The following is a 72,089-nucleotide window of genomic DNA, read 5'->3' as shown; positions in this document are numbered from 1 at the left end:
ATGCTATTTCCAGTGCTGTTAATTCCGGCATCAGAAATACCGGTGTCAAAAATACTGGCACCAGTGATTGCGGCAATTTGGGTGCCGGTATCCTTGTTTCTGGCAAACTTGTGCTGGAAACACCAGCATTTTTGTGCCAGTGCCGGTAATTCCAGCAAATTGGTTCTACCATTTCGGCAGGGGGGTGCACATGTCCATGGACTTATAATTTGCCGGTAATTCTGGCGGCCTGCCTGCCAGAAACAGTAGCACCAGAATGCCAGATTGCTGGCATTTTTCTAGAAAACTTGTAACGAGGGCCTTTGTACCTTTGGCAGCACATGTCATAACTCTACTTGTAAAGACTTAACGGTAGATATGAGTTTCCATCAGTAATCCAGCACTACCTCATCTCTGAGGTGAATACTAAAATAGGCACTTCAAACAGGTGATGATAAAAGCAAGCACATTGAAGGCCATCAGCACCTAATGCATGCTAAATCCTGTTCTTCTATTGGCTGTGCTGTGCATGCTGAACAGTACCATGGGAAAACCTCTGGCCATTTCAAACCTGTCTGAGCAGAGCTTGGCCAGTTTGTTCTTCAGGATTCCATTCTGCCCTTCTAGTGTGCGCCTCTATCACTATTAATACTGATGGGCACCCCAAATCATGGCATAAAGTGTTATGAGGAGCTTAGCAACAGTTCCAGTGTCTGCCTGACGCCATTGGTAGACCTTTATCCAGTCTTCCCAGGTTTCCACCATGTCTAAATTATGCTGATAATTGTTCTATTGTTTGGAGCTGGATGAAATCGATCTGTAGATTAATAAACACGCCATAGATATGATTCCAATGTCGCCTATATGACATTCTCAAAATATGTTGGCTGGAAAATAATAGAAAAACTTTCTACAGTAGGTCTGTGCTATGGCAGACAAATCAAAGGCATACTATATTGGAGTGTGTGGGGTGGAGAAATCTGTTGGGGTCAGTTGAAGCATTTGTTTTTCCAGTGGCCCTCCTGCTTACAATAATTACAGAATGTAGGACTCCCCACACCAGATACCCTGTGAAACACCCATGACTCTTCCCCAGAACCTCCCTTTGGTTCCCCCTTGATATCCAACCTAAGTTTGTAGAAACTGCAGGTGTAATGCCATAGGCTTATTCTCGATGTTCTTCTTTTTCTGTTCCTGACAAGAGACACAATGGTTTGCCACTGTCACCAGCTCAGAGAGCATTTAGTCTGCCTGCCAATGCATACACTTTTGAACTGCTGTTGGATCTTGGATTGCAGTCCTGTAACAAAGGTGTTAGCCACTGGCACCTCTGCTGTGTGTGCTGGCTTGATGATACCTGAATGTCGTGTAAGCACTATTTTAAGTCTCTCCAGAAAATATGCTTGTGATACCCCTTTGTTCAGTTTACAGTTATGTATTTTACTCCAGTCTGTTTTCCTTCAGCATTCCAAACAGCCAATAACAGTTTGTTCCTGGCTTATGTCAGTTTTCCGGATAGTCCCATGTCTTTGTTTGGTCACTATCCTTGTTGAGTAAGTCTTGGTCTGGCTACTTCTGGCATCATGCTTCTAATGAAATTGTTCATGTCAGTCCAAGAGAGACTATAACACTGAATGATAATCTCTAATTATTTAGCAATTCATTTAGGTGCCAATACTAGTATATTGTAATTCTTTAAGTAGATTCCTAAGATCCCCAGGGGGTCTTGTGTAGGGTATTAGCTGACTGACTGTAAAGCTCTACTTTACATAATGTAAATTCTGTATGGCTTTACACTGAGATATCAAGTAATACTTTTTAAACAGACATAAACTGAATATTCAAAAAATCATGCTATGCTGTTGGCGTTAAAGGAAGTAAAAGTGAATTTAAAGAGGTTTCTACAAAACAAATTTTAGAATTCTCTAAGGCAATTATAAATAGAATATTCATTGCAAATCAACAAAAAGATTAAGTTAAATCTGTTGCTGGGCCTATACTTCATTAGACTGCGATTACAAGTACAATTGACACAACCTATTAGATCGCCATTACCAGAAAAATTGACGCAAAGAGAACCTTTTCTTTTTTATGTGTAACATTGAACTTGTCAACTTTGTTTGGACTCAATAGTTATGTTTTGTTTAAATGTTAGTGCTTTTGTGAACCAAGAATGGCCAGATCAAGTATTCATCACTTTGATACATGCTTTGAACATGATATTGTCCCATGTGGGTGTACTTAAGACAAGACCTTGTTTCTAAATCTCCAATAGAAACCATGAATCTCGGTGCATGTTTTCTATTGGAGATTCAGGCCAAATCAATAGGCCAATATTTTTAAGCTAATAGCAGATGCCTATGGCAAGTCATCAACCCCTGGCTTAGAAGAGGCTCCACGAGGAATGTTTCTGTTCGATTAAGCTGCTGTAAGGAAGTGACTCAAAGATTCCAATGCAAAAGAATGGCTTCCAGGTAGAAATGAATGCACTTTTATCAGATAAGCAAGTGTATTGCATGCTAACAGCCGGGAGGGGCTAATCAGCTCCTTGGAGCTGAAAGCTAACCTGACAACAAGGTTTCAGTTTATGTACAGAGTAAGACAATTTACATAATCACAAATATTTTGTAACAAGGTCATCCTTCAAGCTCCCCTTGGCTAACTCGAATACAAAGTAATTCAATCTTGCTAGTTCTAAAACCTGATTGGCTACATTCACAAACTACAACCCCTTTGACATGTGATCTTCGGTCGTTTTCAGTTATAACGTACTCTACATATAACATTTATCATTCATGAATAACTCAGTTTATTATTCAGACCATGTGACAGAAACCCATTATCCCAGATGGTGATTGTGCAAGGCTTTCGATAAACACTGTAAGGTGAGGGAGAGAAATAAATAAGTGCTCCTTTGAAGCAGTAGTAAAATACTTATCCTCTCAAATGCTCTGGCGTTCCATATTATTTTTGCTGCATTCCTGCACGTAATCCTATTTGCAACTGCTAGCTCAAATCAAATAGCCTTCAGCATATATTCTACTTACTTCCCTGAAAGCCCATAAGCCATCAGCTCTCAATTTAACAGGACATTTCTGGTCATTAAAAAACTAGCGTCCGTGCTCCCACGGAAATTGCACTTTACATCTAAGATCCCAATCAGGCCATACAAATCTAACAAATGTTTTTCCATTCCATTCTCGTCTTCAGCTCTTTGCTATGTTATCACAACGGTCCATGTACGGTTCGCTTCATAGCCCATTCCATGACCCAGTTTCATCCAGCTCTGCAAAACAGGAATAAACAAATTGCTGAAAATCCAGGGACTCTGCAGCCTACTAAAACTCCAAGCAGGTGAAACCTGCATTCTACGTCGTCTCCATGTGCCCACAATGAACCCATATTTCCCAGTGCCGTAAATGTGTCTGCAATCTAAATCATTATTGAATTCCCACGTTAGTTTCCCCCTCAATGAACTCCTCTATTGCATGTATGTATGTATATACATACTTCTCAGCACTACAAATTGTACATTGCACAATACATTGTATTCATGCTACTCATTTTGCTGCCTACTTTGACTCTAAAATGTATCCAACTAAAACACAAAGTAACATTAATTTCCTTCTTCTAACTACATTGAACACATATTTAGTTGAAACAAGACTCCTAACCCAGCCGCACCATGGCCTAGTACAATTTACATAGTGTGAACCTCTTTTCTGTGTTGGGTCCTAAAAAGTCAACCCCAAAATTCCTGCATTTAGTTAATTTATTAACAACCAAATTAATGTCTCGTTCCTTGACAGACCATCTCTGTGAACCCAAACCTTGCAGACCTCCTGCATGCTTATTCCACTTCAAGCATATTCCTCTGGTGTACAATACAAAAACAACCACCAAACATTTTCTCAAAATCTACCCAACACTCGACATAACTATCTAAATTGGGTTCCAGACACAAAACAACACATGGATGCCCCATCAACCCTGACTCAGTCTGCGTGCCTATATGATTTGAAATGGCAGTGGCCCTACCTGTGGACAGTGACCGACATAATAGCGGTTATTTGGGGTAATTTAGCAGAACAGCATCTTAAAAGTACTTGGCAGGAACAGAACAGGAAAAGTAGAAAAACAAAAAATGGCATCAGTATCTTCAGAGTCAGACTAAGCCATGATGGAACCCAGGCAAAGAGTGAATCTAACCGAGTATCATCCTTGATTCCAGCCTCTCTCTCCATGGCCTCACGCGGATTATGCAAGACTTTGATCGTATTCAATGAGGTCCCATTTTCTAAATCGTTACATAGCACAAATGTGTAGCATGAAACCCCTATATTTCAGCACACTTTGCCTTCCATTGTGGTAAGAAGGTCTAGGGTGTACTGATTCTGAAGTGTCATGAGGCGCACATCCATCATCTCCTCAGGTATGGCATTAAAGGCAATCTCTGGATTGTTAACCAGTTGAATGAGTTCTTACCAGGTGATCTGGAGCCATTTAGCGTTGACAATGTCTTGGACACCAGGAGACAGGAGAGAGGCTAAGACAACCTCCATCCTACTGAAAAGTCTAAAATGCTCAGGTACCTTCTTTAACACCTCTGAAGAACACAATGAGGGGTAGTTGATCCAGGTAAATTGTCTCAAAGGTTCTGCTATTTTATGTCCTTCAACAATTTCAAGTTCAGGTGCACTCAACAAGGGAGGGACACAGGTGGCACCAAAGTGGTTTGGGGCAGCACATTAGAAATTACCAGATGGGCTTCAGTAACAACCAGGACTGTAGAGTCCACGGTAGCAATGCTTCACACCTCCTTATAGGCCAGTGGGAGTTGAAGGTAGGCTAGGGTTCTGCAGACCCAGTAGTGATCAAGGATGGCTGAGTTCCCACCGGCTAATTTCACAATACGCAATGTTCTGGTACAATTAGTATTAGTTCTGACTGGTATGTGCCTTCAGACCTAAAACATAAGAACAAATGTGTAATTAACTGGATCTTAACATGACTTTCTTGTGGCTTCAGCCATGTCAATTTATTTTTAAATATACAATCTATATCTCTAAACATTTCTCATTAATGTTCTCCACTTGTTGTCTAGTAAACTTTCTCATTCCAACCGCTTTACACCTCTTCACCCCTGCTCCCATCCGTTATATACGAAAGCAAACCCATCTAATTTCAAATGTGATTGCAGCCTACATCTTATATCTTTGTGCTCCTTTTTCTCTTTTTCTAAACATTCATTCCCATCGATTGGTATGATGGTAGCATGAATGGATCTATGTTAAAATGCTGTGGAAAAGATTGAGGCGGAATACATTGAAGTGGAAAGCTTCGCATTACAAAAATGTCAAATCCTGCTTTCCCCCTACCCTGCTCCCTACTTACCTTTTCTAGTTGCTACTTACATTCTCTTCCATCTGATTTGCCCCTCGCCCTTACCCCTGCAATGTTTATCTCCTACCCTTAAAGCGGGTAGGGACTTCCGTCGTAGGGTCCTTTTCTTTTTTAACTGTATTATAATAATAATTATTATTATTCCTCCCCACACTCCTTTCTTTGGAAGTGGGGGACACCCCTGCAGCCCCCGAATCTCATTATATCAAACATGGGGAGCGGATGACAGCCCCACAACCCCTGTTCAGTATAATAATGGGATTTCACATTTTCTTTTGTACCGGATGCACTGTGCATTCAACATTTTTTATTCAACATTTTTGGGTACTACCAGCCTGAACTGCTTGTCCCTGAAATAAGCCCCTCATTCTGCAAAATGATAAGTGCACCACACAGTGTGGTGACAACTCATCAGGGATACTCTTGAAATGCCAGAACCATGGGGATGAGCGAACAGACATAACAAGTGTCTGCTGCCTTTTCTCCCCCACTCTCTTCTTGTGCCTAGACCACAACTTAGCTGCTGCAAAGCCATTCACATTCACTACACTATCCAAACCCACCCCTTCATTTACAATTTCATTTGGGTCAGTGTCTCTTTTTTGTTCGGGGTGTTAACATTTCATGAGATCCTATACCACTAGTAAACATACTATTAATTTTGACAATCATTATCCAACGTTGCATGTCAACAGGGAATAGAAAGAAAAAAGAGAAGCGTTTGCAAATTTCCGCATGTTGGTTAGGTGTATCCAGCATTTATTTCCTTCCACCCTCAAAGCACTCTGAGTGCGATAGACAATGATATGCAGCCCATGAAAGCAGCTCTCATTCCAGCAGCACACAAATTAACAAATATAAACAGTGTCTCCAGGAAAGAGCCTTGGCTGTGGTAAAACTCCACAATCTTTAATTGATGCCCTCTGTTGCACAGAGGAAGGAAATGAGTCAAGGCTACCCCTCCCTTAAATGTACAGGTATGAAAAACAACCTCAGAGGGCATTAGCCATTCATGATCAAGCTAACAAGTTATGATGCTGTTAAAACAAAATGTATTCTGAATCAAGTATCAAAATAAAAACAAAAACAAACATATGACTTGAGTTGTCATTCATAATACGAGAACATTTGGTTCTAAAAGAATGAGGTTATTAACAAAGGGGTGATAAGGGCACGGCTAACACCAGGGTCGTAATGAGGCCCAGTGTGTTTGGAACTGTTTAAAAAGACATTCATATTTTTGGTAAGGATACAAGAAGGGTCAGCGCCCAGAAGAGGGGGACCCAAGGGTGAAGCCATCACCCTAGGTGAAACTGTGATAAATAAAGAATGGGGAAAAGGTGTTAAAGGATGGGGGATACCACATCTCACCCATCAGTGTCCCACTCCCATTCCCCAAGGACCCCCCATCCAGGTGATCCTCCCTCACTGGACCACCCCCAGGAACTGGATCCAATAGCGATGGCTGTGTCCTGGCCACCTGGATGACAGATCCCTGGGGACTAGCTACGGAGACACCTTCAGGTTTCTCCCACTATCTTGTGGGGGTTTAAGTGATGATCCTTCCCTGGCTGAGTCCTTCAAACAAAACAGTGCTTGGGGAAGGCAAAATAGCCATGACTTTTTAAGTTCACAACACAACTTGGAAAACCTATTTCTTAACAGTCCATTCATTCTTTTCACAACTCTGGGTGCCTGTTGATGTTACATCGAACACAACCTGCGCTTTACGCCCAATAAAAAAGTCATTTCTGTGAAACATTCCTTGTCGGACCTCAAAACATTGCTTACACCCCACCATGGAAACACCCCCCCACACAAAGAATCTCAACCCTGATTAAGCACCAGGGTGTGCACAGGGTCCATGGAGAATGGACAAATGACAACGATGAGATAAGGAAAATTACTGCACCTGTTTATCATGTCCAAATAGTTGATGTGGAGCTATCTGAAGGACCCGAAGGTCAGGACACAGTGCCTTTTAAAGTCTTCATGCTATTTCCATTGTTGAACTGGTGACATGTCACACATTTAGATATTAACTTACTTACCTGTTTCTGCAAGTTAGGGATGAACCAATCCTCCTGGAATTCTGCCATCATTTGTCACTGAGAAATGTGCGAAGAGTAATGCAGGTGTGCCAGAGCTACAATAAATAACTCCAGAGGCTTTACTACTTTACCTGTATGTTCCCGTCTCCACAACAAATCTATGGGCGAGAGGGCACACCCTTATTTCACCCTCAGTTCCTTCTCATCCTTTGATGCTCTCTCTTTAATTTTTATCAGAAGAACTGCAGTATACAGTACTGATAACTCTACCTGTTTGGACACGGTTTCTGTGATCTGGGAATCTGAAAATGGTAAATATTTGGCCCCCTTTGCCACTCTGACAGCTCCATTATTCCCAAGGGCAAGTCAGTATTGTTAGTATGCACAGCACATTTAACAATGGATATCTCTGCTGGCAGTGTTTATGCTTTCATTAGTCTGGATAGTAGTGCAGCATGCTGGATGGGGAACCGTCAGACATCCTAAACCCTCTCCTCTGCCATCTCAACAACCTTGAATGCACAGTAGACATGACGTACGCAGTATCAAAGTGATAGTGACTGCTTTGCTCTTATTCACGTCTAGGGCCTCTGTAAGTGCTACCAATTCCGCTGCTTGTGAAGAATAATGTGAAAGCAATCTATTTTTCACTCTTACTTGGTACTTACCACCCACAAGACCCATAACTGCTGCTCCTGTGTGCCTTTCACCTGTGCCCTGATTGATTATCGATGAATCGTCAACAATGAGGAACTGTGCTCCTTCTTAAGCATCTTCCTTGACGTTCCTACTCTCATCTCCTTCTCTCTCATAAGTCATCAGGTTTCACTGGTTCGGCTAAGGATGTTGCAGGATTAACTGCATGAAACCTTACTGGATGAATGGAGGCATTTGACAAGATTACCTCGTATCCTGAATCTCTATGTGTTGTGAGGGTCAATTTAGATAAAAACTGCTTGTTCTATATACAGTGTCACTGGGCAGCCCATACTAACGGTTGAAGACTTTTGAATAGCAAAAGCTGCTTCTGCCAATGGTTGCTCACACAGGAAGTGCCCTGCATAACTGGATCTAGGAGTCCACTATAATATATGACCCAAAAATGTTTTCTGGGTGAGGACTGCCATCCTTCCTTGCCCCAGGTACACTACCTCTGTCTGACAATAGTGTAATTTCTCGTTGTCCACCTTGTACCCCTTCTCAGTGAGCAGAGTGAAAAGCATGATTGAAGCTCCTCAACACTGCTCATCCGAAGGGCTACATACTAGCAAATCGCTCACATACTGAATCACTGTACTGGTCACGTGTAGATTCCTTAAATCCATTTGAACCACGGGGTTAAAAATACTCTGGGATTCAAAATAGCCCTGTGGTAATCTCATGTGCTGAAATCTCTATATTTGAATACAGTATGGTACTGAGAATCAGGGTTCAAAGGAACCAAGATAAATGCATTCTTCTGATCAATTACAGTAAAGTGAGTGGATCCAGCAGGATGTTATAGAGAATGGTGTCAGGATTTGGAACCACTGGGAATGCAACTTCAACAATATTATTTAACGGGAATAAATCCTGTACCATCCTACAACTGGACCCTTTCGTCTTTTTTCACATGATAAATTGCCATGTTACATGGGGGCACGGAAGGCCGAATAATACCTTGCTGCCACAACACAATAATTGTATCCACATTCCTTGAACATGGGGTACTGTCTCACATATGGCAATATTGCATCAGTCTTCAATTTTATCCTCACCACTCCAATGTTCTTCAGAAACCCCACGTCATGAGGATCACTAGTCCAAATCTTCCTTCAAATATGGTGAGGAAGTTCTAACAATAGATATAATTGGAGGTATCTCCTTGTGATCTATTGTTATCTGGAAAGTTATACCAACCTCAAAGACCATTTCTCCTGTGTCCTCAGCATCCTCAAACAATTGTTAATCAGACACCTCCCTCCATTATAGTGTTGGATCAATGCACAAAACTGTGCACCATTCCTCTCCTTCCTCATCAGTGCCTGATAGAAAAACACTTTGACCATTTTAACAATTACTGCCTCTAAAGGTATGGTGACAACAGTACCTGGTGCTTTCTCCAGTGAATCAGCGGGTCAAAACAAAAACTCTGCTGGTATCAGTAAGGTTCTATCTTGAAACCCAGAAATCCACCCCAGCACTGTCCGTGCTCTGTAGAGGAACACGTCTGAATGTACAGACACCCCCCCTATTGCGCTGTCACTACAACATGCTTGCAAAAGCACCATAGATCTTGCATGATACAAACCTGGGGTTGAGCATACTATGCTTTGTTCTGTAAATGAGATTGTCATGTTCAGTTTACTCAACAAGTCTTTGCCCAAGTGATTCACTGGGGTATCTGTACAGTACAACAAAGGAGCTTATGCATCCGGAGTGCCTACCTTAGTAGGTAAATCCTCCATGTACGGAACTGACCTAATAGCCCCAGAGAATCCCTTTGTGTCCAGTATTTTTCCTGAAAGGGGAAACACACCTTCTTTGATGTAAGATTCAGTTGCCTCTATATCTACCATGAATGAAACAGTTTGGTAACCTATTGTTACACCCACCTGGGGTTCCTCTTCTGGATCAGCGGTAGCAGACAGTACTGCAAACATCATAGCTCTCTCTCTTAGGATGGGTATAAACTTGTACCCAGGAGCAGAAAAGGGCTCCCCCAAAACAACACACTCCTGTGTAAGTGTAACAGTACCTTGATGAAAAAGATTCCTTTCCCATGGCTGTACCGGTGCCTGTTCCGGCACAACTGACTGTGGCAGCTAGGTCTGTGCAGCCTCAGACTACCGGTTCTGTCCTACCCATTTTTGCTGTGATTGCACAGATCCTGGGGCACAAGGCGTGGTTGTGGTGTACATCTGTGGAGAAGGATAACCCGCAAACCTATCTTCTGGTCCATTGGGATTAGTGTGTGAGTAATACAAATATGATGGCCTACTGCTACAATCCTGTGACAAACGTCTGATTCTCCTGCAAGACCAACATTGGACTCCATATGGTCCTCCAAATTGGCCTTCCATTTGTCCACTGAGCCTAGGCCTCACACCTCTAAATCCAGCAAATGCACGACTCCTCACCTCAGGAAACTTCCTCTGCCCCTTGAAAATCCTCCCATGTCTCTGAGATCAAGAGCATTTTCATCCATCCACCCTTGTGCCGTATTTGATTACTTTTCCTTTTGTTCCTGTTGTCCTTCAGTGGAGCTTGTGATCATGGCTCCTTCTAAGCTTATTTTGGCTAACTTCTTTTGAATTAGCTTAGCTTTGGCTTTCGGTGCCTGTTCGGCTATTTTCTTTTCTTTCTCCTGCCTCCTTTTGTAATGGTGCATGATATGTGCCAACCCTTCTATACATACAACTTTAGCTAAATCTTTCTGTATCTGTTTGGGCAGTCCATTCTTTAACATATGATAAAATATAGCCAAATTTGTATTCAATGCCTCCCCTCTCTCTGCTCGTCACATCTCTAGGATCTGTTGTATATATGCAGCGGGGTCATCCTCTGCCTTCATGGACCTAGCCATGGTTGCCTTATTGTCTGGTGTATGAGGATACATGGCTCTTAAAGCTGCACACACATTTGCCCTGCAATTATTAAATGTTGCACCATCATGGTTATATGGATCGTGCTGTACCCCTGGATATACCACTTTCCTCTAAATTTCACTTGCCTGCTCTCCTACAAGGGTGGCAAGCACATTTCACATATCTCCCACAGCCAACATAACACCTGCTGTGTTTTTTCAATTCATAAAATAAACGTCTCCACCCCTGCAGTGTGTGAGGGTAGTGATTTCATCAGATTATTCCAGTCGATATGGTGCAAAGGGACATAATGCGCTCTACCCAACCCTTTCTGTAGTAACGTAAACTGACTTCCCCATGACATTGTTGGGATTTCCCGTTACCGCTTTTCACTTCATCACTGCTACACAACTACTACAGCGTGTCCTAAGACTTCATTGTGTAGTTTCCCTAATTACTACCTCAGGCAGTGAGGCACCCTGCTGTCCCTGTACAACATCCGATTCCGATTCCTCTTCTTCTTCCTCCACTACATTCCTTACTCGTTCTGACCGCACCAAATCATAGCCCATGCTACCACAGTGCTCTGTTTCTGGGACAAATGTGTCAAGTACTGCTTCTAAGTACATGCCTTCCTGGGCAAAATCAACTTTAAGGTCTGTTATAACCGCACTATCTACTTTAAAAAGGAACTTTCCCGACCTCCACTGATCCAATCCTATTTCTGCTACCTGCCTTCTCCCTGCTCCTCTCTTCCTTGCCGCCTTACTTGTGCTAACTCTCCTTCCGCTTGCTGCAGTGCTTCCTCCAAGCCTTCTGCGTGCTTGGGTCTGTGTGATGCTGGAAATGCATCGGAGGGACAGGGCCTCCGTATCCTTGTCCTTTACTGCCTTTTTATTGTGTGTTCTGTCGTGTTTTCCGCACAGGAGTTCATGTGGGACTCCTGGCGGTGCAGCTCTCTCTCTTTTGGTTTGGTGAACAGACCCATGGGATACCCTTATGGCACCCATGGGTGGGGGTACAACCCTGTGGCCCAAGTGTATGTTTTTGGGCACCTGTGGGTCGCCCGCAAAGCAGGGTATGGGCTGGTGGAAGCTCAATGCTGAATGTGATAGGTATCCTCCATTTTGGTATACCCAGGCCCTGCCATTGGAATCAGTTGATTCCTGATGGAAAACAAGATGGCCCTGTGGCCTCTTGCTTTCTATTGCCTGTTACCTTGTTCTCCCAAAGTCCTGGGAAGCCCTGACTCTGTCCCTTCCCCCTGACTGGCTGTTGGGTGGAAGTTCCATATATGGTGTTGTTGTGAAGTCCAGTCCAGACTGACTGGAGCCTTCCCAGTGACGGTATGTTGTGGGTACGTCCTGTGGGTGGGACCTGGGTGAATGGAGTGTGTGACCAATATGCACTTCTTGTTGTGGGTGTCTGGTTTCTGGTATGAGAGACAAAGACTGAGACAGCCCTGCCCGAAACTGGCCTGAGTGCAGTGTGTAGTGTTGAATGGCTGGGTACTTGTCCCAATCCACATTCCTTGTTGTGAGTGTCTGAGAGGGTGGAGGATGGCCTGAATGCACTGTGTTCCTGATTGGCTGACTGACTGCATGAATGCCCTTCTGTATGATTGGCTGCTGAGAGTGACCCAGCAGTGTGGATGAGAGACAAGATAGTATATCTGGGGACCTCTCACCACTGGAAATTGTTCAGAAGCTGTGTCTACACTTAAAGAGTAACTGGAACTGCTGATCCTCTACGCCCAGCTGGAAGAAGAAGACTTGCTGTTGCATTTGCTTCGACCTGATCTGAAAGCTGCCGAATTCATCGAAGACTGATCCGAGAGTGGACCTGGTAAGGCACCCTCTTCCCGTGCTCCGAGGGATCATCGAGCACCGCTAACCTTTGCCGAAGCTCCCTGGAAGTCAGACCCTTGAAAGGCTGCCGACCCGAGACGGGACCGCTGAGGAGAATGAGCCAAAGCACCCGGACTTCGCCACTGTCGAAGTCTATTGCCGTCGACCAGGGTTCGCAGGTTTGTGTAAACGCTGGGGGCCCGTCAAAGTTGTGTTGCCCAGCTGTGGGGACCACTTGATGCCGTGCCACCGATGACCGGAGCCGCCTGCTCCTTTGCCTAAGAACATTTGAATCGAAGGACTCCCTTGTCCGCAACGTTGACCTCTTTGTCCCGCCGGAGAAAGTCGAGGATGACCAACGCGCCTAGGAGAATCCAACGGTGGGTTTCCCGCCACCTGAAGGCCACAAAGACTTCGATGACTCGACGCCCTTGTTGGGCCACAGTTATTCTGAAACTCTTTACTGTCCTGAACAATCCATCGCTGAGGTGCCCCGCACACCTCATCCTCGCAGGACGTCGCTGAAGAGTACCACCTGGATCGACGTTGTGGTCTCGGCACCCTTGAACTTCTCATCGATGCCGTCGACGCCAAGTTCACCTTCTTCGATGTGTCTCAACGATCCGTGACTCCTGCTTGAAATGGGGTCACTCAAGAAGGATCTGTCGACGCTTCTTCGAAGAGCTCTACTCCACCAGGTACATTGGGGGGGTAAAAACTTTATAGGAGAGAACAAGACTATTGAGCAATATCTGGACTGGACGTGTGCTATATATCTTTATTTTACAGGTTGCCCAGGTGGGGGGATCTCCACACAGAACTGTGTCTAGTGGTAGGGGTCAGAAATCTGCCTATTGTTTCAACCATCTTGCGTTCTTTCCTATCTCTATTGCTGGTGTCCTTGTTATTGATCTGTGTGACATGTTAACCGTACAGTTGATGCACTTTAATGAGATTTGATAACATTGGTGGTACCACTTTAGAATTGTATATATTTATCATTGTTGATTTCCGAGTACAAAGTGCGTTATTGTGATCGTGTACATACCTTTGAATATTCATTATGTAAAGACTGTGTTTTCAGTAATACAGTGTGTGGACATTCCATTGTGGTGGTTCGGGGACTACACTGTACTTAAGAACCAGCCCGCATCGCCTCCTGAGAAGCTAGGCCTTGATTTCTCGTTGATTGGTACCCTATAGAGAATTTTGGCTGGGGTCCTCTGTGCCTCTCCACCATATAGAGAGCGGAAGTACAGACACCCCCCATCGGTATCTTTACACTGGTAGCAGCGGTGGGATGCTTATGGTTTTAAGAATCAGTGTATAACCGTGCCACTTACAAAGTATCTGCACTTTATTAAATTAATGTTTGGTTGTGCACAAAATAACTGCATTACAAGCAATGGAGTCTATTGCAAATGGTAAATTGACTAGGATGAGCTTAGAGGCTCTCCAGAGTGCTTGTGAAGCCAGGGAGTTAGACTTTGTGGATAAGTCTAGGGCTGAGCTGATAGCTGCCCTGGTGGACTACCAGACTGATGGTGAAACTCTTGATGAGGGGGGAATGCAACCAATGAGGACTCTGCCCCTGGGGGTTCTACTGAATCTGTTTCTGGGAATGCCACCATTCCTGCTGCCTCTGTTCCGAACCCCAGCACTGCTCTTCAGGGGGAGGCCCTGAAGATTGAACTTTTAAAATTGGAGCTACAAAGGGAACAGTTAGCCTTTCAATACAAAAAGTAGGCAACCGAAGCTGAGTTGAGGATAGAGGAGTTGGCACAGCAAGTGATACTCAAAGATAGGGACACTGAGCACCAAAGAATCCAGCTAGAGAAAGCTAGAGTGGAGACATCAGCTAAACCAGTTGAGAGTGGCAGGTCCCCAGCCACCCAGTTTATGAAAGATTTGGTTGGTGTGTTTGTGGAGGGTTCTGATATCCTCCAATGTCTTGAAGCGTTTGAAATGGCTTGTGCAATTCATGATGTTGACAAAAGAGATTGGGCTAAGTGTTTGTTAAGCAGAGTGCCACAAACTGGGTATGACTGTATTCTGAAGCTGAGTGTGGAAGACAGGGGTCAGTATCGGTGTATGAAATCTGCTTATATTGCCAAGTTTGGCAAGACACCTACCCAATACCTTAAAAGGTTCAGGTATTTTAAGAAAAGAGAGAATGTGTCTTGGGTTGACTGGGTGAGTGCTGCGCACATGAAAATGATGGGGTGGATCGATGGTTAAAAGATGAAAACTTTTGTTGAATTGTCCCACCTGTTGTTTTTTGAGCATTTTTCTGAAGCCTGTTCACCGGAGCTGCGTCAGTATGTTGCTGACCAGAACATTTTGGATCCCTTCAAGCTGGCTAGGCTGGCTGACAAGTGGGTCTCCCACCGGTTGTCCCCTAAGGACTCCAGTGGGAAGGACAAGGACAAAGAAAAGGGGGCCTCTCAGAAAGCTGAGGAGTCCCAAAAGCAGTCACAGTCGGGTAAACCTAAACCCTCCTCTCCTAAGACTTAAAAATCTAGTGGGGATAAGTCATCTGTGGGTGGGAATAAGAGTAGTGGTCCACCTGCTGCAAAGCAGGCTCCCAGTGGTTCCAGTACCGTACCCCGCACTCCCGGCACTTGTTGGGATTGTGGGGCTCTGGATCACAAGAGGGGTGACTCCAAGTGTAAAGGTAAGGCACTTGGAGTACAGGCTGTCAGCCTGACCTACCCTTACCCCATGGCTGAGGTGGAGGCCACTGTCCTCCCCTCCTCTACAGGGATCACATTTGGTGCTCCTATAGAGATTTACTTAGTGTCCCTTGGGGCCTGGGACCAGTACGCGGAAGTACTGGCGACTATCCCACAGAACACCCGTAGATTTTTGAGACGTGTCCTCCTGAATGGCCAGCCTTCTACTGGTTTGAGAGACACTGGGGCAAGCATGACAGTGGTGGATAGGACCCTCCTCAAGCCAGAGGACTATGTAGGTGCTCCCCTGAGAACCACCAGGTTAGCTGGTGGGCCTCCCAAATTATTGCCTGTAGCCTTAGTCAGACTCGTATTTGGAGACAAGACGGCAAAGCTTCCTGTCCTGGTTCAGGACAATATCCCTTCTAACATTCTGTTAGGTAATGATCTAGTAGAGTTGGGATTGATCTCGGATGGTCTTCCCATGACTGCTGCTGCAGTCACTAGGTCACAGGTGACACAGGGTCTGGCTGTGAGTCAGGTACCCGAGCCAAAGGCGGGGCCTAAGGCAAGACGAAGGAAGAACAAGAAGGCCACCTCTGTGGAGGGAGCTCCTTCTCTTCCTGCTGTTCCTACAGCACCCATTGGGATCCATGCTCCGGACGGGCTGGGTCCAGTGGTAAACCCCGTCTCAACTCCTGTGGGAGAAGAGCCAGAAGAGTCTCCTGTGGGAGAGGTTCTCAACCCGGAGGATCCTCCCGATCTTCAATGCTTGTTAGCTGAAGGGGGACCCTCCCCGGCAGACTTCTGTAAAGGGCAGAGAGAGTGCCACTCTCTCGAGGGTCTGAGGAAACAGGCCCTGTCCCCGGCACAAGGAGAAGTGCCTAGGACATTCCGGATTTATTGGGAGGGTGAACTCCTTGTTAGTGAGCCCACTAAGCCTGAACCTGTTGCCCCCAAGAGGTTGGTGGTACCGCAGGTTTACAGGCCCTTCCTACTGCAGTTGGCGCATGAGGTGCCCTTAGCTGGTCATCTTGGTACCAAGAAGACTAAGCAGAGGCTCTCTGCCCATTTCTACTGGCCTCGGATGGGAGTAGAAGTGGAGTCCCACTGCAGGACCTGCCCAACTTGTCAGTTGTCTGGCAAGACTGGAGGCAGTGTCATTGCTCCACTGCAGCCATTGCCAGTGGTTGGCACACCATTTGAGAGGGTGGGCATCGACATCGTCGGTCCCCTGGATCCTCCCACTTCAGGTGGACACCGGTTCATCCTGGTCTTGGTAGATCATGCCACCAGGTACCCTGAGGCTATACCCCTTTGGGCCATAACTGCCAAGGTGGTTGCCAGGGCTCTCCTGGGCATTTTCACCCGTGTTGGATTCCCTAAGGAGGTTGTCTCTGACAGAGGATCCAACTTCATGTCTAGTTACATGAAAACCATGTGGAAAGAGTGTGGGGTAACCTATACATTCTCCACCTCTTACCACCCCCAGACCAATGGTCTGGTTGAGAGATTTAATAAAACTCTCAAGGGCATGATAGGTGCTTTGGAAGAGCCCCTAAGGAGGAAATGGGATCTCCTCCTGCCATGCCTGCTGTTTGCTTACAGAGAGGTACCTCAAGAGGGTGTTGGTTTCAGCCCCTTTGAGTTACTCTTTGGACATCCCGTGAGGGGGGTCCCTTGCCTTGATCAGAGAAGGTTTGGAAGCCACCCCTCCAGGTCCCGCCAAGCAAGTGGGGGACTATGTGTTAGGCCTCAGACGGAGGATGACACAGATGATGGGTCAGCCAACAGCGAATCTCAAGGCCAGCCAGGAATTGAACAAGTACTGGCATGACCTTAAAGCATCGCAAGTGGAATGGACTCCGGGACAGGAGGTCCTCGTGATGGAGCCTACCAAGCCTCGGGCATTGGCAGATAAATGGACTGGACCCTTCAGGATAATCTCCAAGATGGACGAGGTCAATTATCTGGTTGACCTGGGAATCCCAGGGGTAGCACCTCAGGTATTCCATGTTAATCAGCTCAAGCTTTTCCAGAGGCGAGCAGAGGTTTCATGTCTCTTGCTAGCTTCAGAGCAAGAAGAGGATGAGAGTGAGCCCCTTCCTGATTTGCTGTATAGCAACCCTCAGGATGGCTCAGTGGAGGGAGTGCATCTCTCTCCAGATTTGACAACCGAGCAGCAGAGGGCCTGCAGGACTTTGCTCCAGCAGTATGCCTCTCTTTTTTCACTGAGGCCAGGCCTTACACCGTGGTGTAAGCACGAGATTGACACTGGTGACAGCGTTCCTGTCAAAAGCAGGAGCTACCGTATGTCAGACACTGTTAAGAACCACAACCAGGCTGAGGTCGCCAAGATGTTGGATCTGGGTGTTATTAAACCCTCAACCAGTCCCTGATCCAATCCCGTGGTCCTTGGCCTCAAGGCAAGTTCCCAGGCAGGTACCAAAGATTGGAGGTTCTGTGTGGACTACCGAGGAGTCAATGCCATCACCAAAACTGACGCGCACCCATTGCCCCGGGCTGATGAGCTCGTGGACACCATAGGTGCTGCCAAATTTGTGAGCACCTTTGATCTCACCTCAGGCTATTGGCAAATAGCTCTGACGGACCATGCCAAGGAAAAGACGGCATTCTCAACACCAGAGGGACTCTACCAGTTTAGGGTCATGCCTTTTGGGTTGAAGAATGCCCCTGCCACCTTCCAGAGATTGGTCAACCATGCGCTCAGTGGGCTGGAAGTCTTTTGTGTGGCTTCTTTAGATGACATTGCCGTCTACAGTTCCACTTGGGAAGAGCATTTGACACATCTGGGTAAGGTGTTGCAGGCCTTGAAAAGGGCTAACCTCACTATCAAGGTCACCAAGTGCCAGATAACTCAGGGGAAAGTCACATATCTTGGTCATGAGGTAGGAGGGGGTCAAATCAAACCTCTCCCCAGTAAGGTACAGGATGTACAGGACTGGGAGACTCCCACTACTCAAACCCAGGTGAGAGCCTTTTTGGGCCTCACTGGGTATTATCACAATTTCATGGCAGACTATGGAACCATAGCTGCACTGCTGACAGCTCTGACTTCCCCCAAACAACCTACGAAGGTTAATTGGATGGAAGACTGTCAGAGGGCCTTTGATGGCTTGAAGGAAAGTCTGTGTAGGCACCTGTGTTGTGTGCGCCTGACTACAGCCAACCCTTTATCGTCCAGACGGATGCCTGCGACACCGGAATTGGAGCTGTCTTGTCCCAGTTAGATGACAAAGGGAGGGAACATCCTATCATCTTCATCAGTAGACAACTCAAGGGTAGGGAACTTAGGTGGGCTACTGTTGAGAAGGAATCTTTCAGTATAGTTTGGTGCCTTAGGCGTTTTAGGCCCTACCTTACGGGGTCTACATTCAAGGTCGAAACAGATCATAAGCCCCTGAAGTGGCTTATGCAAATGAAGGGTGAAAACCCAAAACTGCTCAGGTGGTCCATTAGCCTGCAAGGACTAGACTTCACCATAGAGCACAGACCAGGGAAGAGTCACGATGATGCAGATGGCCTTTCCAGAAGGTATGTTGACCATCTGGATGAGGGTGTCTATCCCGTGGGAGATTAGGCACCCTCCACCTCAGACTGTGGGGGGGCACTGTGATGCTGGAAACGCATCGGAGGGACAGGGCCTCTGTATCCTTGTCCTTTACTGCCTTTTTATCATGTGTTCTGTCGTGTTTTCCGTGCAGGAGTTCATGTGGGACTCGTGGCGGTGCAGCTCTCTCTCTTTTGGTTGGGTGAACAGACCTATGGGATACCCTTATGGCACCCATGGGTGGGGGTACAACCCTGTGCCCCTAGTGTATGTTTTTGGGCACCCTGGTTGGCCCACAGAGCAGGGTATAGGCTGGTGGCAGCTCCATGCTGAATGTGACAGGTGCGCCGAGTATCCTCCATTTTGGGATACCCAGGCCCTGCCATTGGAATCAGTTGATTCCTGATGGAAAACAAGATGGCCCCTGTGGCATCTTGCTTTCTATTGCCTGTTACCTTGTTTTCCCAAAGTCCTGGGAAGCCCTGACTCTGTCTCTTCCCCCTGACTGGCTGTTGGGTGGAAGTTACATATATGGTGTTGTTGTGAAGTCCAGTTCAGACTGACTGGAGCCTTCCCAGTGACTGTATGTTGTGGGTACGCCCTGTGGGTGGGACCTGGGTGAATGGAGTGTGTGACCAATATGCACTTCTTGTTGTGGGTGTCTGGTTTCTGGTATGAGAGACAAAGACTGAGACAGCCCTGCCCGAAACTGGCCTGAATGCAGTGTGTAGTGTTGAATGGCTGGGTACTTGTCCCAATCCACATTCCTTGTTGTGAGTGTCTGAGAGGGAGGAGGATGGCCTGAATGCACTGTGTGCCTGATTGGCTGACTGACTGCATGAATGCCCTTCTGCATGATTGGCTGCTGAGAGTGACCCATCAGTGTGGATGAGAGACAAGATAGTATATCTGGGGACCTCTCACCACTGGAAATTGTTCAGAAGCTGTGTCTACACTTGAAGAGTAACTGTAACTGCTGATTCTCGACGCCCAGTTGGAAGAAGAAGACTTGCTGTTGCATTTGCTTCAACCTGATCTGAAAGCTGCCAAATTCGTCGAAGACTGATCCGAGAGAGGACCTGGTAAGGCGCCCTCTTCCCGTGCTCCCTGGGACCATCGAGCACCGCTAACCTTCGCCGAAGCTCCCTGGAAGACCTGACCGCTGAGGAGAACGAAGCAAAGCACCCAGACTTCGTCGCAGTCAAAGTCTATTGCCGTCGACCAGGGTTTGCAGGTTTGTGTAACCGCTGGAGGCCCGTCGAAGTTGTGTTGCCCAGCCGTGGGGACCACTTGACGCCGTGCTGCCGATGACCGGAGCCGCCCGCTCCTTTGCCTAAGAACATTTGAATCGATGACTCCCTTGTCCTCAACGTCGACCGCTTTGTCTGCCCGGGGTGCTGTGGGACGTGTGGCGGTAATCCCAAAGGAGCTGATACATCATTGATCAAACAGACTGTGGGACCGATGTGCCACCTGCAGTGTTCTCTTGAGATTACCCATGAAGCGTTCAGCCATGCCATTTGCTTGGGGGATAAAGAGGTGTAATTTTTCAATGCCTGAAGCTCATGTACTGTGCAAAATGTGCAAAGTTCATGCTGGTGAACGGTGGGCTATTGTCCGATTTTCTTATTTGAGGGATGCCCTAGGCTGTGAGGATGCAGTCCAGGACAAGGATGACCGCTGTTGCTGTCGTGGATGGTATAATCTGTACTTCTAGGTATCCCGAGTATTTCTCAACCACCACTAAGGTGTATGTACCATCCTGGAGGGGCCCAAAGAAGTCAACAGACAGTTTCTTGAGGAGAACCATCTCCGGTTCCGGAAGCACCTCAAAACCTTCCTCTCTTCGCTTCCGCTTTCTCTCCCCCTCTCCCCTGCTAAAGTTACTAAACTGAAACGAATCTGCAACTGGGCCACTCACCTTCTCAGTCCTTGGCCCAGCCACTCTCCCCTGAACTGCCTCCCTGGCACCCCCTGCACTATGGGAATGTGTCTGTATCCCTACAGCCCCTCCTTCCCAGCACTTATCTGCACTTACTCGCACTGCCACTAGCTGGCCCTTGTTACTTTCCTGTATGCTATTACCCTGTACTGCACTTTCCCCTCTCCCTTCCCCTTGCACTTCTCCCTTTCCCCTCCTCCCTTAAACTTGCGCGATCTGAATGACACCTGGCCTAGTAGGATCGTTGTATGTCCCCCCCCCCAGTTTCCCCTCCCCTGCCTCGTCGTGCCTTGAAACACTTGTGTACATGCGCGTTATAAATACCATATCATATCATATCCCATATGCCCCCTGGTAGTGCTGACATCTGCAGGGGATTTGGGTGGGGTGCTGGTGCTATGGTGCTTCAGATCGTGCAGTTCTTTAGGGTGTCTTCCACTTGGTTGTCTAGTCCTGGAAACCAAATTTTCTGTCTCAGCAGTGTTTTTGTGCAATGACTTGGGCAGGACGATTTGACAGCCCTTCATGATTATTTAGTCTTCTGTAGTAGTGAGTCCCTCTTCGAACAGCAGCATTGCTTTTACGTCCCCCTGCCACGATTCCTCTAGGTGTTTTGTTCATGCTCTTGCATGCTTCTGTATTGGAGCCTGCAGTGGTTAGAGAACTTATAATCCTGGAGGCGGAGTCCTCATCATTCTATCTGTGGGGCACTCGAGCCTGGAGGTTGCAGAAAATGGTGAAGAGGGCTTGGAGGTTGGTGACCACTGTGAATGCTTTTCCGAATAGGAACAGATGGTGCTCACAGGCCCAGCTGACTGCCAGGCTTTCTTTCTCTGCCTGGGAGTATTTTTGTTTGGTTGTGGTGAGGCTGCGGCTGGTGTATGATACCCCATTCTTGATATGGGGAGTCCTGGGGTCGTATTGTGCCAGTATCACACCCAATCCACATGGCTGGCATCCACCATTACTTCTGTTTTCTAAAGTAGGCATGCAGGCCCAGATATCTATGAAGGCAGCTTCACATTGGGTAGTCCAGATTAATTCCTGGCCAGCCTTGGTCAGCTTTCTTAAGGGGGCACTCACTGTCGCAACTTTTTCCAGGTAGCGCAAGCAGTAGCTGGCCAGCCCTAGGAATGACCTACGGTCCGTCACATTCATTGGCCGCAGGGTGTCTTGCAACGCCTTGATTTCTTCTGGGTCCAGCCTCATGCCTTGGTCAGAGAATATGTGGCCAAAGAACTTGAGGGTACACCTTGGGCAAATTCAGACTTGTCCTTATTTAGCGTGATGTTAGCAAACTTTGCATAGGTTGTTGTGCTCCTGGGTTGATTTGCCAAACACCAGAATGTTGTTGCTGTAGTTGAGACACCCTGGAATGTGTTTGATCACCTGGTGGAACGTCTCCTGGAAAAGTTCTGCTATCGATGATATGCTGAAGTTCAGGCATTTATAGCAGAAAAGCCCTATGTCGGTTACGAAAGTGGTGATGTATTGGGACTCCTGCTCTAGTTCCAACTGATGGTAGCCCTTGTTGAGGTCGATCTTCGAGAACACGGTTGCACCATTGAGGAGATGGATCATGTCCGTTATTCTCTGAGCCTGGTCTCACTCTCTCTGTATTGCCATGTTAGGGTGGTGCATGTCTACACACAAACGAATTGAGCCCTCAGCCGATATCCTGGGTACTGATACAATCGGGGAGACCCATGGCGTGGGTCCTATCATCGGCTCGATGATGTAGAGGTCTAACGGGTGATGCAGTTCTTCTTCCACCTGCTTATGTATGTTTATCAGGATGTCCCTGTAGTGCTGGGCCACTGGCATGACCTCGGGATGAATGTGGAGTCTCACTTTGCAGTTGCGCAGTTTGACCAAACCTTTGAATAGGTTTGGGTAGGTTTTCATAACCTTGTCTTCAGGGGCCATGTATTTATAGGCCATCATGTTGTATAGGATGTGGACAAGTTTCATGTCGATAGCTGTCCTGAAACTCGGAGTGCATCCGCTGTTGGCTTCTTTGGAGAGGACATGTAGTTGTATTCAGCCGTGTGTGATTTGTGTGTTCAGACCATGGTGAAGGTGCGCTTGCACGGCAGGGGTGAATTGGAGCGGTAAGGAAAAATGTTGACTTGAGAGGGCTGCAGTTTCGGTCAGTGAGGCAGGCGATTGTAAGCCTCCTCACTCAGGACATTGACGGTTTTGCCTGTGTTGATGAGGAATTCTGTCGCCGTGTTCTGTACTGGAGTGTTAGGATGGGGCTATGTTCTTTCCCTGTCTCGTTCCCCAGTCTATGTCTATGTCTGTGGGCTTGTAACACGCTGTAAGCCCGCAGGGCGCGGAGAAACCGATGGTGCAAAATTCACAGATGTAAGACTTTCCGAGTTCTTAGTGTCACAGCAAACCTGAGAGAGATCATGAATTAAAGCATTTTCAGTGCTTTCCTGAAACTAGGATAGTTTCCTTCCTGTCTCAGGGCAGCGGGTAACCTGTTCCAATAGTTTGCAGCCTTGAGCGGAAAAGATCTGCCACGTCGAGATGCCCGTTTAGCATCAGGTATATATAGGAGACCTACATCTGCTGATCTTAGACATCTCTGAGATGCGTACAGTGAGAATTGTTTTTTAAAATAATTCTGCGCCTCTACAAAGAGGCATCTATGCACTATCGTCATGGCTTTAAACTTGACTCTGTCCTCTATTCTGAGCCAGTGCAATTCCTTTCTTCCTGCTGTTATGTGGTCTCTGTAATTCATTTTCTTAATGATGCGAACTGCATTTTGCATCACTTGGCACCTTTGTAACTATCTCTTGGAGGCTCCCAGCAACAGGGCATTTCCATAATCTAATCGAGACAACAAAATTGCTCTCGCAATGGTGGCAGTATTAGCCTCATTTATAAAGGGTCTGATGGCTCCTAAAAGGCGCAAATAGTACACATTATTTTTCTACAGATAATTAACCTGTGCTTCGGAGCTTACTGACGCTTCAACCATCATCCCCAATGTTTTAATTTGGGGTGCTACTGGTATGATGGCTACTTTGATAGGGAAGGCTTTGTATTGAGTTCCAAGTTTGGATCTAGCTTGTCAATAGTGCCCATACATATCCATTTCTCCTTTGGCTGTTGTGGAAGAGGAGTATTCACTCCCCGACTGTGATCGTATCTCTATGTAGCGAACGCTCCTCCGGGGTCTGTGGGAGGTTCTCCTATCAGGTGTCCGGAGTGACCTTCTGGTGTACTGGCGGTTACTCTCAGTCCCCGCAGGGCAATACCTTATGCTCTCACAGCTCGCTCTCCTGTTATCTGGTTGGTGAGCGCGGTGGCATCTGCTATTCCTCTGGGAGGTCGCAGGAACAGGCATTGTTGGGGCATTTCTGCAGACTGCACTAAAATGGTCATCACCCCACATGCTGCGCACTGTGGGTACGATGGCTGGGCACGTGCCTTCATGGGGGAACAAGTAGCTGCACCGGTAACACGTCTTTGCTGAGTGTGTAGGTTTGCTGTGCTGAGGTGGTGTCAATTTCCTAATGTTCTGCTGTTCTTTGGAGTCTGATATCTTCACCCGTCCTAGGCCAGCCACCTGTTGCGTGACTGCTGAGTCGGTGCGAGCCATTGCTAGTATTTCGTCAAGAGTCCTCTGTTTCTGGAGTAGTTTCCGTTTGAAGTCAGCAGATTCACACCCCACGATGACCTGGGAGCTTAGGGCCTCGTCGTTCTAATATTGGTGGAAGGCGCAGTGCTTCATGCCGATGCGCAGTCTCATAACGTAATTGTTCAGGGTCTCACCTTTCTCCTGCATGGTTGTGTGAAAAATGTGTCTCTCGTAGTTTACGTTGGTGTGTGGGGCGATATAGGTTTCAAGAGCCTCTCGAATCTCCTGGTATGTCGCCTATTCCTCATCAACCAGCTCATAGAAGATGTCTTTCACAGCAGCTCCACTGCCAACGTAAGGATGTTCTTTCCTGATCCAGAGGGCCCATTGCCCCAAATATATTTTGAAATCTTTCATCCATCGGACCCACGTGGGTCCCAGATTACCTGTGTCCCTGAGGTCGAATGCCTGGGGTAGTTGCCATGGGGTAGTTTCTCCCTGTCCATGTGGAAATGCTTCTTAGAGCTGTGCAGACACTCTGCTGTTGATGTCTTCTTCAAACATTCTCCTTGGTTCGTTAGTAGCACGTGTGTACTATGCTCCCCACTGTGCTATTTTCTTGCTGGTGGTGTTGTGTGGGTGGGCCACACCTCACTTTCCCTTGTAGGGTGTCCCTGTGCCCACTACCTGGAGCCAAAGATCCCTTGTTGTAAGGTTGGGGCCTGCGTTGCCACCAGGGGCACTGTGAGGGCCGTTGCAGCCCGAGGATATCAACACTGCGGCCAGGGTGGGAGCATGCTTTGAAGATCACCTGCATTCCTCGATTCCACTACGAGCGCAGATCAACACCGCAGGGCCCAGGTGTGCGTGCGCAGTGGAGGCGGGCCGCGCCTCTCACTGTAATGCTGCGTGGAAGAGGAAACTCCTCAGAGGGACCGCGCCTGGTGCACCACCTTCGTCGCCAGTGTTGAGGTAGGTGTGACTCTTGGCGGGGCAGCTGTGCTTAAATAAAAGAGGCCCATATAGATAATGTGTCTGGTCTCAACTCTTTTTTATTTCTAACGGCCACTTACCCATTCCCCACGTCACTTCCCTTCTGCCTGGTTCCCACACCCGACCTAGCCCAAACTTACACATAACGAAGTGGTCAAACTAGAGAGTCGCAACATGACAACAATGTTTAAAGGAAGTCCCCATGAACAGCGAGAATGAATGTCAAGGAGGGCCCACACCACGCGAAAGAAGTCCTATAATAGCAGGTAACATGCCGTACATTTTATACAACACCGATGTCATTGCTGTGCGTTGTAAATCTAGCGTTGAAGGTTCATTTATTCAATGCCGTGTTTTCTTTTTATTGCCAACAGCTACAGTTTACTGCTATAATGAAACTATGCAGTGTATTTCCTGCCCTATGCAGTATTCGTCCCCGTTCGCAGTGTAAGAAACCGGCGATCTGGATCACCGGTGTCCCTTAATTGTATATGTGGTATCTCATCGAGTGAATAGATTATCAATATTACACGTTTGCTGGCACGTATCAATGGTGAGGAGAAGTATAGATAGATGAGGCCGGGCATAACACGTAGCTGAGAAGCAATATGCCCGCTTGGAGGCGCTGTCTCTCCACGGTGGACGTTGAGCACCATTAAAGGGAATGTGGAACATTTCGTGAGTCAAGCCCTGTGATGCCTCTAACCTTTACCGCGGCCGTAGCAGAACATTGGTTCACCTTTGGTGGACTAACGCGCCGCTATCACGGATCAGTAGAAGTTAGATTAATGACATAAGTTCAGGGGCAAAATAATTCTCGGACTCAAGCAAGTGTAAAAGCTATTTAAGCTGATCTCGGGTGATGTATAGGCAGGTTTCTGTGTCCATGGGTGAACGAAGAGACACAAGCTGCACTTCTGGGCGTGGGGTTTCTGCATACACATGCTGCCAATTGCAGCCTTTTGCATATCACAAATCGTGGGCACCGCACTACACTGTGCAGTTATGCAAGTGTACGTAAACGAACGTAAACTAGTTTACCATTTTGGACGCCTCTGTTAAATAAATTGCATAGCTTTGTGGAGAGCGAGATTAAGATTTCTTTCAAAATATGTTTTTTTCAGAAACCCTCCTCCACAGATTTTTCACCTAATTACATTTTGTGATAAATGGCAGAAAACCACCACATTGCTGAAAAGTGTCCGTTTTCCTCAGAAATTAAGAAATGAGATGCAGGATTTCTTGGCAGCATTTGGAATTGGATCTGCACGCGGACCTCGACTCCAGCACTCCCTCTGTCCTCATTCTCCTGGACCTTTCCTCTACATTTGACATAGTCAACCCCGCAATCCTAACTAATCGTCTCCGTGAGACACTGTGCATCACGGATCAGGCCCTGGCGTGGTGATCTCCTTCCTCTTGGACCGACCCCTCCTAGGTTCAGCCTGGGTCCTTTCTCTCCACCACCTCGCTCTCCACTTGTGGTATTCCCTAGGGCTCTATCCCTCCATCACCCGGGTTATTCAATGTCTATCTGGCCCCTTTGGCCCTCCCGATCTATACCTTTTCCTCTAACTTTCAGTGTTATGCGGATGACACGCAGCTGTCCTTCAGGCTACCCTCGTCCTCGCTCATCCCTGACTGTCTATCCGCTATTCAGGCATGGTGCGCCTCCAACGACCTCTGCCTTAATGCCAGTAAGACTTAGATCCTTCTCATTGGGATACCTGCTCCTGCTTTTCCTCTCTCACTCTGGCCGCCCTCCTTGGGCCCCCTCCCCTCACCCTCTTGTGAGGTAATAAACCGTAGGATCATTTATTTATTTTTTTACATTTGTATAGCGCGCAAACAGCCCTTGGGCATCGTGGCGCTGTTACTTGAGGGGAACTTAGTTACAGGGAAGGAACAAGTGGGTTATGCATTTACATGTTTGTACATTAATACCCTTGAGCACAGGATATAAATCATTTTTGCAGGTTAACAGGAGATGCAGTCATCTTCGGCTCCACTCTCTACTTCACTCCCCACATCACGGACCTTGCCAAGAAGGCCCATTTCCAGCTGCACCTCCTCAGAGGTATTCTCCCTTTTCTCACCTTCCCCCAGAAGTTCATTGTCTCCGGAGCTCTTGTTATCTCTAGGATTGACTATTGCAACAGCCTCTTTCTTATTCTGCTTACTCTACTCTTTGCCCTCTACATCTCTTCCAGAACAGGACCGCAAGACTAATCCTTCACCTCGAGCCCAGGGACTGCATGTGCCCTGAAATCCCTCCACTGGCTCCCTGTGACTGCAAGGATCAAGTTCAAGATCATCTGCATCCTCCACAATGCTTTCTGGGACATAGCTCCCACTATCTTTAACTAGCTCTTCCTAAATACTCTCCTTCTACAGCCATATGCTCATGTACCTTGAATTCTCTGTGGGCAATCACTTCTCCATGCAGAAAATGGGGACGGATCCCTCTCCCCTGCAGGTGTCTCCCTCTGGAATGGCATCCCTGCCTCTGTCCGCCTTGAGCCGGATCTCCTTAAGTTCCGGAAGCTCCTCAAGACCTTCCTTTTTCCCCCTCTTACTTGCTCCCTCTCCCCTGCTAATCTACCGTTGCTCCTTGATCTGTCTGCTCACTGGTTGCTTGGTGTCCTCTGAGTCTCTAGTTCGTTACTCACAGCTCGTCACTCTAAGCTTTATTCTTATTCTTATTCTTCTTGATCTATCTGTGGTGTTTGATACTGTGGACCACTCCTGTATTATCTCTTCTCTTTCCACTTTGGGCATTTCAGGTTCTGCTCTTAATTGGTTCTGCTCCTATCTTTTGCAACTGACTTATTCTGTCACCTGTGCTGGACACTCTTCTTTATGGTGTCCCCCGAGGTTCAGTACTTGGCCCACTCCTTTTTTCTCTCTATTCTGCTCCTCTTTTCTTCTTTCCATCTTTCCTTTCATCTCTGTGCTGATGATACTCAGATCTTTGTCTTTTTCTTCCTTTCATTCTGTCTTACACTCTACTCTTTCAAACTGTCTTTTACCTGTCCAGAACTGAATGCCTTCCCACTTTCTACACCTCAAACCCTCAAAAACGGAAGTACTTTTTTTCCCTTCTAATATGTCTCCCATTCCATTCCCCTCCACTCTTTCATTTCCTCCATCTACTCTTTTTGTCTCACTTTCAGCGTTTTGCTCTGTTTAACGTTTGTTGTGCTTGTGCCTATCTTTCTTTTTACTATACCAAACTTCTTCTTTTTCGCCTTGTCTTTTCCCGCATTGACTACTGTTCATCTGTATTGGACGGTCTCTCTGCCTGTCATCTCTCCCCTCTTTGTTCTATTTATAACTCCTCTGCTCGCCTTCTTTTTTCTTTACCCCCTCGGGCCTCGATCACATCGTATTTTACTTTCAATCTCATTGCTTCCTTTTGCTTGTCGTCTCTTGTATTCTTTCAATTCTTTTCAAATGCACACATGGCTTGGCTCCTCCCTGTGTTTGTTCTCTACTCACGCCCCTTGCCATCTTAGAATTGATTTCTCTTTACTGTTCCTAAGCCTCCTTGTGCTTCGGCTTCTGTCCATTCCTTTTCTCTCTTGGCTCCCAAACTTTGGTGCTCTCCCCTCTTTCACTTTGCTCCTCTTCATCTCTTTGTATTTTTCAGACTAATCTCAAGCATTATCTTCTTTCGTCTTTAGCCTCTTAACATTCCCTGTTTCTTTGCTGATGTAAATTTGTATTCACTTGTATCAATTTGATTGTACTGTTTATTCATTTGCTTTTTTAATTGTTCAGCGCGTCTTGCGAAAGACACTTTATAAATGTAATAAATACAATAGAATACATTGCCTCCACATCCCTCTTCCTCCTTACAGTACTTACGTGTGAGGTGTCCCACCTTCCACAGGAATCCTTTCTTTCTTCCTAAACTCTTTTAGGTCCCTCCCCTACTTGGGGTATATTTAGGCATCACCCACCCGACAGGCCTCCATTTTTAAAATGTCCTGCCGTGGGCAGGAACTGGTCTTCCTTACGGGAATTCTGATCCTCAATTAGCCAAGCTAGACAAGGCAACGTTTCGGTGCCTGGAGTTGGACCACACTCCAGTGCTCTTTGGGGTTCTCAACAGGGAGAGTCATTTGGGCTCCCATCATAGCTGCCAGGGCCCAGTAGATCCAGGACATCATCAACGTGGCAACGCTGTGTCCATGCTGAGCTTCGGGCATGGCGGGCATGTATGCCTCGTCAGGGAGCGCCCTGCTGAGCAGCCCCACTCCTGGTGTTGGAGACACCCCAGATGGATCCAGGGCTTGAGTAAGGAGTCATGGACCTGGCCACGGTGTGCACTGTGTGCATGTTGCCATGGAGTTGACTAAGGCTCGGATCATTTCCCTGGTTCTTTCCGGTGCTCCAGGCACCTGCATGTATTTTTGGTGGAACACAAGCGCACTGCTGGGCCTGTTCGGGCTTGGTGTTGGTAGTATGATGTAGCCCTGGCAATGGGATGTGCATTCTGGGGCCTCCTCGGCTTCCTTTTCTCTGGACAAACCCGCCGACAGGACTGCTGCATGGTCTGGCAGGAGGTTTCTGCTCTCTTTCCTCTGGCTATGCTGGAGGTGATGTAGAGAGGTTGCAGGTGCTGCAGGGCCTCTGGCCCCTCTTCCTCATCCTCCTCCCTCTCTTCAGACTCCTCTGAATCCCCGAAGTTTACAGTTGGGGAACCTGGGGGTGCATGTTTGGCTGTGGAAGCTGTGGCCACAGTTCTTCTCAAAGTTGCCCATTGTTTTGGATTAGTGACATTGGGCCCCTGCTGCTGTGGATGGTGCACCTGCCCCCCCCCCGATATTGAAACCTCTGGGGACCAGTCTCCCTCTCCTCCTATGGTTAGTGAGAAATTTTGGGTGGATAGGAGGAGCCTGATGGACTTGCAATACCGTGATTTCTGTCTATGCTCTTTCCGTTACAGGGAGTGGAGGAGGTCTTGCCGCAGAAGGTGCGATTCGTTACCATGCTGCCATGTTTGGTGGATCATGGAGGACACCATTACGGTCGTAACTGATGAGGCTGCAGATTGAGCCTTGGAGTAGGCCTTGGATGGGGCCTACCTGTCTTTACACTTGGCTGCTGATTCCTCCTATGCTGCTGAGGAGGAGCTGAATGGCCTGTGTACTGTCTCACGGGACTTGCAAGGTGGCGCAGACTGTGCAGTGGTGCTACGTTCTGGAGTCCAGCCTCCCCCCTGATGCCTCGGGTGTTGTCGAGATGCCAATGCCTAGGTATTTGGTATAAGGTTCTGCCTTGCATTGGGCTGTCATGGCTCTCCTTGAGTAGAGCATGTAGATGATGGCCCCATGCCACGAGAGGCTACAGTTCTGCCATCATCTTCCTGGTCCCCAAGCCAGGGGGGAGGTTTTGCTTGTTCCTTGACCTGATGCGGCTGTATCATAACGTTGTTGCCTGCCACATCCTGCTTGTGGCAGGTTCTCCCCCTGGTTCGGGTTGGGGACTTCTTGATGTCTCTCGTCCTCCAGGACGTTTGTTTTCTCATTCCAATCTGATGTCATCACATGGGCTTCCTGCGGTTTTCTGTAGTGGGAATTCTTTCTCAATTCTGAGTCATTTCGGTTGGGTGGATGTCTGCATCCAGAATGTAATGGGGTTCTTGGGACCCTGTTGGACATTTTATATCTTCATGGAGCCCTGGTCTTCCCGTACCTGGATATCTGCCTGCTGCAGGCATCTTTCTGCTCTGGCCTTCGGGTCAGCCTAGGTCGCCATGCCAGGTTCTCCAGGCTTTGTTTTTTTTGTATCTCCTGGTGCAAGTCCTGTCTGTCACCTTCCCGGTTCGCCTGTTTAGCGGTGTCTGTTTTTGGCCAGGGGTGGGCCAGGGTTCTGTTGATGGGGCCTTCGACCTGATACCAACTCTCAGGACTCTGCTAGTGGGATCAGAGGTGCCTGCATGGGTGTTTATTGGATCATTGGGTCACATGGCATTGTGTATCTTCCGGGTTCCATGGGCCATTCTCCCTCTGCTGCCACTCTTGGATAATCTTTTCCTATTCTGGATGGGGGCCTGGCTTGTCTTCGACCTCTGTCTTTTGGTGCCCTCCCCCTCAAGGTCGTGCCTGAGGTGGTAGTTGTTTGTTGGTGATCCTCCTGTAGGGCTTCCCCCTCTGCTGGCCCATTGCTCTTACCACTGATGCCATCAGCGAGGGCTGGGGCGTGGTTCTGGGGGTCCAGTTCTGCTGGTGGAATCCACTGGGGAGGGCTTGGTGGCTGTCTTTCTGGCCCTTGTGGTGTTTTGGTCTTGCCTGCGAAGGACGGCCGTGGTGGGTCAGAAGACCCCCAATGGGAACCACCCTGATTGACAGGAGATTTAGCTCTGCCCAGAACCCCAGAGACCTGCAGGGCCCCCAGCGACTGAGAATGGCAACCCCCCTTCCTGTTGAAGTAGGACACAGTCGTGGCATTGTCCATCTGTCCCACCAGGATACTGCCAAAACCACCCTGCAAGAACTGCAGGACCCCTGAAACAGAGCCCTGAGGACCTGCGGGAACCCTTCTCAGTACACCAGTTCTGAAGCGGATACTAGCGCCTAGAGTACCCACTTCATTGGGGATGGCCGTAGGTCCCCCGGACTGAGACCATCACTCTTACGGAAAGTCCCAGGCAGCCAGCCTGGCCAACTTCCAATCCCCCATGCAAACTCGAACCTGTGAACATGAGGCCCAGGGGCTGGAAATGTGGCAGACAAAGAACCAGCTGCAATAGCAAACTCCACAAAAAGAGAAAACCAGCATCTGAGCTGCGGACAGGAGCGACCTGAAATACCACCACTCCTGAGTTCCCGATATCGACCAAGACTGGTGGGGCAGGGGGCAGCAGGGGAATGCATAAAGGAAACCCATTGGCAATGGTAAGGACAATGCAAGGACCCCCCCACACACACACACCAGCAAGGAAATCGGGAGCAGAACTGTCCTGCCAAGGCTGCCTTGGGACAAGCGAGCATTAGTATATGATTAATATTTTTATGTGTTTTCCTTAAAGAAATAAGTGGTATACTTTAAAACAATAGTGTGAAAAGAGCTAAAAGAAATATGTTAAATGAAGAGGAGTTCCATCATGGCACTGAAACGGGGCAGGAGATAACATCCAGAAACATCTGGTACAATTAAATGTTACGTGTGGGAAGAGAAAGGGGAAGTGGGACATGCCACGTCTGCTCACTCATAACACACACAATAGGGATACCCAAGTATTTCTGCCTTAGGCTGTAGCATATGAGGAAGCAGGATGCCTAATGCAAAACTAGGGGTCTATTTCAAGGAACAAGTGTTTCTGACCAATGGGTGGATGAAGGCGAAGAGGTTTACACCAATAATTACGTGTAACTTGACAGGATGGCCGAAAAAGAGAAACCAAAAGGATGATAGTATATAGAACAGCAGGCTCTAAAAGGGGGGAGCAAATGATTAGTGAACACACAGGACTGCAGTGTGTAGATAAATTTGTATTTGTATTTTGTTTATTTGTATTGCGCAACCTGCCCAGGGGCATCGGGGCGCATGTTTGAAAAAAGGTAGTTACAGGTGAGTGTTACATCGATAGATACAAGTTACATTATATACACATATATACAGTAAGATTGGGAACATGAAATAGGAGCATTACACAGAGAGGCCAAATGGCTTACATATACAGTATATACAGTGAGTAGCCAGTTGGCGGTTGGCAGTTGCATGAATTACAGAGAGGTGGCCAGTGCCTCCTGTTTGTGCAGCCATCGTTTAGTTTTATTTTTGAAGGATTGGTTGGCACATTCCTAAGATCATTGGGAAGGGAGTTCCAGAGCTTAGCCGCAAGGACTGGGAAGCTCAAGCCTCTGGCTGTCTGCAGCTTGAAAGTGGGAATGGTTAGTGTGTGCGCCTGTGCAGATCTCAAAGGTCTGGATGCTGTATGTTGAGTGAAGCGTATGGACAAGTAGGCAGGTGCAGCATTATTCTGTGCCTTGTGTGTTAGAACAAGTGCTTTCAGGGCGATGTGGAGTGAGATGGGTGCCAGTGTAAGTTGCGCCTGGTAGAAGAGATGTGGGAACGCCTGGGAACGTTAAGAGCAGCCCTAATGGCATTGTTCTGGGTGACCTGAAGTTTATCAAGGTTTCTTTGACTCGTCCCTAAGTAAAGGGCGTTGCAGTAGTCAATTTTGGACATGATGAGGGTTCTGGCGAGGATCAGGCAGTTGTCCGTTGTCAAGAAGGGGCGACAAGCTGTAATGAGTTTACAGGTATGTGAGGAAGCTGAGACTACTGAGTTGGTTTGCCTATTGAGAGAGAGAGTGGAGTCTAGGTAGATTCCCAGTGTTTTGGTGACGTTAGTGACTTTGATAACGTTTCCATCGATAATGAAGGAATCGTATTTAGGGTCAAGTTTCGTGAGCTTGGACTGAGGGCCTAGGATGAGTAGCTCGGTTTTCTCATCATTAAGGCAGAGCCCATGTTGTGCCATCCAGGCCTGGATGACAGTGTAAACTGCATTGAGTGCTTTAACATCAGTTACACAGTCGCCAGTGATAGGGATGAGTATCTGGGTGTCGTCCACATAATTAGTGTAGGAGACACCCAGATAGTCAAGAATATCAAAAAGCGGTTTAGTAAATACGTTGTAAAGCGTTGGCGATACACAGGAGCCTTGTGGGACTCCGCAGGGGACATGTGGTGGGTCGGTGGCGGCTAAGGGAGAGAAGACCCTCATAGATCTATTTGCCAGGAAGGAGCTGATCCAGGACATTGCTGCGTCAGAGAAGTGAGCTGCAATCTTAAGGTGTTGGCAGAGGATTTGGTGATCGACCAAATCGAATGCAGCTGAGAGGTCGAGGAGGAGCAGGAGCGCTTGTTTACCCTTATCTTTCAGGTCCTCAATTTGGGTTTTCAAATCGATCAGGGCTGTCTTGGTGCCGTGTCTTGGACAGAAGCCAGATTGTCTAAGCCCTAATAGGTTGTTAGTATCAAGGTAATCCTGGATTTGGAGATAAGCTGCACGGTCCAGAATTTTAATTAGGTAAGGCCCCGTAGTAATGGGCCTGTAGTTGGTGGGATTGCTAGGGTCGAGATTGGGTTTTTTAATTCGAGGGATGACCCACGCATCTTTAAGGTTGTCAGGTACTGTGCCCGATTTGAATGAAGAATTGATAAATGAGGTAATGAATGGGGCAAGATGATGCGCTGCTTCCTTTACGACCGGCGCAGGTCACGCGTCGCCTTGGCAGTTGGAAGGTTTTACCTTCATGATGATGTTTTCAACTTCCTTAATGGTAAGGGGTGAGAAGCTGAAAGGTTTGAAGGCGTGCTTAGGAGAGGGAGTATAGTAGGACTCGGGGTTACCCGCTGCGTCCGAGAGACGGCGTTTTTTGGTATTAATTTTGGTTTGGAGCAAGGCAGTTTTGTTTAATAGTGCTTTTTGTATATTGGAGCACCATTCAGCGTCAGGGGTGCATGTATCAAGAGGGGCAACTGGGGACTCTAGTTCCTTAAGGATCTTAAAGAGTTCCTTGGTGTTAGATTGTGCTTGTGAGAACCTATTGTTGTACACTTCTTTTTTGGCTGCTAGAATAGCTTCTTTGTAAGTGAGGGAGGCAATTGTGAGTTTATTTCTATTAACTAGAGTAGGTGAACTTTTCCAATGTGACTCAGCTTTTCTTTTTTCTTTGTGAAGTTCACGTAAGTGTGGGGTGAACCACAAATTAAGGTGGTTGCAAGGTTTATATTTGCGCAGTTTGAGCGGGGCGATAGTGTTGAGAGCTTTTAACATGGCACGGTTATAAGTATCCACTAGGACAGTGGGATCCGAGCAAGAGGAGGAGGCCGTGTTCAGTAAAGGGAGGATAAGTGGGAGTAGTTTCTCAGCCGTAATATCCCTCTTCTTGCATGTATAAGTGGGCAGTGCAATGTTAGGTTTGTCTATGGGTGGGCTAGAGTTGATGGAGAATATTATTTTATGATGATCAGACCATGCACATGGTGACACAGAAGTTACGTTTAGTGCACAGTTCATGTCTGAGACCCAGTCAAGGGTATGACCCTTGATATGTGTGTGTTCACTGATATGTTGGGTGAGGCCGAAGTCAGCCAGAACACTGGCTATATCACTGGCTCTGCAGCAGCTTGTCTCAGAGCGGGCCCATGGTCTCCTCATATTATGCACTGTTGCGCGTCCCGTCCGCTCTCTGCAGCAGCTTGTCTCAGACCGGGCCCCCGGACTCATTACATTACACGCAAATGCGCGTCCCATCTCCTTGACAACCCGACTCAGTGTTCACGGCGCATGCGCGAGGACCATACACTTTTCCTCTATGCATGCGCGGTGCGGACATTTCTACACAGCTCTCTCCAGTACGAACGCGAGCGCCTTTCCTGATTGCACTCAGCGCGAGCGGCTCGTTAGAGAGATTTAGGTAAGATTTCACGTTCTGGTGTTCTGTCCAGACCTAGCAGCACTTCTAGCTTGCGATCTACCCCTTTTAAGTCTGGCCAGTTTACCCATTTGCTTTCTTGCTCCCCAGACTCCATACCCGAGCCGCATCGCCACAGGCAAGAACTCATCTCCTGCCTCTGAAAACCTCGTGCTCACCTTGGGAGCCCGGCAGCACCGTCTCCATGCTGCTGCCCAAAACAGGTACGCCATTATCTGTTCTTATTCATTTCCAGGCATTTTTGCTAGATATACCAACACACGTGTCCTTATTACTTTCAGATCACCCCAAAGCGATCCACGCTATCACCTGGACACCAATAACCTAACCAGAGGGTTCTAACAACACGCGGTTGAACCTCTTTCCTCATAAGCAAGGTTAGTGGATGGGACCAGAGGGATAGCACTCCGGGTAGCCTCTCACAGGCTTTTTGTAAATATTTCAGTAATGATCCATCCACTGGACCATCCAACAATATATATTTATATTGTTTTTATCAATAGGGAGTCCTGCTTGACCTGGCCCCAGAAGAAGGCTGTAACCTTTTCACAGCCAAAACATCTATTTGTCATCGTGCCTTGTGCCTACATCTTCCTGACCGATGACCTGAATCCTTTATACCACCTTCATGTTGACGTCGCCATATAGCAGACCCTATTTTTAGGTTCCTTTTAAAGCACAGTGCTGTGTTAATGTTGTATATAACCAGGACAATATTCCAATAGGTTGACCAATATGATGTAATACTTGGTAATTTAATTATACAACACAGCACTAGTATAGTTGTGTGCATACAACACACTGTACTCACTCTGCAAATGTACTGTTTTTATGAATTGTTGGTACACTTCTAGAAAATCACTTCTGTTTGTTGCACTGTATGGACAATAAAGTTGCTGACAAGGTGAATTCCACTTTCTTTTCATGTTCAAAAATTCTTTGCATGTTCAACTTTTTCTATGTACATTGAGTCACCAATGTTTGAAACCTGCAACCTAATTAATAAAGGTCATTGAAATCGTGTTTTCTCCATGATTTGGATTTGCACTTTCCTCCAATGATACATACTTATACAGATGTATTAAAACTTTAATATGGAGATGTGTTGAAACTGTTACTACAACTATCCATTGTAGTACAAATGTTCGAGGACAGGACTACCCCCCTGTACAAAATACATCACTGGCTTTGGCATCATTCGTGTCCTGGTTTCCCAGGTTGAGGTCGCCAAGTACGATGATTTGAGATTTAGGGAGGCTAAGATGGATGAGATATCCACCACAAATGAGGAGGTAGGGCCAGGTGGTCTATAGATGAGGTGCACCAAAGCGGTGTGATTGGGTGAAATAGGTAATTTAATAGAAAGTAGTTCAGCTGTTGGAAGCTGTAGGGTGTTGGCAGCTCTAAAATTAAGCGAGCTCTTAAATATGAATGCTAATCCACCCCCCTTGGTTTGATTAGTGTCCCTGTCGCACCTGATGATGGAGTATCTATCGGGGATGGCTAGGGTCAGGGCAGGGCCCGAGGCCGCATGCAGCCAAGTTTCTGTGATTGCAAGAAAGTCAAGGTTTTCTGCCACGATGAAATCTGCAATGTCTAAAGCATGAGCAGGGACAGAGCGTCCGTTAATAAGCGCACCTTTAAGTTTGGTGTTGGAGTTATTGGCTGTAGGGGCCTCATCAGTTATCGGAGCCGCAAGGGCAATGGCGAATTTCTTGTTAGGGATGGTGATTTTTTCCATACTGAGGATATTCATATGATAGGACCAGTGGTGACATCTGGCTGCTAATCTTTGGTTTCTGACTGAGGTGAGTGGAGCAGCATTTCCTCGTGTCACACAAGACTATTAATGAAAGGAACAATGTGGTATGGTGGCCAATGGGAGGGGTGAATAATGCTGTGTTGTGATGAAGGCATGATGGGCTTGATGGGATTTGAATAAAATGTAGTGTCCAAAGTAAACAATAGCTGCAAGGTGGTTTGGGGCAAATTGTAACGCTTACCTCAGATAACTCTGCGGGAGCGCCTTGGAAGTTCTTGGTGATGCCTTCCTTTTCTAAAAGTTTCAGGGTAATTCTGTAAGAAAAAACATGGAGGTCTAAGCTATCTTGCTAAACTATTAACAACTAATAATCTTAGTAAATAGATTCCATCTCGGTTGCTAGTAATATCACTAACTCACCTTAGCTTTTAGTTTGTGGAGCTATCCATCCTGAACTTAAGCAGGGGCGCTAGTTCTGAATAAAACGTGACATACAACTGTGGTATGGAATCTAGAATGGGTTACGGGACAGGGAAAGGATAAGATATGCAGTGAGGAAGGAATGGGAATTCCTAACTGAGCATTAACAAGTTGGCGCTAAAAAAGATGGCAAGTGTCTAAAAACACCTCTTGCTGTAGACAAATTGAGGAAAGACAAATTGAGGATTCACTAAAACAGTCACAACCCTAAACTCGCCAAGGAAATAGTGCAGGAGGCTTGGCCAAAAAACCACAGAAAAACATTAGTGAACAGCGCTCATATGCATCCTAAAATAATATCAAGAAATACGCAACCGGCTGTGCACCTTTAAATCAACTCATGAAAACGCTAGTACAGACGGAGTTAATGCATATGAAAAAAGTAACATATAAGTGAACAGTACTTGCGTGACACGAAATAAAAATAAAGGTCTGGAATCTATGCTCTTAAAACCAGCAACGAAACTGTAACACCTGCGGCTGACAAGGATTCTTAGCTGCGAGTGACAGGAATATCAGCTGACTCGGACTGGAACTTGAGAAGCGGCTGACGGGAATTGTAGCGGAATACTGAAACTACGAACAGACTGGAAACTAAGGGAACATGGATAGGAACTAAAACTCTGACTGTATATACGGAGATAACTAGGAATTTCTCTGAGGAAAACTCTGTGGAACTCGGAGCTCGCGGTAGGCGTTGCTCTGCAAAAAGCAGTCACGACGCAAAGCGCAGACCTCCAAGGGGCCGGAGCTTAAAAGGAAGGAGTGATCTGAAACCTAGACCTGCAAGATAGTAATACAGAGGACAATGCAGGTGGCCATGATGAAAGGACAGAGTATCTCCATTCCACATTAAAGCCTATGCCTATTCAAACATGCCATGCTAGAGCCCAACCTTTCAAGACCCTCTTATGGGAATTAACCCCTAGTGACCTGCCCGTGATCATGACAGAAATATGTACATGCATTGAGTTGGATAGGTGAAACTCATCAACCAGTTTACATAAAGAGCTTTACACGATTACCTCTGTGTTTCAGGTCCAGTGGGTCCATCCATTTGGGAACTAACACTGGCTGTGCAAAGGTGATGAGGAGTGCAGCGCCGATGCAGAGGACAGCTGTCATAATGGACCTGTGGTGGGCATGCAGATTGAAGGCCTGTGCCCAGCTTCTTCCTGATTGGAGTGGGGTTTGTGCAACTGTCACCCTGCACAGCCCTGCCCTGGTGGTGCCCTGAAGCAACAGCACCATGGGGCTTCCGCAAAAGGATCAGTCAATCGTGCTGAAGGAAAAAGTGGTGCAGCAAGACAAGGAGCAAGCAAGTCGAGGAGTACTAAACCGAAAAAGGAGAGCAAATAACTATTGGTCTGAGAAGAGTGCAGCAAATCTGGCAGCAATTCCTGCTGAGTTTTGACGGTTCTCCAAGGCAACCACTTTTTTCATGTCTTTACTACTTCCAGGTGTGCAGATGGCAGCTAATGCCAAGTGGCTGCAACTCACCAGGTATGAGTTACTGCAACTTTCCAATTCAACAGCAAAGGGCCTAAACTTGATAAAGGAAGAGTTGAGGGCACTACTTTTGGGTAACACTTCAGAATAGGTACATGTTAGACATTGTCACTCCCATAGAGGTAGCAGTTTGTGCCAGGATAGTGAGCAGCTGTTGCACTGTAGTCAATCGCATCTGCCAGGTGCTTGGGGGTGCTGGGTGCCCTTTTGTGAGGGCCTATCTAATTGATAATTTGAGCAGCTCTTTTTCTGAGGTATGATCTCTTTTTTTCGGCCTAATGTGTCCTCTCTGTTTCATCCATCTCAGGAGGTGGGGCTTCCTGCCTTTCGTCGCTCTCCAGGCTCCTCTGACACACCGTAGTGCCTGATAGATAAGCATCAAATGGAACATTGAGAGCAGCTATAATGAAATACAGACACTCCATGAGAAGATGACAAATGAAGCTAATGAAGTGCAATCAAACAATTGGTTAGACACTCTTAGACACTCTTTTCACCTCGGTGCCCGCTTGGCTCTCCGGAGGATATAAAGTGACTGTCCCCACGCTGGCCCTCATGTTCATCACCTCCTGCTATTTTGATACTCTATACTAACAAAAGGAGAGGAAAATGTATGTTGCCACTGAATGTTGATGGGGTAAATGATCAAAATAAGATGATTAACAAACTAACAAAGGGTGAAAAATTGATGATGTAGTTGACTGTGTTACAATACAACCTGGAGATATAGAAAACTCTGATGCCTATTGGATTTCATGTGATAAATATGGCCAGGGGTGTATGCTAATAGAGGGATCATTGGAAGACTGGGTAGAAGATGTAGGTGATATGAGTAGACTAAAAAGAGAATGGATCCAAAGCAGATTGGGTATTGGGGGAAGGAAAATAGTTCGGTTTTGATGGATCAATAAAAAGGGAATATAATGTGGTAAAAATGCAAGTTCAGCGTTGCAAAAAAGGCACAAACATAATTTGTGGAATTAGCGCACTAAAAGAGGAGGAGGCTTTGTTGATAGCCACACAGTTCTATGCCCTGTCATAATGGACAACTGCATCACGCTGCACTCATCATCACCTTTGCACAGCCAGTGTTAGTTCCCAAATGGATGGACCCACTGGACATGAAACACAGAGGTAATCGTGTAAAGCTCTTTATGTAAACCTGGTTGATGAATTTCACCTATCCAACTCAATGCATGTACATATTTCCCCCAAACCACCTTGCAGCTATTGTTTACTTTGGACACTACATTTTATTCAAATCCCATCAAGCCTTCATCACGACACTGCATTATTCACCCCTCCCATTGGCCACCATACCACACTGCTCCTTTTATTGTAATTAATGGTCTTGTGTGACACGAGGAAATGCTGCTCCACTCCTTATCTACACACTGCAGTCATGTGTGTTCACTAATCATTTGCTCCCCCCTTTAAGAGCCTGCTGTTATATATTCTATCATCTGTTTGGTTTCTCTTTTTCAGCCATCCTGTCAAGTTCAACTTAATTATTGGTGTAAACGTCTTCACCTTCATCCACCCATTGGATAGAAACACTTATTCCTTGAAATAGACCCCTAGTTTTGCAGATGCAAAGGTGCATTAGGCAGCCTGCTTCCTCATATGCTACAGCCTGAGGCAGAAAAACTTGGGTAAGCCTATTGTGTGTGGTATGAGTGAGCAGACGTGACATGTGCCACTACCCCTTTCTCTTCCCCCATGTAACATTTCATTGTACCAGATGTTTCTGGTTGTTATTTTCTGCCCCGTTTTAGTGCCATGATGGAACTCCTCTTCATTTAACATATTTCTTTTAGCTCTTTTCACACTATTGTTTTAAAGTATACCACTTATTTCTTTAAGGAAAACACATAATAATATGAATCCTATACTAATGCATGTTAATACTATTACACCCCATAGAACAGACATTTTTTAATGTCTGTTTATAATAACATTTTCCTGTAAAACACCCTCTCCTCCTTCCATTTGTTGTCTTCTATAAAACCTTATTGCTGAAAAATAAGTTAATGAAAGCTGATGTATACTCTCCATCATGTTGCGTACCACCCATCTTCTCCTGGGGAGCTGATGCTCTTGTCCCTGTGTACGTCGGTGAGATAAACACATCCTTAGCGACCTTTAACCTTGACCACTGTTGGTGTGGAGTATATCACTGTAGGAGGACCAGTAAAACGTTCTTCCTTCCACTTCCAGGCATAATATTTCATAAAAACCTTCTCTCCAGGCAGGGTAGATGAGTGCTGCTCGTGTAAATTCCCTGGTTATTTCACTTGCTTGCTCCGTCTATATTCTTGCATTCATCTGTTGAGATGTATAGGCAAGCGATAGTCTAAGTTCTGTGAGGTACATATGAAACTCCTCCCCCAAAATATTAGAAGTAGAGTTAGCATCAGAAATTGTACGTGCCGGTGATATAGGCGTATGCATTCTCTGGCCAGTAACAATTTCATGAACAGTGAGGTGATGGTCTCCTCCAGGCTCATTTCACAAAGCAAAGAGAGCAAGAGGTGAGCATTACTTGCCAAGCATCAGTGCTAGCTTAGCCAAGCGCTCTTTAATAAGGCATTCATTCTCTCAGCCATACCGTTGGCTTGTGGTCGGTTAAATAGTACATAGCTTGTGCTGTATTCCCAGAACAGTAGTTATTTCCCCCAAACAAATCTTTTGCAAAATGCTGACCACCTCGGAAATACCTCCCTCACCAAAAATATTGCTGCTAAGCGGGCGTCATTACCGGGAGAGGCACCAGCCTCAAGCCAGCGTGAAAGCAGACATGCATATCAAATATACTCCTTATGTAAGTGCCGGATGGGCCCTTGCAGTCGCAGAAATGTTCCTTGTATCACTTTCAAAGTGTGTCCTGATATAAACGTTTGACAAATCATACAATTGTTTACAAATTCAGACACGCATTAATGTAAATTTGGCACAAACCAATCCTCACGTATCCGTGGAGCCACATGCTTTTTCAATACATGAGCAGGGTAGTGAAGTTGTTCCAGGGCCACTTTCAACAATTTTCTTGGTATTAAAACCTTGCCAGAGCTTTCTTGCCACCAAATCAAATCTGTTTGAGACAGAGCACCCCCTTTTCTTGCAGTTCTTTTTCATCATTTGGTGATTCTCCCTGTAATTCTATTATCTGCACTATCAGTGTTGCATTGAAGCCCTCTGGCAGTGCATGTTGTTCTTTAGTTGCTTCCATCAATGCTATAAGTGGAATTTTCTCCTTCTCACCTGGGAACAGCACATGTGTTCCTTCTGGCAAATATGCTGCTTCTTTTGCTGCTCTATCTGCTCTTTTGTTACACAATTAAATAAAATATTGCCCCCCTGCCCACATGGGCCTTATTTCCTATTTTACTGAGAGTGGTATAATTTCCAATAATTTACTCACAAGTGCTGCATGTTGTACCTGTGTGCCATTACTTCTCTACACCCTCTCCTTTACCATCTTGCTAGTCCTGAATGTACTGTAGATGTAGATGTTACGTACGCAGAATCTGAAAATATATTTACTGCATGTCCTTCTGAAATGTTTAGTGCCTCAATTAATGTCGCCATTTCTGCTGCTTGTGCGACATAGTGTGCTGGCAGTCGTGTTTGGGAGAAAATTGTGAATTCCCCTTCCTTATGTATTCCATGTTTGTGTCCTATTGTTACTGAAAAAGAATGCTTCTGCCCTGAATATGGGTCGATACTTGAGGTCTCATCAATAAAAATCACATCCCACTCTTTTTCTATTACCAGGGGGTTCCCTTCGTTCCCGTTGATGCACGCCACACAATTGTGTGTATAATCTCCCTCCTCCGTCGGTTCTGCAATTAATTCTGATGGGTTTACCGTTCTGCATCTTACCACTTCTATAGCAGGGTTCGTTAATGTATAATTTCATAACCTGACGCTGTCCGAGTTGTCAACTTTGATTTGGACCTTTCCACGTACAACATTACTGGGCATCCCATTATTATTGTTGATGCTTTTTCAATTGTGAATGCAGCAACAGCAAGTGCCTGCTCACAAGGAAAGTGTCCCTGCATATCTATGTTTAATGGTCAACTGTAATGTTTAATGTTTAATATCTTTAATGTGATTTAGTTTAGTTAATATACTTTACACATATTCATCAGCATAAAAAAGGCATAAAAACAAACAATATTCATACATTAATAAAATGCAGTTATAACAAAATTCAAACATTGATCATCATACATAAATAAAATACAATTCTATCAAAATCCAAACATTAATCATCATATACCAATAACCTTAACCAAATAATCCTATTATACTATGTTACACATTTAACCTCATTTTTCATTCTAATACCATCCTTTCATAGCAAAATAAGACAACATATGCTGGCTTAACCTAATATATCATACAGCCCTCACAGTAAAATGCCTAATTTGGTTTCCACTTTCAGCCAGATATTATAAAGTGCAGTTAACAAGCGCATGCTTTTAGTGTTGACGCAATGGTTCCAAAGCGACCTCTCCTCTATCATGTCCCTATTATGTACATACATTCCCAAATAAAATTTTATTTCATCTCTCATTTCATAGCATTCGGTAAGGACATGTTTAGCGGTCTCCAGGATATCCCTCTTGTTACAAAGGCGAAAAAATTGCTGTTCTTTAGGTGTCTTATCTGTAACCCATGTGATCACCTTAGTAGGGAGATGTTCTAATCTTAATAAAAGAATACATTGTCTTAGCCTATTTGAGGGACATAGCATCAGATATTGTTGTGGCTTCTTGAATGTATATAGCCTAAATTGCACAAAATTGTACCTTTTCAATTTGTGGAGGTGTTTGTAATTCTCCAACCAGTCCCATAATTCTACCCGTCTTCCTAATGCAGCCTACTTTATCTCTGTATAGGGACCAGCCCGATGTGACCAACAAATGTCCCTTAAAAGTTGTTCCATCTGCTTTGCCCATTGACATGTGGAGCTTTCTTTGTTTAGTTCCTGAGAAACTGTCCTCAATAGGGCATTTCCAGCTCCATTCTCCATTTTTAGGTATGACCCTGCTCTATTTTTCAGAACCAATGCTTTTAAAGATATCAGCCCAAGCTCAAGTCTTAAAAGAGCCATTGGGATGCAAGTCGGGAGTCCCAGTACCCTCTGCCAATATTTTCCCTCAATTAGCTGTAACCAATTTAATTCCATCTGTATGAGTGCTTACAATCCATACGCCATCATAGGGGACAATACTTGAATGTATAGATGTCGTGTTCCCCAAAGCGTGTAGCCACCCTGTTTTATTGTAAAACTTTTAAAAAGGGCTGTAATTTGAGCTGCTTTTATCATACGGTTACGCTTACATATGAGGTAATTGCCTGTAGGTTCGAACTCAATTCCGAGATATCTGTAAACAGGAACATATGTAATTTCAACGTTATCAATATAGAGCTTGACATGTGTAGTTCTTTTACTTGTATACAGTGGTCGAAGTGAGAGGGAGCGGTCGGGAGCGGTTCCTATACTTTTATTTTAAATAGAAACCGTTCCGGAGTGGTTTAGTTTTAAAAATAATGTGTAGGAAGAAGTTGAAACTTGCACTTTCAGTGCACTGCACTGAACATTCCCTTAAACAGCAGATGAAAGTGTTTGGGGGTGTGTATTGTGTGTGGGAAGGGACGTGGTGATTGGGTTTACGGGGAGTGCGTGCAGGCCAGAAGGGAACATAGTTCCCCTACTTCTTTTCATACACTTCGACCACTGCTTGTATATCTTATCACGTGGGTTTTCTCTACATTGACAACAAGGCCGTTTCTTTCGGAGTATTCCCAGAGAGCAAGGGCCGATCGACGTAACCCACTAGTAGTGTGATCAAATACCACTAGGTTATCTGCATATGCCAGAACCAAACAAGGAACTTTACCAATGCTCGGGGGACAGTTACTAGCCAAGGCTATTGCCTGAGGTATATTGTTTACATATAAATTGTACACTACAGGGGCAGTAACACACCCCTGTTTAACTCCTCTATTTTTCAGGACCCCTTCAGTCATGTGGCCTTGCTGATCTAATTTTAGCCTCACCTTGGTGTTTTCATGTAGTAACCTAAGATTGTATAACAGATCAACTGGGCAGCCTAACTTTTCCAGCTTCGTCCATAATTTCTCTCTTGGAATAGAATCAAATGCTGCCTTAAAATCAACGTAGAGTGAGTACAGGGGAGGTTGCCCACTCTGCCGTGCCCTACTACGCATTATATCCATTACCAAAAGGTTATGAGTAGTGGAATAACCTTATCTAAATCCACATTGAAACTTGCATAGAATGTTAGCTTGGTCCACCCATACCTGCAATTTTTTCAGTATTAATGAGACAAATATTTTGCCTATGGTGTCAAGCATAGAGAGTAGCCTATAGTTATTAGGATCCATACGATTTCCCTTTTTAAAGATCGGGATTAAAATTGCTGATTGCCAAGAGTATGGAACTTTGCCTTCACTCAAAATCTTCTTAAATAAGATATTGAGCAAACTAGCCCAAAAGTCGGGATGACTCTTAATTACAATGTTAGCCAGTCCATTGGGACCAGGAGCTCTAGATGATTTCAGCAGTTTGATCTCTGCCAGAATTGAATTATATGAGATATCTATTGTGGAATCGGGCAGTACTTTGCTTATCTGCATCGTTTCCTCGGAGTCGATTACTATATTACGATATTCCAGAAACCTAATCCACTCAGCACTACCAATGGGGTTTACTGTTTGTCGTATCTTATTCCCCCTGGCTTAATTCAACAATGCCCAGATGTTAGATGTTTCCCTCGAGCAGATAATCTGCACTAGTGTTTGCCAAGATTTATTACAATCTACACTTCTCTTGGCCTTAATATCGGCCCTATATCTGTTCTTTAATCTCTCAACAGTCAAGATATATGTTTCCCATGTCAAGCTAGATTTCTTCGCACCGTGCAGCTCCGCCCTCAAGGATCTCTTTGCATCCCTGATATATCTATCATATGTAGGAGGTTTCCCCTGTTCGCTGTCCATTGCTCTAATCGGCATTGTTGCATGTTTGCCAGAGAACAGGAGAATCCATTCCTCCACCTCATTCATGGACATCATATTGAATTCAACAAAATCAGGAAGGCACTCCTTATTTAGGGCTTCTGCCGCTCGTTGCACATTAATATCTGACCTTCGAATTCTTGTTCCCGCATGATTCACTTTTATATTGCCCATCTCGTACCATGGTTTCTCAGCTTCAGGAGTGTCAAATGAACACTCCAACATGCCATGGTCATTCCAATTATTTTGTACAATGACCATATCATCAACAACAAGTAACATACTTGGAGAGACAAAAATATAATCTAATGTACTGACTGATGATCCGTTGTTCCATGTATGCTTACGCGGATGATCACTATCAGTTCAACCATTGATCATCTCAAGTTCCCAATTTTGAAAGAATTGCACACAGCCATGCCCTTCTCCATCCTCCTTGTCATGAATCATTACACATTTTGAATGCAATTTCGGATTATTCATACTCACTTCTCCACCTAACATATGAGCATTAAAGTCTCCCATCACACAGACATCTAGGTTTATTAACCAATTTGCAAGGAGTTCATGAAGTGCTTCGTGTATCGACTCTCTCAACACTGCCCCAGGTGGATTATAAAGACATACCAATAGTAATCTATCCAAGCTCCCCTTGCCTTCATGCACTATTTCAACAGCAATCACATTATCCACTTGTCTCACATCTATCTTTCTAGAGCTAAATACCTCCATAGGGCTGCCCTCTTTCACCTCTTTTAGCAAAAATCTGATATCTCTCAAACCCATCCAAGAACAAGGAGTTCATTACCAATGTTTCTTGAAGACAAATGCAGCTGTATCCAACTAAGTGAGTCATCGACCCCTTATCAGTTAATAGGTGAGGAAAGCCCCGACGGTATCATGACACCAAAGATAATTTTCATTTACATTCTGCAACCATAGGTACTACCTCAGCTAACCACTTCAGCACCAATTGGATATCTATCAGCTCCACCTTCTTCCCAGTGGGTAATTGAGGGCATGAGGCATTAGCATTGGAGGATACTATTTCCGTCTCCGGACAAAGGGGATCACCATATTTTATGTCAGCGTCTACCTCAATATCCACAGTCCTCAGCTCATCTTTATATGTCCTTAATAACTGGGCAGTAGATAAAAATGTACAGTGCAATGCTGACACCTTAGGGTTAGTTCCTGTCAAAGGTTCTAAAAATTGAAAATCATCAGAATGGAGTACTCTTAATTGGGGTACTGAAAACATTCTCTTCAGAAATTCCGAGTGTGAAAGCCATTTACATTCACCACTTTGATACAAACTTTTAATAAGACAGATGCGATTTCCCCTGACTTCGTCACCCTTTATGTTGGTTTTGGATGTAAAAAATGCAGAATATGGAGGTTTAACTTGGGCATTCGCCACCTTAGGTGTATTTGAGGGAATAAGATCTTCCTCAGACAAGTATTCAATCATCGAGGTTTCCACTACCATGGCCTCATAGGGGGCTGCCACATTCTCTGGTATCAACCAGCTGGTAAAGCGACCATCCCCAGATCATTCCTCTTTTTAGCATGTGCTGCTCTCTTTTTAGCTTTCTTGGAGCGAAAGAGAGTCGTCCCCGGCTCTATCAATGGTGGCTCACTACTGCCCAGCCTTATCTCCACAGATGCTTGCCTGGTCGTTCTGCCCTGTTTGCATGTAGATATTACATCTATGTGCTCTGACGGTGCTAGATCTGCGTCCAGCACTTGCTGGTGCTGTATCTCATCCACAATCTGCATGGCTTCTGACAGGTTGCTTTCCACCTCTTCAGTAGCAATCTGTTTTTGTGCATTATCATTAGTCAATGTATCAGTGTTTGCCAGAATACGCCCAGACAGTAATAGAATTTTTAGTGCAAACTGCAGTGACCCCACTGATGCTTGTATTTCAGCAATTTCCGTAGCCCCAAGATAGTGGTTTATAGCTCTCTCAGCCACAGAGCCGGAGGTTGTATCTATATTTAGATTAGGAGAGGCAGATAATCTGCCCATGGCCGCCACACAAGTAGATGGATCAGAGAGATCTTTAGACTGGCTCTCCATCTGAGGGATAACCATGCTCCCCGCAGGCGCTGCTAGCTGCGGAGTCATGCCTCTCTGTATGCTCAGGCTTAATTCTAAAAGTGAATTATTATCGATATCTCCAAAGTTTCGCGAACTGCCCAAATCAGAAGTGTTCAAAGGAAAAAAATCTGGTAATCCTTCTTTGATCTGTAGGAGTGCCCATCTTGGGTTTACTCTTTTTACCGTTTAATTCCTCTACAGTGATCACCATAGTTTTCTCCTTTTCCTTTCTTCTTAGATTATATTTATTTGTTGGTGCCATTTTTGATTATCCCAACTCTAATAGGAGTACACTTTTTCCCCTGTAATCCTTTTTTGAAAAACACTGATAATCAAAAGTAGTGGTAATAAATGGTACCACGTATGTTGTGCCACACAGAAAATCAACACAGAGCCAGATACTGCCGCAATTAACCAAAGTGGGTACTTTTTAAGCTTAACTCAACAAGCTCTAAAAATATCGTTGGTAAGCTTCACTCACCAAGCTCTATCATGTCAGTATCAGGGCTCAGTATCATTATCAGGACTCAGGATCAAAGGGAGTATATCCCCACAGTCTCCTGGTTGCTTCCTTCTGATATAACTTGGTTTCCCCGCTTTATTTCGGGCACTGGTTGAAGTAGGTGGGCGTATTATTGTGCCTGATATAGAGCTCAGCCTGCACTTCAATAGAGTAAAGGCAATGGTGGCAACTGTACCAGAACTACGTAGCACACCAATGCTTGCGAGTAAATGGAGCTGGGGAGGCGTGTTATCCTAACAAATGTAGGACTCAGCCTATGTAATGCTTTTATTATAGTATCCTTAAATGTTCCAGGTTATTCGGTGCTCACCGGTACCTGTACGTACCCTTAGCTCCTAGTATCCTGAGCAAGCGCCGTCTGGCCGCCTGGTGCCGCGACCTCTGGGGCAGCCGCGACCGGACACTTCTCCCGCAGTGATGCTCCTGGCTCCCCGTTCCGGGCTCGGAGCTCCCCGTTCTGGACTCCTTCAGCTGCTCAAGCCACTCGCGGGCTCCTCCGGCAGCTCACCGCAGTCAGAGGAAAGGACCCTCGCTCCTCGTCCTCACTCCTCATTCTGCACGTACGGTGTATCCGTATGCGTACTGCACACTGCTCTGACATGTCAAGCCGCACCTCTGCTCGCCAATACCGCAATGAAGAGAGGCCGCCTCCGACGCAATCCTTTAAAACCCAGAAGCAAACTTTACCATCGGAATGAGAAAACAAATTCAGCATTTCTTTATAAGGGGGCGTGGCCAATACTGGTGCATATCCCAGCTCATTTTTGAGCTTGTCAGCATTTTCATTAATCTGAACTGTCCATTTTATGTTGCTTTTGTTTTTCTGAGCTTCCTTAAGTGCCTGGAGGAGCGGCCAGGTTTATGCGGACTAATCAAAGACCCATGCTCTGCAGTAATTGCATAGACCCAGGAACTGTTCCATTTATTTTACTGTGTTAGGTCGGGGTATATTTTGTATTGCTTGAACCCTTTCTGGTGTTATTTTTCCCCCATCTGCTGATACAATGTGGGTCTGTTTGACAATACTACAATTTTTCTTTGTCCACTCTGTACCCCTTGTCAGCCAACAACTTTATTAGTGTCACTGAATCCTCCTTCCACTCATCTTCTGTTGTGCTACACACTAAAAGGTCAACCACATAATCACTGTAATTTGCACTCAATGATTGCTCAAATCCATTTGTATTACTATGTTAAATATGCTGGGTCCCTCACAGTACCTTTGGGGCATTTGCGTGTGTGTTCAAATCTGGTCCCACCATACGTAAAAGCAGTGCGATACCTGGAATCTGGTTGCAGGGCAATGGTGCGGAAAACATTCTTCAAATCCACTACTATGAAGTAGAGTGTACCTGCTGGGATGCTGCTGAAAGATGTTGCAAGGTTTTGAACCAGCAGAATTTCTACTTCGATGATGTTGTTAAGAGGGTGGAGATCTTGTAGGAATCTCCACGTCCTACCCTTTGATTTTTTTATTGGATACATTGCCGTATTGCACAGTGATGTAGATTCCTATATGATACCCTGCTGCCATAAGGCATGCAGTGTCTCATATATGCCTTCATCTGCTTCTTGTGATGGGGAGTATTGTTTCACTCGCTGCAGCAGTGCTCCTTCATTTGTCTTAATGTGCACTGCTCCCGCCCCTTTTAAGATTCCTACTTCATGGGGTCCTTTGGTCCATAAATTCTTTGGAACTTTTTCAAATACTCCTGCATGTATTTTACCTCTTTTTTCACCAATTGTTTCATCTGGGGCACTGCTCTTTCCTTTACCTGTGCTGGACACGGTATGCTCAACTGGAGTCCCATCTCCCCCTCCTCTTCATCTTTTGTAGCAAATAACTATGTGTCTGTTATTCCTGTCAGTGTTAGTGTGGGATCAATACAGAGTATTGATCGCCACTCCATGTTAACGTCATCTGTAGCAATCAGTAAAACCACATCTTTTCTCACTAGTACTTCCTCTACGTAAAACATTGTGTGTATGCCTGGTGTGATGGTTGAGGGGCACTGTGGTCTGATTACAAATTCATTTGACAGTCGAAAGATACCTGCACTGCATACAAAAACATGTGTGTGTGTGTGGGTGTTAAGATGGATTTCTAAACTCTGACCGGCTGGGCAGAGGTTTAGGAGGCCACCCTCTGTTTACTGAAACAGAGGAACCTTCTGGACAAGCCAGACCAATCTAAATAGCTTGACAGGCGGTCAAGACTAAGTCTCAGGAGGGGCGAGAGTGATCAGAAGCCCACAATCAGCAAACACAGCAACACACCACAAATTACTCTTAGACAAGTGTATATGAAAAGAAATATCTATACATTTATTGTCGGACGGACCAATAGACAAAATTAACTTTAGTAATGTAAAAACAGTTATCACACAAAATCCCTATACTATACAATGTATATACATTGTGTTTCCTAATGCAATTCAGTGTTAGAATACAGCCACAAACTGCAACTAGAGGGTTGAGTTAACACCTTAATAGAATTAGGCAATTCTTTTGAGTTGTTCCCTAACTTTCAAGTTCAGCCCTAAGAAGAGGGGAGTCTTGTGCTCAACAGTACAGTTGTACATAAAAACGCACGGTCACTCAGGCAAAGCAAAAATCAGGACTTGAGAGGGCTGTAACAAGTCAGGAAGGGGCTTGAGGCGATGAAGAATTGGGTCCCACTATTCGAGTAGGCCCTTCCCTTGGCGGTAAAGCAGTGTCCAAAAGGTGAGAATAGTCAGGGAACGCAGGCTAACCCAGCAAAGATAGAATACCTTTTAAGGGATAGTCATGCGTAAAGGTGATCGGTTGTTCCAGGGGGCCACCGGTATGTGATGCAAGTAGTCACCGGCCCTCGCCACAGTCCTAACCAAACTTTGCCAGTTTAGTCGAGGTCACTAGTAGGTTTGAGTCCTGCAGTTTTGCGGCTCTTCTGGCTCTCAGCAGCTGTGGGGGGGAGCAAACTTCCATGATGGGACAGTTACCTTTTCTCAGCTTCCGAAGGAGCTATGTAGATAATTCCGGTGCAGCAAGCTTCAGTGCACAGGAGAGCAGAACAGCAAGCGGTCTTTAGTGACCGTCACCAACAGGGAGTGACGCTGGAATCACATATGCCGGCAGCATTACGAACTCTCCAAATTTGGGACCCAGCAGAGCTAGGCCTGCAAACATTGTCGGGAGAATGCAGGGGACCACAAGCAATCGATGTCCTAAGTCTTGGGTTTGCACTGGAGACAGCTGTGGTTCTGCAGGATACCCTGAGGTACAGCTGGACAGTTCACTGGATGGCCCAGGAATACTTCCAAAGGTGCTCGTTCGGTGGGTAAGCAGGGTGTCTCTGTCGGTTTCACAAGTCTGTTTCTTCATGCAGGAAACTTGGTTCCTTCTGTAGTTCGAAGAGAACTCAGGTGAGTGACCTGGAATGGATGCAGAGCCCCATATCTTATCCAAGATTAGCTTCCCACCAAAATCGTGGACTTCCAATTGAAGATCTGCTCTATTGCAGGCATTCCAGTCGTTGACCAATCACGGTCCATGGTAGTCTCAGTCATTCAGGCACTCCAGACATCCTGGCACCAGTAGTGTGGATTGGGACCATACTGTCCAAACCCGCTTCCTGGGCACACACACGTGACAGCCAGAAGCCCGCTAAAGAGATCGGTTATCACGGGAGGCTGCATGCCCAAATGAGGAAAACCCGGGTTACTAGACCTGGGTGAAGCCAAGGGACACAATAGCCAAGGGACAGAACAAAAGAGTTAGTGGCACGGCCATTTTTTAACTTGGCCACAGTCTCGACCCAAACACAGTAAATGCAATATGATTAAGTAAAAAGAAGTAAAACTTTACAAAAAGTAACTTCTGCCACCAATTTGTTCCAGGTGCACTCGTAGAATCACCAAAAAGTCCTTTGAGGGTGTCTAGGGCCATAAAATATGAAGAGACCCCAGCGCACGGTACTGGAAGGTACATTGTTAAAAAGTTACCAAGTAATGGCTACATAGTCAATGACTACAGGAAATATAGTTTCCCAGTACTGACAGCCTGAAGGACGTGTTAGTTTCCCCATAACAAGTGCGCTAAAGCCCAGGGGAGCTCAGCTGATGGCTGGGCTCCACAGGAAAAAGTCAGGATCGGAAAGCCAAACAAAAGCAAAAAGTTTGGGGGGTCCACAAATGGAGGGAAAATTGCACATAAATACAATCTTTACTAACACTGTGTATCACTCTCAATGTGCTGTGTGATAGTACACTTGTATCAACACTGCCACCCTGGCTGGGTACATCCCAGGTGAGGTGCACACCATCCCTTTCTCTGAAAATGAGGTTGTGTCATTCAATTTGCTTCTAATATGTTAATAGGTGTGTCTTTTGAATGCAATAATGGTGCTACAATATGTTGCTTCCCTATTGTCAGTGGTAAATCCTTTGTTCGAGGAACTGCTTGGATGGTCACGGTTGTCCAATTTCTTGTTGGATAATGGGAACACCCCTTCCTTTATACAGGATCTAGTAGATCCAGTATCTATTTGAAAGGAATAGGCCCTCTGTCCTATTTGAACTGCTACCTCGTGCTCCTCATTGGGGTCTTCGGTTACTGCTAGGACAGGACACACTCGTACTTCCCGTGGGCACCCCTATTGGAAAAATGTATTGATCGTAGATGTGAATGGATTTCCACCCACCACTGCGTCCCCTTGAATAATATCCCCTTCCTGTCCGATATTGTCCCATGGTGGGGTTTACTCCCTCCACATGTGCAAACCCAGACTGTTCTGCATTTATAAATCCGGGCTGCTGTTGCCTCAGTTATATTCCCCATTGCGGGTTATATGGTGCTTGTGTATATTCCTCTTGCTGCACTACCACTGTTAATGGAAGCCCACCTTGTTGGGCGGGTGGAAAGTTCCTTGTTTGCCCATCTCTTTCATCTTCTTCATCTTTTTTCTTCATCCTTCCTCTACTCACACTTGTTAAATCACAAAGGTCAAATTCGTCATCCCTACTGTCATTGTCACTGGTGTCCTCCCAGTCTGATGTAGTGTTATCACCTTCTGTTGTTTCGTGTCTGGTTCATCCTCTTCTATGTCCTGTCCCCAGTTATCACTTTTAACTTGTATACGTCCTGCTGTCCAGCCCTACTGGGCCTCTCTCTTTCCCTGCTCCTTCCCTTTCTTCTCTATCTCCATCGCCATTACCTTTTCTGCTTCTCTAAACATTGAGTCCTGTTGCTGTTGTGTGCATTTCTTAATGTCTGCTAAGTATTTCTTATTCCCTTTCTCTTTCTTTTCCCCTGAAAGAGGTAATGACTCTACCTTGTGTTTCTTTGTTTTCTCCCCGTTTGGAGATGCCCGCCTAGGATTTGTATATCCTGCAGCCAGCTTTAACAATGGAAACAATCCATAGGGAGAAGGCAGAGCACTAGCCTTCTCCTCTTCCCCATCTGCCTTCTCTACTTTACTTTCTTTGTAAAGTTCCCAGAGACCTAAAATGTCCTGTTTCTTTTTAAGCTTTGCATCTTTGTATGTTTCTAACAAATATGAATACATACTATCAATTATATCCTTTTGAAATGTTCCCTCTCCAGGTCATTCCTGTTAACACCTTCCCACTGTGTAGTTCATCTGCTGAAAGTGATATTTTAATATTTTATCGCAATATTGGCGCAATATATTGCACATATAATCAAGGGGTAAGGGATAATAGGATGACATTATTTCTCCTTTTTCCCAATTTCTAGAGTATTCTTCGCCCCTTCTTTTCGTGGCCGCCTTCCTCACTCACTCATATACTTAATAATGTCTTGCTCGTTATTCCTGTTTCATTCACACTGACCTTCTCCTCAGGCCCTGCCTTTTCACACCACTTACACACAATGTCCCTCTCCACAGGCCCGCCACCTTAACAATTATGCCCTATGTTAATGTGCCTAGGTTTCAGTTTCTCCTCCCTCTGTTCAACCATGTCCCCTGCACATGCTACATAGCTCCTCCAATATTTACATCTTAGTTCGGCTCTGGCCCTTTCCGCAATTACCACAGCTACAATAAAAATAAAACACAATAACTTCACCTTATTGCACTAAACTACTTCTGCTATAACAAGACACTAATGCATATGCCTTTTCTCCTTCTCTTCACAACTTCAATACTCCTTAACCGGTAAATAAAAAAAAAATGACACAACTATACCAATTGCCTGCACTAAAGCGCAACGCTCGTCTGACAGGGTCTGCCACATACTATGCAACCCTCTGCTCTAACACAGATGTGACACCGCCTACTCACTCCCTATCGGGAATGTGGACCTAAAATCTACAACTACTATGGTCAGTCACCCTCCTCCTTTTGGGGATGCATCCTATACACCATAAAAATACCCCCCCCTGCACGTTCATGCACGGGTGCACTCACATATCCTTCTTTGGAGATTCTCAAGGCTTCTTGAACCTAGAGTTTTCCTTTAAAGGCCAGTTCCCTCTTCTGGGTACAGGGAGCATTTCGACCATGCAGACCTTCACGAACTCGGCATCTGCATGGCCTCCTCAGTGTTGAGCTCTTAGGACTGATCTGAAAATGCTGTCCCGCACCCCTCCAGGAGCACGGCTAGAATTGCCACGTCCCCATACAGGCCACCAAAAATGTACTGTGGGTTGCCTCCAAACTCACCAATAGAAATTACAAAAGTAATCAAAAAAAGGAGTGTACACCAAGCAAGAAGTAATGCAATTTATACTGTGGCCAGACGCAGCTAGGAAATCAAAATTCATACAGAATGCGGAACAGAACTGCATGAAAGGCATTGTCAAAGATAAGCCCCTAAAACTGGACCTTTTATAATCATACAATCTAATTAGCATTAAACCATATTCCAAAATTGGGGCAGTCTGCCTTACAAGGCTAATTGGTAGAGCTACATCATTCCCCTATAGTGGGGCATACGGAATAGAACGAGATTACAGAGGTGGAAAAGTCTGACCCCCCAAAAGTCTGACCCCCATTTATACACATATGTATATGTGGGGGGTAAAGTTCATAAAAATGTATAGTTGTAAGGTGGGAGAGAGTGGGGGGTCTCTCCCCACATATATATATGGGAAAAAATGAAAAATGAAAAAAGAAAAAGGACTTTTGGTGGTGAGACTTTTCGACTAGATAATTTCACTCAGATCCAGGACATACATTATCCTGAAATGAATGGGCCCTCCAAACCTTTCCACACCACCCTCGAACACCTCTGTGACGTCACAGTCCAACCCAAAAGTCACACATCATAGTGCCAGAACATTGAGACTTTTGAGATGACCAGCTGATCTTTAGTCATCTTCCACCAGTCATCTACATCCATTTCTCATGGTAATGCAACCAATCATGACACTGGAGGAGCCTTGAACCATTAACAAGTTACCGTTTTAATGTTGCATCTTAGGAACTCTTCAAACCCCTTTCCAGACTCACACATGCAAAGGGGCAATTTGGCCCGAGGACCTGGTAGCACAGCCCAATTTTGGGTCAATTGACAAACCTAATTTGAAAATTTCTGCAGTTATTCTTGCTTTTCCAAGTCCCAAAGATTAAATTAATATGTTTCACTCCTCATTAAGACATTAAGACACACACTCATCACATCATATTCTTTTTGTACAATATCATTCTGTTAACACCCTTAGAGATCTCTGTGTCACTGATCTTTGCAGGTAGCTTTCAATTTTGTTAGGCCAATCTAAGAAGGCATGATGGAACAATGATCACTTGTGGATGACAGCGCTGATTTCTAGTTCTCCAAATCTTACTATTTTTTTTATGAGTTTTGTTCTATTCCAGAGCTTATATACCCGCTGGCCTTGTTGCAGCACTTTAGAAATAAATACAATAGACAAACACTTGATTTGGTGACACATAGCAGAGACCATGCCAGTGGTTGCGTGTCCGTGCACCTCGGAATGTGCACTTACTTACGCCATGACGGTATCACAGGCACGTGTCACGTGTCTCTGCAGATACCCGCAGTGGTGTTGCTGGATGCAGTGGGTCCCTTGCAATGCCTCTTACCGGCGTTGCAACTTGGACTACACCGGTCCGGTAAAAGGTGCCAGTACGGATATACTGGCAATGCTTTTCCGGACCGGCAAGCTTGTAATGAGGACCAGTGTCTATTTTCTAGCTGGTTGATCAGAACCCAGAACGTCAAGGAGGACTTATCCCATAGAGCAACCATTATAGCCGCCCATCATTTTGATACAATTGGTGGCGATGCAATAGTTCCTAATTATTTTGTGTTTGTTTTAATTTACATATCATCAACTGGGACATTGCCCCATCCTGATTATCTTTCTTTATTTCACGGATCTTTTTACGTGTATCCCTCTTTTTTTCTTGGACCCTAGGCTCTGACTTGTGTCTGTGGGTACTCCACTTTCTATCCAATGTAAATCTCTTACTACTAGACAGTAATTAGACATCATACACTTCAGGTGCTCTTAAATGTGACCTATAGAGTATTTACTTATATTTGCTTCCAGAGTAGAGCATGCATAATCACATCACAATAACATATTGAACCTATCAGTATTCATCTTGTTCCAATGCAAATGGTTAACCCTAACATTAATATCTACACACAAATTTGCTATATTCTCTGTAGTCCCTTCTTTCTGCCACGAAAAAGTCAAGCTCAGAACTGTGTGTTCACGGTCATCATTCAATTGTTCATTAAAATGACTAATCCTGTCCACCAGCATTTCAATAACAAATACCTAGTCAATAGTTGAGGAAGTTCCCATCAGGAAGCCTCACACCCCACCCCCTATTTTACATAGACACCAACTTTCAAGTTCCCTGCACCATTTGGCTCCTTATAACATGTTATGCTTATTGAATCCCATCAAGGGAGCTATGTCTTTCTTCACTCCATCATCACCCTTGAGCAAATCGATATCAGTCACAAACTTAGTATTACAATCTGCATTAAAATCCCCAGCAAAAATGATTTTACCTCCAGGGTATAATGCCAGCCATTCTTCCACATTAGTATTGAGACGTAGCAGAGTTTTGTCTAAATTGTCACTGGGATTCCAGTAAATGTTAAATAGCAACAAGGGTCTGGTACATACAAAAGAATCTGCATCAAGTGATACTGCTAAAATGCATCTTGTCATCCTCAATTCAACCAATTTTCAGAACCCCAGACTATTTTTGGTTACTATGGTGAGACCCCCCCAGGTTCCTTCCCCTAGTGACCTGGACTGACGCTAAGCTTGAGATTTCATAAACATCAAAAAACAGGGCACCAGCATTTCATGTTTCCTGCAGAATGATTATATGAAAGGAGCCCAGAAAATTGCATAGCCTCTTATTTGTGGATAGACAGGCAGAGCCCTGGATATTCCAGGACATATATCCGAGATCAACCGTCTGCAGGTGATTCAAAACAGTGCAGTAAGAGTAGTGAAGGGACTTAAATGGAGAGATCATGTGTCCGATGATGGGCACAGTCTACATTGGCTTCCAGTGAAGGCAATAGTTTAGTTTAGATTGCTACTGATCATCCACAAATGCTGTGTGGGTCGCATGCCACTCTACTTGATGGAAGGAGTAGTGGAGAAACAGAGCCAGAGGGTTCTGAGATCCAATAACACCCACCTACTGAAAACACAGCAATGCAAATCCAGCAAAGCTCTTAATTGAGCATTTAGCATAGCAGCCCCTATGGTACGGAATGCTCTCCCCCTGGATTTAAGCGAGGCCAAGTCTACTGACATCTTCAAAAAGAAACTTAAATCATTGTTATTTTATTAGGCACTTAGAATAGCTGAGAGAAATCTGTGTTACATTGGAACACAAACTGAGAATCTCTGAATTTTTGTTGTTCTGTCTGTCTTCGTTATGTGTGTGCCCGTAAACCATCGGGTAGCCGGAGCACAGTAGAAATTATTAAACTAAAATAAACGCTAGACAGTCCTCTGAGATAATGGTGTTGGTTTAGATAATTTAATTGAAGTATGGCGTCCTTCAGGGTTAATTCTAACCATCGGCAATTCATATCTTCTGAAATAAACCTATTATCCTTAATTCTGGCTGATTCATATGTGTCACCTGGATACTTCTCATAATTTTTTGTACTATCCTCATTGTGCTGCAATTCATGGAAAAGAAATAAATCATGCCCACCTTTGTATAAGCTCTCCTTCTCATTAAACAGATCATAGATGAGCCTTGATGGAATGACCAATCTCACAAAATCATAATGTCATGAGTGTATAAAATCCACAAATTTAATATCTTTAGTTATTAATCTAAGAACTGTTATCTCATTGAATAGCCCTATGATTTTCGTTTGATTAAGCGTGTCTGGACCACTATATTCAAACTAAGTTTAAGGTCAGACTCAGTTCCTCAGGGTATATGGGTCCTTTGGGTTACTTCGGTGTATGGCTCTTTCTGAGTAGGTCTTAATACTAGGCACCACTTCTGACATGACAGGTCCAACTTCCTTCTCTTGTTTACCATATTTATCATGACCCAACTCAACTATCCCTCTCAGGGAGTTGTCACTCTTCCGGGAGTGCACCAATGAGTATTGCTTTTTTCAGATATTGTAGGGTGGGCTTCCCAGGCTAACTCACCACCAATAACTGTATTTCCTCTGAGGACCTTTATTCGTGGCTTGAGGATTTGGGTTGTCCGTGCTGCTCAACTAGAGATTTTTAGGGGGCTCTGCATACTTTTTAGTTGGATCTGTTGGAAAGGAGCTAGCACCTTCCTTCGTTTCCAAGCGCTTTAGAATCAGGCAAGACTTCTGTTAATTGTTTTTGGGCAAGGTTTCTGTTACTATTTCTATGCACCACAAAAGACCAGGGGGGAGGGGCATTAATAGAAGGCAGTTATTTAAATATAAGGTGCAAATAACCATTAGCTGAATGAATTTGTAAATGTTAAAACATATGCTGTTCTCAGTACGGTATGAGTCAAAAATACTCTCCCTCCTTTCCGGGAAAGAATGCAGCCTGTGCTCAAAACCGACTACAGGACTTGCCGTGGTGCTCTGCTAGTGCTGGCAGACCAGCACGTAACTTAGCAGCTGTTTCCTGTCCATCAAAAAACCCAGGCCGGCTGGGGCTCATGCATACAATACAGAATTATTGGAAAACAAGGTTTTAAGGGGAATTACTGGATCAGATAAAAATTTGAAAATAATGAGTGAAGTGTGTAGATTATGACGGGAAGGTGTTTTATATATAAATGTTCATAATATAGCAAAATGATGAAAAATGAAGCTACAATGTACTTTTTGCATAGGCTAGCATCATGTTAGGTAGTCTGTCCCTAACAGAAACCCAGCCATGCAAGAAGGAAGACTGCAGCACCCCTTGTAAGGGAAGAAGGACAGTTTTGGACAGAGCCATGCAGGATCCAGTGACCAAGTCAAGAGGATTTAAGCTCCCTGCCTGGCATGAGTTTGCAGAAGCTAGGAGCGGTTGATGGACAAAATCCACTAATCCACTCAGAAGCAGAGTTCTTAGCCCATCCTCACTTCTGTACAGATTAAATTTGTTATCCTTGCAAGATAAAGACTCTTGGCCTTAATTCCCTAGAGGGGTGCATTTATTCTGGTATGAGCCTAATTAAGGGACACACCTGGAATTAGGGGTACTCGTACAGGGTCTTCCTTTCAGTGGTGACCCCCATGTGACCTCGGTATTTCCCCCGTTCTTTCGAATCCCAGACCTAGTCACCTGGAAGGAACACGCCCATCTACAGAGATCGGTCCCCCAAATCAAAAAACATGTTTATTCTGAGCAGTTTTAGTAGGAGCCATTTTAAAAGAAATCTTCTCTGCTCACTGAAGCAGGATGTGGCTCCAGAGAGAAAGACAGGCCAACTTTGTAACAGAAGATACTTAAGTGAACACATGTGAGTATAATCTTGCAAGAGAGAACAACAAGGGGACATATATGTATGAATGATAGTATGGTGATGTGGATGAAGTACAAGGTCAATGGAGTAGATTTGATAGGATTTGAGGTGATGTGTTAAGGAGTAGATTGGATAGGAGGTGGGTTATGTATTGAAATTGTCATGTATTTTTGTTGTTCTACTTTTTATAATGGAAAAAGGGAGCCTTAACTTATAAGGACTGGGAAGTAAGGGATCCTCAGCCATAATAGGTTTAGAAGGTAGTACCACACATTATTCTTTTATGACGGTAAAAGCAATGGGATCCTCAGCATTTTAAGCTGGGAAGGTGGTATTATAAATGATATAAGGAAGATTTTAGTCAATTCTTTTTTTATATTTTCTCTTGCTGTCTTTTGTGGTAAAAAAGAAGGAAGGAAGGTGGATGAGTCACGGTGTGTGTGTGAAATCAAAGTGGGAAAAAGTAAGGGGTTTGGGGGAAAATGTGGGTTGATCTGTATTTTTGTTTGAAAAGCATAAGCATGTGCAGCATAGCAGTAGGGTCTAATTGAAGCATTAGAGACGCGCACAACATTATGGAGGAAGAAACCCCAATAAAACACATGCATAGTGTCCTGCCACTGTATTGTGACAGAATAAATAAGTAACATAAACAATGGATAGTAGAAACAAAGGAAGGGGCAATGTTCTGCAGGGCTCCCATAACAAAACATGCTAGAAACATTATTCCATCTTTTTAGCAGCAAAATATAAATGCAGAAAATTACAAATAAAGAAAAGAGATTCTAGATCTCTGGAAATTATTTGAGGATATGGAAGATCAGGAAGGTGAAAAAGAGATTCAATGTAAAGGGGTGTACCCAGTAACGCCTAAACCTGCAGTAGAGTATAAAAATCCGGTCCATAAGCCTCCAGTAGTAAAGAAAATGTCAACAACAGGATTAGCAACTGGAAGGGAGGGACTCGAGAGCTTTTGCACCTCCATATATCCCATCCACAAGTGCTAACATGCCCATAGCATCAGTGTACCCAGAGTGTCCACAAGTAGATATAGACAATGAGTTAAGAGCATTGCAGGAAAGGTTAGTCAGGTTACAAGAACCTGAAGAAGCATCACCAGAAATAAGGGTACCGGCACAGAAAATAGGAGATTGTAAGTGAGGAGATTTTTTGTTTAGATTCAACCCTGGGGCAATGAGAAATGTTTGTGTTGAAAAAGATGATGGGGAGAGGGTATGGACGGTCCTGGGAGAACAATTAGAACAAACAAGGGAAAATGAAGATCAAGGTGATAGAAATAATGAAGAGGCAGTGCAAGAAGAACAACAAGGACAAGAGGCGGTGAGAAACCCGTCTCCGCCACAGGAAGCCGCGAGGAGGGATAGACCAAGAAATAGACCAGATTTAATGGTGGTAGTGCAAGATCAGAAGAATAACAAAATAGATAGGCAGATGCCTATTCTACATAAAGGAGTAGGGGTAACGCAGTATGTGCCATGGCCTCAAATGGACAAAAATAATTTTAATAAAGCTCTCCCCCAGCTTACAGCCTGCACCAGTAAATGGATTTATGAATTTGAAAAACAAACAGCAGGGGTGCCTTTAGCACTAGGAGACCTTGAGAGTTTACTGATCACCATAGTTGAGGACAAGGCTGGGGACCTATGGGCAAGGGCTAGGTAGGTCTTGCAGATAGTGAACATGATGGGGCAGCCTTTAATGGGGTGAGGGCAAGGGTATGGGATGCCCTACGAAGAATGTACCCAGATACCCCTGACTTACATTTTTTAATGCAGTGCACAGTGAGTGATGATGAGGACCCAGTTAGATTTATTCTTAGGTTACAGGAAACGTGGAGAGGTGAGACAGGAGGGTGTTAAGGATTCCAATCGGGCTTCACTCACCGGACCAGGATACTTGGTCTTATCCTGGGATGTGGCGCTCAATAGGAATGCTTTTTCTTTAATTTCAATTCATTTAAATTGAGCCGATACCCGACCCATCTCACACCCCCTTTTACAAATACCCCGGGTCACAATGGACCACGAACCAGGCTGGTTGGTGAAAATACAATATTTATTTATTTTAAAATTCACAAATATTGCACACATTTTAATATTGGGCAGCAATCACCAATAGAGTGATAATGACAATGGAAATGGAAGCAATGCACTAGGTTAACGTTCTAGTAGAACATATCCAAAGCACAAGTGAATAGGAGCACTTTGTGAATTAGGATAGATCGCACCCAAGTTAAGGTTTCCCCCTGCAATAATCCTTCAACTCACAAATAATCAAATTCTGACAGGATAGAAAGAAGCAGCAGGTAGTCAGGAATAAGAGGCAAAATCCCTCACCAAATAAGAGGCAAAAAACCCTTGCAAAGGCCTAAAATGACACTCAGATTTTTATAAATAATTAAATGTGTGTTTAAATAATGCTATGCATATGCTTTATCAAAGTTTCAGGGATGTTATGTCACTAGCAACTATAAGGTAAGGTTTCACAAAAGCATACAGTTCACAAAGCAGGTTGAAAATGAAAACACAGTGTAGCTGGATTTACACGTGGAAAAGTTTCATTTACACTTTTTTAGCTTTAAATGTCAAAACGATTTTTTTAAATAAAAAGAAATGGGTAAAAAACACTGAATTAGAATGCGGTTTTTGGGCTGGGGGATAGATGTATATTACAGGGACAGTATAGAGCATGAAACATGTATGATTCAAATGTGTCCAGTAGTCTTTACAGACCTAGAGGGGTAGGAGCCATTAAAACAAAGTAATCTGCATAGGCAACCCATGCAATGTTTGCCCCGACAATTTTTGGAGCAACAAAGGAGGCTTTCTGAAGGCAACTCCCCACATCTGCCACATATCGTGGGAGCAAAAATGCAACCTTGTCTCAGATCAGTTGCCATGCCAATGGGCCTAGTAAGGATGCCTTCAGAGTTCAGCCTAAACTGTATTTGAGAGTTGGCGTGTAAATGTATCAAGATACTAATTAGGCTCCTTCGCATGCCCAACTGGTCCAATTGAAGCCAAAGCCTCTGACGGTCAAGACAATCCAAAGCCAAGGATAAATCCATGGCAGCCACGTAGACTGGAGTTAGATTCCCAAGTTATACTCTGCATGCTAAACATTAGAAGGCTCCCACTATCGGTCCCCACCGCCCACCTAAATCCAATTTGGTAACAAGCCAAAATATTATTCTCCACACACCAGACTTCAGTATGTTCCAATACTACTGATGCGAAAATCTTACAATCAGTATCCATAATTCCAAGTGGTATATAGTTTACAGGATTGCTTCTTAATTCTTTTTTGTGAATTGGAATTACATATGATAGTTCCCAACCTTCCGGCGTATTTACAGATGCCACAATATCACAGAATAGAACATACAATACTTTGAACCACAGGTCTACATTTTCCTTTAACAGGGTGTTAGACAGTTGGTTAGGACAACTAGCTCTAGAGGGACTAGCTTTTGATATTAACCTCCCAATATATTCAACAGAAAGACTGAGCTTCCATCGTTGATATGTAATCCCTTTCAAATGACATACTTAAGAAACTTTGCCTTAAAGTGATTCACCCAAATGTGTACTGGAATGGGATTCATAAATGTAGCAGAGTCGGCCTCATTACAAGATTGCTGGTAAACATTCAGAATTACCAGCATGCTGATGCTACTGTGTCTGTGTGGCAATCAACGGTTGATTCTGAGTCAGCGTGCACACGCATTCCGGCATGCTGGAAACGGTAGCACCAGCTTGCCGGTAACAGCATCAAATGGCCCCAAAACCTGCCAGACCGGCATCCTTGCTGATGCTGACTCCAATTCCGGCTCCACACACACGGACCTACCGGCACTGCTGTTACCAGTACCGGTATTATTAATACCGGAAATAACATGATTGCTAGAAAAGGAAATGTACCGACGGCCACTAAAAACACACAATCCATTGCAATCCTCAGTGCATAGGAGTCAGAGGCATATCCTGAGCACTGAAAAACGCACTCAGACATGTCCTCAAGGCAACCTGCTGCACGGATATGCAAGCCGCGATTCAGTGATGTTGAACTGGAAATGTTGGTAGACACGCTGATGGAGAACTCTGCAGAAGTGTTCTGCAATGACCTACCGTGCCAAACCCAATTGAGGAAGAAGGCCATCTGGGAGGAGGTCGCTCGGAAGATGTCAGCGGTGGGCACAACCCCCAGAAAAGTTAGGGACTGCTGCAAGAGGTGGGACGATCTATGTCTCCGGGTGCGGAACCTCCTTGCCGCACAGCGCGCCCTGGGCACGGCCATAGTAGGGGGACCACCACCACCAATAAAACACCGGGCCTGTGAGAAAACATGCAGCAGCATAATACACCTGGAGGCGATCGAGGGAGTTGGAGATGCAGAGGCTGGAGATTTCACATCCAATGAGGCTGGTGAGTCCCCGTAAGCCCAATGTCATATCACACACCTTGTAGCCCCAATGCTAATGGATAGGCCAGCATGTCAAGTATGTTGTACCCAAGGCCAGTATAACCCTGCTGGCAGTCCACCCACCATCAACATGGATGCACACATCCACATCGACCCTGCCTGCAACCCAAACCCATACACCACTCACACTGGTCCCCTGTATTGCCCCCACAAGTTGCACCTGCAGGCACCCAGACACACATCCCCCTGACACTGCACAACTGCTGTAGTCACCGCTGTGCAACCACATGCCCAAAGTCATGTCAGTGTCACCGCCAGCAGATGACATGATACACACATCCATAATACATGTGGCACACTTGTCTCACCCACCATGTCCCATCCCGCTAAATCACCATCAACACAGCAACTGCCATAGGCAGCAGACACATGTGTAACACATCTGTGTCACAATCAGACAACCCCATGGAATACAGTTTGTGTGGCACACCCATAACACCCAAAATGGAAAACACCAGTACTCCAGGCAACAGACACTGCACACACGATGCACGGACACAACAGATGCACCCACACAGCATCCCGACACATACATGTGTGTACCATGCCATGGACATCAACATGTCCATGACAATGCGCATACATCTGAAACCACTAGTACTTATGTCTGTCGATTGACACAGATCACTGATGCCCTGCCTTTCTGACCCACACAGGCACATTATCTGGCAATGAGGCCGAACAGCCGACCACATCGCGGAACACCAGGGCACGCCGCTGCCGGCCAAACATCACTTCCACCCAGGATTCCAGTGCATCCAGCAGCAGACAGGTGCAGGTAACTACTCCAGCCTCCCAGTCTCCCCCGAACAGGAGGCACCTGTTAGCCAATCATTTCCCCGACAGGAGGCCCCTGTTGCCCAGCCACCACCCCAACAGGAGGAACCTGCACCCCTTATCCAAGGGTGTCTACCCGACGATATTGGGAAAGACGACGGGCCAGACAATGTATCGACCAACTACAGATATGCCGATGCTGAGGGATTCAATCCCAATGAGCCCCACACCTATACAACCACCACCCCTATGCAATGTTTGTGACATCGAGGGATGCCTGTCCAGGATGGAGTCATGGCAAACATCTATGCACGCAATGGTGCAACAATACCTGGAAGAGGCTCAGCTCATGCAGGAGACTCTTCAGGACATCTCCAGGAGAACTGCACGGATGCTGGGCAGAACCACACAAGTCATCTTCCATCTGTCACGGCATGTGAGGGAGGGGAATGGGTCAATCTCAGCCCTGGTAGAGTACATTGCCCTGTTGGTGCAGACACTTGCTGACCAACACCACATGCCCTCACCACTGGCACCATCCTCAAGTACCACTCCCACAAGTTTCATAGCAAGCAGCCCAAGGCGTAGATCGCAGCGGCTGACTCACTCTGGTGAGGGATTGGAGGCTGCCTGCGGGGTACCACCTGCTGCACATTGGGGATTTACTGAGCCATGATGGACCTCCTTCTCCTCATGCACCTCCGCTGCATCCTCTGCCTCACTGCCTCTCAATCAGTAGCTCTGCAGGCATCTCCTCAAGCTCCAGTACTGCTACAGCTAATGCTAGCATTGTGGTTCTGGAAGGGGTGTGGCGTGTGTGAGTGTTCCTTTTGTACTGTGGCACAGACCATTGGGTCCACCTGTGCTGATTTTGAGCACCTGTGGCATGTTTCTACACACCAGAATCCACTAAACGCCTGGTCCGCGAACCAGTGTTTCCGGCATCGTTTTCATCATTTTCACGTTGCTGGAAGTAGGAGTACTGCTCCTCGGGAGTACTGCTTCTGACTTCAATGTAATCAGTACTGGGGTCACATCTCTCGGTAACCTAACATTTTACCTCTTTCATTTTGCTGGTCTACTGATCTCAAAGTATAAACATTTTCCAGACATCGTTTTGGTGTCAGAAGGGAGTCCTGCCCTGATGCTGGCTCAGCACTGCTCTACATCCTGAAGCATCACCATCATGCGTCCAGTCTCTGCCTGCTTCTGCAGAGCTCTGTATTATTCTGCTGATGTGCTTCTTCTTGCAGGTATGTTTTGGGGAACAGCTTGCAGGGACCCAATCTCAGAAACATGGAGCTCAGACTGTCACATTGTTTATTTTTCTCTTCTCTTTGCAGTATTGTTTTGCCTCATTGGCTGCATGTGGTAGCCCAGCCCTGGGAATACAGGGTCTTCCATCAACATCTTCAGAGAAATCCTGCTCAGGCTAACTCAGACATCTGTTGTTCTGGATCTTTAGGTTCCTCAGGGAGACGTTGAAACTAGCATTGACAAAACCCATAATGACCCTACAAGAGATGGGCTGTCCTTATATTTTCATGTAATCTTCAGGGAGTGGGAGTACTGAATTGAGTAAAGGTTTAGTCCAGCAATCCAAGTCTCCAGGTTCACACCCCCCATCACTTAAGTCAGGTCATCAGCATATGTTTGAGGCTTTGCAAATGTAATCCAGTACTGCCTCCAGGTAGCTCATGGATGTGGCGTTGCGTTGATAGTCTGGGATTTCTGGGCTGTAGGGTCTCCTCATGGCATTGGAAAAGCATCATAAATGTGACATTTGGGTGATATTTTGGATGGTGAGCATAAAATCGCAGTGCCTGCTTTGAATGTGATACCCGTGAACATTTGAACAGTGACTTTTTAGATAAGAGACTTATTACTTTCATTGAATACTGCATCACGAGAGCAGAGACAGAGAGCACTTACGAGAACATGAATGAACCGTCTAGTTTCTCTCAAAACAATTCATTTTCATGGTTGCCACAGGTGCCTCTAAATCATGCATCAGTGAACGGTCTGACCTCTCATCTTCTCTCCTTGCCTCTACCTCTCAACTTCTTCTCCTCAGAGACCTGAACATCCATGTGGATGCTTCTAATCCCACCTCTGGGCTCTTCCGCAACCTCTGGCACACACTCTCTTGTTCCATACTACCCTCTTGTCCAACACACTCTGCCGGGCACACCTTGGATGTTCTCATCCCCTCAGACATCCCCCTCTCAAATCCTCCCACCAGTCCTCTCTCTAAGACTGACCACTTTCTGGTCACCTCTCACCTGAAACTCTCCGTCTCCCAGGCTAAGCCCACCCCAGAACTGCCACCTACCTTCTCGGTCATTCGGTCCATGAAACATGCATCATTACATGTCTTTGTCGCTACTTTCTCGCTCCTCCTACATCTGCATCTGAATTACACTCTGACACAGCCCTCTCTAAAATGCATCTTTCTATCTCCGACACTCTGGACGTCGTTACCCCTGTCATGAGAATCCACCTGAAGCCTACCTGCAATTCTGTAGATTTCCTGGTTGTGTGAGTGTGCCTGCTGCTGAGGCACCAGGCTCTGTTTTAATTCAATTGAATCGGTGTATAGCGCTGCAGCGCCTGTCTCCAGGCACACACTCCTTAATTCAATTTAATTTGTGCTCTCAGTGACTGGGCTCCCACCCTCCTCTCCCCCATCCCTTGTCCATACTTCCTATGTCCTCCTCCCCCTCCTACCCACCGCGCTCCCATTGGCGGACGGGCCTGGTCCCTTTGAAGGTTACACCCTCTTGGCTCCATTTTGGCTGCATTGTCTGGATTTCTTGGCTGGGTGAGTGCGCCTGCTCTGGAGGCAGCGGGCTTCATTGTAATTGATTAAATTGAATCAGCGTCTGGCGCTGCAGCGCCTGACTCCAGGCTCATACTCCTTACTTCATTTTAATTTTTGCTCTATGTGCCTGGTCTACTGCCCCACCTCCCCCATTCCTTGTCCAGGCTTCCTTTGTCCTCCCCCCTCCTCTTTCCCGCCCATCGTGCTCCCTTTGTCGAACTGGGCCCTTATCTGCCAGCCTTCCAGGCAGCCCCTGCCTGGCAGCCACCTTGCAAATTACCCCAAGGCTAAGGACAGCTCCAGTGAAGCGGCTCCAGATGGTGTCTGCCGGTGTCTGTCTGGGAAGCAAGGAGCCTTCTGCTGTGACAAAACAGGAAAGTTGAATGTGGGGATTTTACATTGCAGCTGTGCAGAAAAACAAGGCCTTTTTTCCTATTTTTAGGAAAGTTGAATATAGGTGTTTTACTGTAGAGTATCTTTGGTACTGTTAACTATATCCTATTAGGATCTCTCCTACATTCTAGGTCCCGCACATGGCAAGGTGTGCTGTTGTACTTGTTTTCTCCTCCTGTGTCTTCCCCTTTTGGTTGTGACCCGGTGTCCCTCCGCTGTGCATCCTGCATTGTGTGGCGTTGGGCTGTGTGTCTCGTTCCTTTCTTTCGTGCCATTCTCCTCCCAACTTCCTCCTTCTCACCCTCTATGGTGCTCTCTGATTCTCCCATCTACTATAACTGTGATTTCATCTCCTATCCTATACCTCTCACTAAGTCTGGAAGGAAGAAGTTCAAGAGGGACATCCTGGTGGCCAACCGTAGCCTCCCTTTCACTGATACATACATCAGTGCTTCCTCCAGACAGACTCTCCCCAATATCCTCTTTGTCATTCCCTCACTGCACCTATGGACACTGCATATGGTCTCCGCTCTCTCTCCTATATCCTCCTCTCCCATTAATGCTGCCACTCGGTGGGAGGTCCTCTTGACCTTCTTCCATTCCTGAAAGACCATCATTAATGTCTACTTGAATGGCACCGTCTTGGTCCAGGGCCCTCAGCCCAATCTCCTACTTTTTGATAGGTATCTCACGCATCTTATCAACTTCCTTCCTTCTCCTACTAGCACTTCTATGGCCCCTCTGCCACCTCCTTCCACCTCCTCTCTGGTATCTTCCTCCACCTCTCCGGCTACCATGCCACCACCTCTGCCCACTCTTGGGCAGCCCCACCACTTCCGCTGGGTGTACCTCAAGTCTGTACCCCTCCCCAGAAATCTTTGAAATATGGCAACATGCTCCATGTTGCCACTTTCAACTCTTGTGCCACTGTCAAACACTCCTCTAACATCTGCCACCTCCTCGATGAGCTTGACCTGTATGGCCTCGCTCTTACTGAGACATGGTTCGCGACCACCTCTGTAACACGTTTTGACACTCTCCTCCCTAATGGCTACAAGATCCTCTCTGTGCCCAGAACCAACCGACTTGGTGGGAGAGTAGCTCCCATCTTTCCAGAGTGGGTCCCTGCTTCTGTCATTCATATGCAGGCCTACTCCTCCTTTGAAAGCCTGGTCTGCAGGCTCTTCATCTCTCCAGCTGCTCTCTAACTGTGGCAACTGCCTATATGCCACCTTAACAGGCTGCCCTCTTCTGCTCAGAGTGGGCTGACCCCTCCACATCTCTCCTTGCCTCTACCTCTCAACTTCTCCTCCTCAGAGACCTCAACATCCACCTGTATGCTTCTGATCCCTCCACGTGGCTCTTCCGCAACCTCTGGCCACAACCTCTGTGACTCTCCATTTTATCCTTGCATCCGACATACACTGCTGGACACACCTTGGATGTTCTCATTTCCTCAGACATCCCTCTCTCTAACCCTCTCACTACTCCTCTCTCTTGAACTGACCACTTTCTTCTTTCCTCTCACCAGACACTCTGTCCCCCAGGCTAAGCCCACCCCAACTCTGCCACCTACGTTCGGCGTGTGTCAGTTGAGGCCTTCGGCTATACCTTCTCTGCTCAACCTATTCCTGACTCACACCCTGACACAGCCCTCTCTAATCTGCATCTTGCCATTTTGAACACTCTGGAAATCCTTGCCCTTGCCATGAGAATCTGTCTCATGCCTACCTCCAAGTGCAACTCTTGGTATTACTCCGACCTCGTCGCCCTGAAAAGCAAGTGCAAGGTAGCTGAATTTTAGGGCTTCGGGTGCATCCTCTGACAAACTGGCCTGCCGCCTGCTCAAAAGGCAATACACACTCTGTTCTGTCCAAGAAGAGAGGCCACATCCAAGCCCAAGTCTCTTCAGCCTTTAACAACATGACCAAACTCTTTCAAATCTGCATGGAGCTGGCCAATACTTCTGGGGTCTCCACCTCTCCTGTTCCCTCCCAGGCCTTGTGTATGGCCCTGGATTCTCACTTCAGTACTAAAACTCATGTCCGTGCTCTCCTCTTCTTCTACCTCTACCGCTCTTGGCCCCTCTCCGGCCAACTCTCCCTCTCCTCCTCCTTTCTCCTCTATCTCTCTGATAACACCTGAAGATGTATATAGACAAGTCTGATCTATGAAAGTG

The sequence above is a fragment of the Ambystoma mexicanum genome, chromosome 6q (assembly GCF_040938575.1).
Source record: "Ambystoma mexicanum isolate Mex_15411 chromosome 6q, UKY_AmexF1_1, whole genome shotgun sequence".
NCBI lineage: Eukaryota > Metazoa > Chordata > Amphibia > Caudata > Ambystomatidae > Ambystoma > Ambystoma mexicanum.
This window is presented reverse-complemented; position numbering follows the sequence as displayed.